Source organism: Trichosurus vulpecula, chromosome 3 (genome assembly GCF_011100635.1).
Source record: "Trichosurus vulpecula isolate mTriVul1 chromosome 3, mTriVul1.pri, whole genome shotgun sequence".
In the NCBI taxonomy this organism is placed as follows: domain Eukaryota; kingdom Metazoa; phylum Chordata; class Mammalia; order Diprotodontia; family Phalangeridae; genus Trichosurus; species Trichosurus vulpecula.
In genome coordinates this window covers 152,137,611-152,209,699 of record NC_050575.1, presented here as the reverse complement: position 1 = coordinate 152,209,699, position 72,089 = coordinate 152,137,611, and the positions used below count along the sequence as shown (strand labels likewise).

At 41.4% G+C, this 72,089-nt stretch overlaps 1 long non-coding RNA gene across 1 annotated transcript; it reads left to right on the top strand.

The window, feature by feature from the left end:
• The first annotated feature begins 25,247 nt into the window (after positions 1–25,247).
• LOC118843897 lies at positions 25,248–44,696 on the top strand. The gene is made up of 6 exons (XR_005009943.1): positions 25,248–25,325; positions 25,493–25,591; positions 26,708–26,881; positions 38,925–39,043; positions 40,777–40,917; positions 42,819–44,696. It is a non-coding gene; the product is annotated as an uncharacterized LOC118843897 (long non-coding RNA).
• Positions 44,697–72,089: the final 27,393 nt, after the last annotated feature.

Here is a 72,089-nt window from a genome sequence, read left to right as displayed (position 1 = left end):
GCTCCTATGGCATACTCTGTATAAACACTAAGCCATGTAAAAGAGTAGAATATGACCAAAGAAAATAAAATGCCCCTTGCTTAAGATATATTGGTTCTGTTGACTAAATAGATTTTAAAAGAAAAAATCAGAGAAGAAAAATTCTAGAATTTCTATTCAGTGGTAGGACTTGCCAAGCCCACATTCCCCAAGACTCTCATTCTCAGCCTACTCTCCATATTCCCCTCCTCCGCCTCTTTACATATCCTTGTCCCTTTGGGTTACTCAGAGAATACCAGCTCCTGCCTGCAACTCACATGCTCAGAGTACCTCCCAGATTCCCATGAGAAGGAACAAAAGGTAACAGATAGGAGAGATGATGATTTTGGGGATCATCTGCTGCAGACCTGCCTCCTTATTTCATCAGCTCTACCTGATTCCCATGGCTGCTACCCAAGCTCCCCAACCCCCCTCCCCAAGTTCCTGTGAGCATGGAACCAGGACTCACGTCACAGCTTCTGTGCATCCAGATTTGATCATTCGTCTTTCTCCTCAAATCCCATATGTGCCAGGGGGAAGAGACAGCTCCACTGGAGCGAGGCAGGGCTAATATGCTTGGACAAACACTAGAAGAGGGGTGGTAGGTTGTACAGTGTAAAGAAAGAATGCTGAACATGGAATCCCAGGACCTGAATTCAAATTCTGCTTCTGCTACTTAGTTCCAGGTCACCTTGGACACATCACTTGAGTTCTCTGAGCCTCAGTGTCTTCATTGGTAAAATGAGGGAGTTGGTCTACATGATGATCATACACACACACACACACACACACATATATATATATGTATATATATATACATACATATACACACACATATATATACAAAATACATTTCAATAGGGCTTTCAATTTTATCAAGTTCATTCCCCACAATGGGTCCATGGAATATATAGATTAACTTTAATGTCCCTTGCAGCACTAAATTCTATGATCTTATGTGAAGATTATCTTCCAAGCCCCTTATATTTCTAGGTCAAAAGGTTCAGACCTTAGAAATCATGATTATCATAACTAATATTTATATTTTTAATTTAAACTTATTAAAGCTTAAAACTGTGCTAAAACTTTTGGGAAACCCTATGTAGTGTTTTAAACTGTGCAAAATATTTTATTTACATAATCTAATCTGAGTTTCATAACAACCCTATGAGAGAAGTACCATAGGTATTATTACCCCCATTTTATAGATAGAGAAACTGAGGCTCAAAACAGTTGAGAAATTTGCCTCCTAATTGTGGATATATATGAAGCTCCATCCTAGACCCCTCCTGCCTTCTCTCTATACTTTCTCACTGGCAATATCATCAGCTCCCTTGGGTTTATTTACCAACAATCCAATCCTAGTCTTTCTCCTGAGCTTCTAGTCCCTTATAACTTTTTTGAATATTTCAAACTGGCTGTCCCACAGGCACTTCAGACTCAACACATTCAAGGACGTAATTTCCCCCAAGATCCTCTCTCTTCTTCATTTCTCTATTGCTGTTAGCAACCCCAGTGTTATCTTCCACTTCTCACCCTTTCTTAGCCCACATATCAAATCAGTTGCCAAATCTTGTCATTTCTGATCCCACATTATCTCTCAAGTATGCCCCTTTGCTAAATCCGTATAGCCGCTCCTCTAGTCCAGTTCCTCATCACCTCTAACCTGCAATAGAATTCTACTTGCCTCAAGTCTCTCTTCACTGCAAACAGCAGCCAAAGTGATTTTCCAAAAATGCAAGTATAACAATGTCTTTCCTGTACTCCTCAAACTCTGGTGTCTCCCTATCACCTCAAGGTGCAAAGATTAATTCCTCCAGCATTTAAAGCCATCCACAACCTGATCCCAACCTACCTTGCCACCCTTACTCCATTTCATGTGCCTGACAATCCAACCAATCTGGCCTTCTTACAGTTCTTCATATATTCAATTTCCTATCTCATGCCTCTGCACTGCCCATGCTTCATGCCTGGTACATAATATCCTCTCATTTATGTCTCCTGGAATCTGTTTTCCTTGAAGCCTCATCTCAAGTACCACTTTCTATATAAAGGATTTCTGGATCCCCCAACTTCTAGAACCCTCCCCCCAAATCACTATATATCTATCTATCTATCTACCTATCTGCCTTGTATCTAACATATATATGTGTATCTATATCTATCTACATATATACCTTGTATCCAACATATAGATATATATATGTGTGTGTGTGTATCTGTATCTATCTACATACACATACATATATGTGTGTGTTGTCTCTCCCAATAAAATGTAAATTCCATGAAGGCAGGAACTATTTCACTTTTATATTTATATCCCCAGTTTCCAGGGCATGGTAGGTAATTAATAAATGTTTATTAATTAGTTGCCCACAATCATACAGATTATGTCAGAGGTGGGATTTGAACCTAGATCTTCTGACTCCAAGTCCACCATTCTAATCCCCTTCACCAAGCTCCATTATTGTTGTGGCAACCCAATGACCCCTGAACATGGCCATGTCTGCTGGTGGGGAAGTTAATAAAAATGGAGTCAGAGAAATGTCCTGTCTCGGTTTTCTCTTCTCATCTTCCCAGTATCTCTAGGCCTCATTCCAAGACTTGTTTGAATCTTTTTAGCTAAAAGGAGCATCACAAGGAGAAAAGTCCTAGACACTATCCCTCTGTTTCACATCCTTGTCATAGCCACAGGCTTAATAACTGGTTTCAGAGTAGTCATAATTACCCAGCATCCCATGGATCCCCATGTGTGGCTTGACAGCCTAACCACACCCATATGGACCTTGTGCAGCCCGATGGAGACATGCAGGGCACATTATAGTTTCATGTTCAAGCATGGAGGTTCTCAAAGTCTGTTTCTCATTCACAAAAAATAAAAAAATTACACACCAGGACTGGAGAGTGAAATGTGAAAGGAACAGCTCTACTCTGGGTTGAAGGTGGCATGTATGAAAAAGAAGACCGAACCCAGAAGGGGTTGGGATGGGCAAGAGAAATCAGATCTGACCACTGCAGTTGTTAGAAAAATCAGCTTTAGATTCTAATTTTCCTAGCTGTTGTGCTGAGGTTACCACATTTGTTTTCATTACATTCCACTGACAGCAAATAGCTTCTCAAAACACTACCATACTGGGAAGACATCTTTTTTAAAAAAAAAAGTTTCTTTTTCCACCTCCAGCAAACAACCATCACACTTGGTTGGAGCAAAGAGTCAGAAAGTCTTTCTTCTTTTTCATTTCAATTCCCGGACTCCATTGTAGTGAGACTCCCAGGGTGGAGATACATTCCTGGGCTGAAATCTTCATCATACACCTTTACTTAGACTTCTTAATGCCACGCTCTCAGCAATGTCTTTTTGCAATATGGGGACACTCCATCCACCTCAGAATTCAATCTGTAGCTTCCTTTAAAATAATAGGAAAATCTACCTTGAATCCCCAACCACAGATAACACCAGCACATGAGGTGGAAGTTCAGTTCAGCAGATTGGGAGTCAGAAGGAACCTACCTTCCTCCTAACCCATCTGCTACTTGCTGCCCCCATGACTTCGGTCAAATTACATCTCCTCCCTGGTCCTCAGTTTCCTCATCTGAAAAGTTGAGCACTAGACTGGATAATGTCCGAGGTCTCTGACAGATCTTAATCTTATCATCTCAAGGGTCTGCAATCTTCCAGTCAGTCTCTCCCTGCTTGGGTCTAGGAGTAAGTGAACTCTAGTGACACTGTGAGGTAGTTTAGGGGTACTGCAAAAAGAGATTGAGAGGAAAGGCATCAATAAGCCAGTTTTGCTGTGATTTTGAAAAATGCCTATTTTGCAAATGCTTCCTCTGCCCCCAATACCTCCAGCACACACATAAGACATCACACAGACTTAAAGAGGCACATAAATATCGACAAACATGCAAAAGAGACAGGGAGCTGTCTCTTTTTGTTGTTGCTTTTAGCTGACACGACTTTGAAACTATACATTGAGTCTCCCTTGTCTGAGACAGAGCTTCTTAATTTCTCTGATCAGAAATAATTCCTTCTTTACTTAATCTGCTTCCAAGATGGCAAGGGGGGAGGTCAGAGAGTTTGAAAGGGACCATCAGAGGTCATTTAATCCATCCCTCTGCTTCTAGGTATGAGTGTACATCTCTCTCTCTCTCTCTCTCTCTCTCTCTCTCTCTCTCTCCCTCCTACTCTCTCTCTCAGTTGTTGATCCTTTCCTTAAATCTCTCCAGAAAATATTGATTCCATGGTCCCCTGTGGTAACCTTAATCTATCCATCTATCCATCCATTCATCCGTTCATTCATGCAGCCATTCATTCAACAACCATACATCTCTCGGTCCTCATGTTAAGGAAATTCAGAGAGCTCAAACAACTCCCCTTTCTCCTGGCCACCAACCAAGATTACCTTTCCCTTAGATTAGATGTGTGGGGAGAGGAAGACAGAGAAATACCTCTCTAGTTCTTAGATGGCAATAGGGGAAAAGAGCCCTCAGATCCCTTTGGTCTCACATCTCTAATGAGGATCACAGGAAAGAATGTATATAAAGTGCTTTGCAGACCATAAAATGGCAGCTACATGGCACAGTGGGTAGAGTGCCAGGCCTGAAGTCAGGAACTCATCTTCCTCAGTTCAAATCCAGTCTCAGACATTTACTAGCTGTGTGACCCTGGGCAAGTCAGTTAACCCTGTTTGCCTCAGTTTCTTCATCTGTAAAAGGAGCTGGAGAAAGAAATGGCAAACCACTGCAGTATCTTTGCCAAGAAAACCCAAATGGGGTCATAAGGAGTTGGATACCACTGAAATGACTGAACAATGACAAGGAGCTTTTATCTCTCAAGGTATATGATAGAATTTGCAGCAAAACAAGAATAATACAAACAATTTACACTTTTCTAGAGATTTTAAGATTTACAGAATGCTTTCCTCTCACCAGAGTCAGTGTGGCCCAGCAGCTAAAGAGTCAATCTTGAAGCCAGAAAGACCTAAGATCTTGTCCTGCCACTGGTACATACTGGCTCTGTGACTCCAGCAAGTGATTTAACCTCCTGGGACTTGCTGAAACTTGGACTCCAAATTACACAGAAAATAGGAAGTACTAACCCTCATGGGTAGAGAGAATTTCTTCACTGGGGACCTACCTATGCTAATAAAATTACAGATTCTATCCCTTCCAACAACTCTGTGAAATAAAAAATATAGGTATTATTTTCCTTTTTTTAACAGGCGTGACAGATGAGCTTCAGAGGGGTAAAGTGACTTGCCCAGGGTCACACATCTAGTAAATGTCAGAGCTAGGATTTGAATCCAGATTTTCTGACTCAAAAATCCATCATCCTTTCCATGATACCTCCCTGCTTTCCCACACGATATCATGAAAAGAGTGCCAAAGGATACATTTTAGATCATCTATGACGAGCCCCAAAGGGCACCAGCTGGCCACAAAAGAGGACAGAGCCCCACCAGCACAAAGCATCGAGAAGCCATAAATCAGCGTCTGGCAGGAAGTCCTACAGGAAGAAAAACACCCGGTGTTAAGAAAAGTCTATGTGTGTGTAGTAATTAGACTACAAGCTTTATCCCCTCCTTGTTGAAATGGAATATTCCCTGAGCTAAAAGTTCATCAGCCAATTGACCTGTAAATTCTTTCATTCTGTAGAAGACATTATGAACATAGGCAGCTCTGTTAGCCAGGGGGACACAACCTGGGTAAGTGTATTAGGTCATTAGCATTCATAATCACTGCTACTGAACAGGCCAGTGAGTAGTGGAGGCACTCTCCCGCTATTACAAGCTTCATGCTTGCATTCTCTAGGAATGACTTGAGCTGAAGCCACACTGGGGAAAAATGCTTTTAGGGCTGATCATTTGTTACAGCAGCAAATGCATCTTGTTTGCACCCCAAAGCAGATTTGTCAATGTAAACCAACACTAGCTAAGAAATGACTCACTTAAAAAAATCTCCTGTTAACTGCTAGACACCTGCTTCACCTCTACCCTCACTGGCATTGCCCCTCCTCTCCGTGCTTTCTCCTGATGACCCCTTGATGCCAGACCCATGATCACTCCAAAGTATAGCTCTGAGTGAGCTAAGTAAATGCAGAGTTCCCTAGGGCCTTTTGTCCCAGAAAGGAGAAATCATTTCATGAGGGACCTCAGAGCATAATTTTCTCAAGGAAGCAAAGAGTCTCACAAGAGGGTCATGGGAATTAATTATCACTGACCGTATTTACATAACTTGGACCAGATTTAATTATGTAGAAACTCTTCCCACAGAGACTAGGCCTCTGAAACCTCAGGAGTCAGCATGCACACCCTGGGGTGTGCAACTGTATCCAACACACCCTCTGGGCTTTTTCTGGCTTTACCCCTACTTTATTCTTTTCCTTGTAATAGCCACCAAATGGACTTGATGATATCTAGTCCCTTCCCTCTACAATCTCTTCTTTACACAGCTATCAAAAGAAATCTTCCTAAAGCACAAGTCTGCTCAAGAAATTTCAATGTCTCCCTACTGCCTTGAGGATAAATACAAATTCCTTAGCCTGGGGTTTAACACCCTTCATAATCTGACTCCAACCTACCTTTCTAGGTTTACTGCACAATGACTCACCTTCACACACTCTACGATCCAACCAAAGGAGCCTACCCTGCTGTTTCCTAAACTTGATACTCATTTCCCACCTCTGTGTATTTGCACAAGCTGTATCATTTCCCTGATGCTAAGTTACCTGTAATGTGCTCTTTTTCTACAAGTCTGGGCTAGATCTTATCAAAAACCTTTCTAGTCTCCTTCCTCCTTCAATTATCATATGAATACTTATCTATTTACATGTGTCATTCCCCTGTAAGCTCATTCACATTAGGGTGTGAGTTTTTGTTTTTATTGGGCCATTGGTATACCTGGCAGCCATTACAGTACTTTGTACCACATAGGTGCCTAATAAATAACTATAGATTGGATTCAGTTAGGTTTCCCATGGTGGATTCACAGCACATTTAATGGCTCATAACTGTGTCTGTGTCATACAAAAATTATGCCTTTTTGTATATACAGTCAATATAATATAACCTTACCAAAAGGTTAAAATAGCCCTTAGCATCCACATGCTGAATGGTGACAGAAGAAGCAGTGATACTTCTACCTTTTCCTCACTCCTATCACAATCATTTGGCCAAATTCAAGGGCCTATTCTCAATCCTCTTCCTTTTTGACCTCTCTGTAGCCTCGGATACTGTCAATCACCCTCTCCTCCTTGATACTCTGCTCTCTCTAGGCATTGGGGGCACCACCCTGTCTTGGTTCTCCTCACATCTATCTCACTGCTCCTCCTCAGTTCATTCTGCTGGATCTTCATCTAGGTCATGCCCACTAACCATGTACATCCCACAGGGTTGTGGCCAGGGCCTTCTTTTCTCCTCCCTCTATACTTCTTCATTTGGTGATCTCATCGGCTCCTGCAGATTTAATTATCATCTCTGTTTATGATCCTCGGATCTACCTATCCTGCCCCAAACTCTCTGCTAACCTCCAATCAAATATCTCTAACTGACTATTAGACATCTTGAATTGGAATAGACACCTTAATTCAACATGTTCAAAACTGAATTCATTATTCTTCCCCCAAATTCTTCCCCTTCCAAAGTTTCTTATTGTCAAGGGCACCATCACCTCCCAATTGCCCAGGCTTGCAGCCTAGGGGTCATCCTCAACTCCTCTCTATCTCTCATCCCCAGATCCAATCTGTTGAGATGGCCTGTGGATTTCACCTTTGCAACATCTCTAGAATATGCTCCCTTCTCTCCTCTAATACTGCCACTATGCTGGTGCCGGTCTTCATTTCCTCCTGTCTGGACTATTACAATACCTTGGTGGTCAGTCACCTTGCCACAAGTTTCTACTCACTCTGATCTATCATCTTTTCAGCCCTCAAAGTGGTTTTCCTTAAAGCAGGTCCAATCACGTCACACCCCACCCCACCCCCACTTAGCAAACTCCAGTGGTTCCTTATAACCTCCAGGATCGAAAATGAAATCCTGTCTGGCATTCAAGGCCTTTCACAACCAACACTTGTCCCCTTCCAGTCTTCTTGTACCTTACACCCCCATTCTGCTCCTACTCAATGTCCTCTTCAATACAGTAACACTGGTCTCCTTCCTGTTTCCTGAACAAGATACTCCATCTTGGCTCTGGGCATTTTCTCCGACTTCTCATTGCCCTGATGTTTGGAATGCTCTCCTTCCTCGTCTTTGCCTCCTAGCTTCCCTTCAAGTCTCAGCTAAAATCTCACCTTCTATTGGAAACCTTTCCCAGTCCCTCTTAATTTGGATACCTTTCTTTTATTGATTATTTCCTTTTTAACTCGTATATAGTTTGTACCTTTTTTATCATATGTTGGTTCCCCCTAGATTTTGAGCTCCTGGAGGACAGAGTCCAACTTTTGCTGTTCCTTGTATGCTTGTTGCTGAGCACGGTGCTTGGTACGTAGTAGGCACATAATAAATAACTGATTATTTGTGATGTTACAGCCTCCAGTGGAACAGCTCCACAGATACTTCCTTAGCTCTAGCCCTTCTGGGCATTGGTAAGAAGAAAAAGTCCATGAACCAATACCTGTTTACTCCATGGCATACATTTTCTTCCCCAAAGCATCAATCCTATCCTCTAGTTTCTGGCCTGTTTTTATAGGCCTCTGAACAATGTAGATTCACAAGGCAAGGCCAGCTCCTCCATCTTTTCCGTGTCCTAATGGTACAGGATGGAATAATTTCTGGATGTCAAGCAAAGTTTCACCCCAAGAATTCTCTTTCATCACTTTAATATTTGGACTCAAACATTCCTTATCACTGATAAATGTCCTTTAAAAAACCAGTTTTTCTTTGACAACATTTGCAGTAAAGCTCTGTGTGTGTGTGTGTGTGTGTGTGTGTGTGCATGTATAGGTGTGGGTATGGGTGTATTTGTGGGTTTGTGGGAAACGGGGGAGGGGGGAACTGACTATATTCTTGGTAAATTACACATTATGTTGGGCATATATTTAGACAGAGATATCCAGACACCATGTCTCACACACTCTCTCATAAACACACCCACCCACACCCAGGCTAAAGCCCAATTTTGCTGCTTTGTCATGTAAAAGGAGTTGGTGTGTCTGTCAGCATGACACGGGTGTGACTCACTCTTGTCTACCTAGGTTGACTTTTCAGCAAGTAGTCTTATCAGGAAAGAATTCCTAAGCACCTTGTACACCTCTCCAACACCTACCAACACCAGGCAGTGAGTTTGGGCCTGGAAAAATACATCTCTTCATATGTGAACTATGGTTCACCCTCCCAGTTCATCCTCAGGGACATGATGCTTTCCCCCCTTCAGAAAAGCTTCTGCTCCTACCTCCATTTTTGAGTTGACACTAACATAAATGAACTTGGAAGCTAACTAGGGAACCCATTTCTAATGACCACTCACTACAAACTGATGATTACAACAACCAGAGGGTTGAGGCCAGTGATGTATCCTTTCCTCAGACAGAAGACATTCAGCTAAAGTGTAGAATTAACCTTTCCAACTCATGAACCTGCATACCAGCGGCACAGGTTCATTGGTGATTGACCACAGGGAAATGCCCTGAGGTTTGGGGATGCAGATACCTAGCAGAAAGCAAACAAACAAACTAAAATATACTTGGTAGAAGCTACCTCTAACACACAATCATAGGCAGCACAGCTAGCTCTGTGTATGTGTGCATGTGTGTGTGTGTGTGTGTGTGCGCGCATGTGTGTATCTGTATCTGTTCTGTGAGAGACAAAGACAGAGAGAGCTAAGTCATCAGAATAATTACACAGGCGGTACTGTTGTGTGCCCAATTGGAGGCAGTCAGCCTACACCAGGGGTGGGGAACCTGTGGCCTCGAAAGCACATGTGGACCTCTAGGTCCTCAAATGTGGCCCTTTGACTGAATCCAAACTTCACAGAATAAATCCCCTTAATAAAAGGATTTGTTCCATAAAGCTTGGACTCAGTCAAAAGGCCACACCCAAGGACCTAGAAGGCCACATGTGGCCTCGAGGCTGCAGGTTACACATCCCTGGCCTATACGTTTAAGAACCAGCATCAGAGAATCCTGTTATGTTGGTGATCTGATTAGCTGCCATTTTCAGTCTTCCTGAAAGGGGTTATTGCAAAGCAGGAACCCTATAAGATTTCTTACTAAGAATGCCTTACAAGACCATATGATCTAAGGAATTTCCCTCCTTGGTATCTCAGATTCATTCATTCTAACATTTACTAAGTTTCTACTATGTGCAATGCACTTGGATGAGACACAAAAATAAAGACAAGGTCCCTATCCTCAAGAAGTCTACAGTCTAGGAGGGGGAGTTAAGACTTGTATACAGAAAAATATAATACAAATTAAACTATGGTAACATGCTTAAGGTGCCATAAGATCAAATGGGTGGGGGGAGGAATCCCTATCTTAATTGATGTATTATGTGAGTTTCTGTTAATTGCTCTGAATCAGTACATTCAGGATTGAGCCTCGGAAGACACGTCCTTTCCTGGTTCTCTTAGGCGTGCAGGGGACTCAAAGTAAGCATCTTACTACTATGACTGTGTAGTAAGGAGGTGACTTGGGGTGGTCAGATTGCTAGGAGACACTAGTTGGAGCTCGTCTCACATTAAGACAACTGCTCCCCTATGTAAGAATGTGAACCTGAGACCCCTCTCATCGATTGTCAAGTGACCATGCTCTTATCTTTTCAGCAATGCTGGAAGCAAGGCTGAACGGGACTTCACTTCCAACCTACATCTTGATGTGGCTAAAGGCAGCCGGGGGTACATTGGATAAAGCACTGGGCCAGGAGTCAGGAAGACCTGAGTTCAAATCAAGTCTCAGACACTAGCTGAATGATCCTAAGCAAGTCATTTAAGCTCCGCTTGCTTCAGTTTCTTCCTGGGTTGTGGTGAAGATCACACGAGATAATATTTGTAAAGTACTTTGCAAACTTTAAAGTGTTGAGGAAATGCTAGTGAGGATGATGATCGTGATGACGCCTGCTGGTAACTTAGATCAACTGCCTATCAGAAAAGGTCCTATTTATCTGTAGATTTGCATGATGACTTATGACCCTATAACCAAGAGAGGCTCTCAGACTCATTTTACACCACCAAAGCCTCACGTGCTGCCCCCTTGTACTCTATAAGGCCAGGAGAAAGATTCGGTACATGGGTTTGTTTGTTTCATTAAAAGCAATACAAAAGGAAGAATACCCCTCTGTCATCACAAGGAGAGCCCCAGCTAGCTTGTCACCTTACTCATAGCTGTACAGGACAGGATAGGGCTGAGAGATGAAGATCAGGTGGAGGGGGCAGGTACAGCTTTCTGGTAAGGACTTTCTTTTTCCATGGTCTGGACCTGTGACTTCGATGATTTTGTGAGCTCCCTGGATGGAAACACCTTGTAAGGATCCAGATTGGCAACTGATCAATAATTTATCATCTTGGAGGTTATTGGAAGTTAAGTGACTAGCCCAAGGTCACACAGCTAGAATGTATCAGAGTAAGGACTTGAAGCCAGGTCTTCCTGACTTCAAGGTTGGTCCTTTATACAAAATGCCAAATAGCATCATCTTTTTATTAGAGAAGAAGGATGTTTTGCTATTCAAGACAAAAGGAGTCCCCACACATTTCAGGAAAATTGGCAAAAGTATTACTGAAGTGAAAACAAGAAACATCAGGGATAGACAACTAGACAGAAAGAATGACCAGGGGCTTAGCATGCATGTGAGGACTCACTGGAGTAGGGAAATGACAGAGGGATCCTTAATGACTATTGCTACCTGTTATCTTCTATATGGAGGGAGGCAGAATGGTAGACAAGCTAGAAAGCCAGTCTTGAAATCAGAAAAAGCTGTCTTCTCAAGTCCTGCCCCTGACTAGATGTTTGATCCCAGACAAATCACTTAATTTCCCAGTGCCCAAGGCCATTCTCAGTGTCCAAGACTGTAAGCTATAGGCAAATTGCCAATCTGTATCAATGAGGTGAGGAATTTCTACACCATGACATCCCTATACCAGTTAAATTGTAGGTCTGAATGAAAAAAAGGCAAATAAACAACTATCCATTTGAAAAGAAAACTAATCATTCTAAGAGTCATTGGAAAAACCTTAGCTTCTGGACCCGTTCCAGGTTTCCATCTGACCTACATCTTTTTTCCTTCCTGCATCAGGTAGATACGGGTGTTTCATCCTCCCATAGAAAGGCCAGAAAATTAAAATCAATAACTTCATTATGCTTACAATGTACTCCAGTTCACCTGGGTTTTCCAATCTTAATGCCATACTCTAAGTTAAGTCAGAAATCCCTGCCGTTTGGTTTCATTAAAATGTTCCAGGTTGGTTCCCTTGGTGTAATGATGAAATGTGTGACCTCTAGTTTCTCAGCTCAACCCAAATGAGCTGAAAGAGGGCGTCCAAAGTCTCCATGACCAGGAAGTGAATGATGCTGGTCTACTCCCTTCATTCTAATCAGTAAAGCCAGTATGAAGGTATCAAGTTCTTCTTAGGAGTGTGCTGTCCTCCCAGGTAGCTCACAGAAATGCAAGAGCACAGAGATTTTTGTTAGACACAAGAGTTTATTACTGAAATGGTGGGACTCCAAATGATCAGCCAACCACACCAATTTTTATCTTTTTTACATTTAGCATTTATTGAGTATCTACCACATGCCCATCACTGTGTTGGGTACTGTAGTGGTTATAAAAGAAATAGAAATTCATGGTTCCTGCCCTTGAAAAGTTCATGCTCTTAGCTGGGGAAATATCTAAGGAATGATTATTTTATCATTTGACAAACATATAATAAATGTCTCTCATGCAGAACACTATGCTAGCATCTAAGAGAGATAAAAAGATAAATAAGATGTAGGCCTTGTGTTCAGAAAGCTTAGTTTAGGGATTAATGTATTATATGTGGAACTTTTTGAGGTACCAAAAAAAAAACTGGAAACAAACTAGGAAATGACTGAATGAATTGTGATACGTGAATGTAACGGAAGAATATTGTGTTGGAAGAACTAGCCAATGTGAAGAATTCAGAGAAGTATGGGATGATTTGTACAAACTGATACAGAGTGCAGAGAACAAAACCAGGAAAATGGCATACATCATGACTACAATAATGTAAATGAAAAGAACAATGAAATGAAACTGAACACTGTAACTGTAATGACTAATTGTGGCCCCAGAGAAGAGATGAAAAAAATCTAAATTTTCTCCACTTCTTGGTTGGGGGGGTAGAGACTACAGAAGTAGAATGTTGAATAGGCTATTGGGCATAATTGCTGTGTCAGTTGTTTTGTTCACTTGGTTTTTCTTTGTTTCAAAGGAAGTCTCGTTGGATGGTGGGGGTAAGAAGCTTGGGGGAGGGGAGAACTTAAAATAACTCCAATATAAAAAACAAAGACATCTATCAAACTTTTTTTTGAAAGGAGATACTATATGATAAGTAGGTATAGGCTATACAATTCAATGAATATTGAGAGATTCCAGGTAAGGGAAAGGACAGTGGTGATAGGGGAAGTAGGAAGGTAGCACTCGGGAAAGGCTTCTTGAAAGAGGGAATTCTTAAGCAGTTCCTGCTTAGGGGATGTATTCACATTTGTGCAGCACATATAGCAGCTTGATCTGCAACCCAATGATGGGTTTTTTTAAGTTTCTTCCTTCCTGGACATACACATTCAATTTACTAGTTGTCCCATCATTGAATCTGCCTGGGAAATCTTTCTTCTGATCTCAAAATGAAATGTGAAAATATTGCAACAAGGTTTTTCATAAAACCAATCCAGGTGTAGCTTCAAAGATGATCTCTTTTGATGCCTTCGAAGAGGTCAAATAGGTCTGGGCCATTTTACCAGTGAAGGTTAGCCCTTCTGGAGAGCATTGCTAGAAAATTCTGCCTTCCTTAAAAACATCTTCTGTGTCAGGAATGGGGTGGCTGAGAGGATAGAATGGAAAGGGCAGCACAACAGTCAGAACCATACTTAAGACAGGGCAACTAGGCCTTTGTCTCACGTGCTGAAATTTAGAGGATATTGACAGACGTTGTACTCCTCCAGCAGGTAGAAGCAACCAAGCTTAAAAAGGACAATCAGTTAAAATAGGATGCTACAAAGTGACAGTGCTTCCTTCCTCTAAAACCTATATCCCAGGTGAACTCCTTCCTGGCTTGGCACAGTCCTACCCCATTTATTCCCCCAATGACTTCCCAGAATTTCTGCCACCCAGAGGGAAATATCCTGGGGTCTCTCCTCAATGAGGTCCTATATCCCAAGATTGAAGGTCTAGTCCATCACAGCCTTCTCCTGCTTGGTCCTGTAAATACCAAGACTGGAAAAAAGTACTTTTAGTGAAATTCTTCACAAAATGCATTGTGTATTTTCCATTCTTCTTTTACTTGATCTTTGTGTGATCAGTGTCTAGCACTGTGCCTTACAAATAGTAGGTACTTAATAAATACATGCTGAATGTCTAAATAAATGGAATATATTGAATACCATTTATCCTTCTGCCTAACACAGGATCATCAGCATCATCAGTACTACCCTGGGATGTAGTATACTAAAGCTCTCGTGGGTAACCGAAGTGCATAGGGTATTTTCTCCTATGTTAGGAGAATGACCCCAGACAAGTATTTATGTTACCTACTTTTTTCTAATTTTCTCTGTGTTGTTGTCTGGCTTTTGGCAGTCATTTTTCCTTTCCCCCTCCACTTAATAGTATTTTATTTTTTTCCAATTACATGTAAAGATAGTTTTCAACATTCACTTTTATAAGATTTTGAGTTCCAATTTTTTTCTCCCTCTCTCCTTCCCCTCCCTTCTTCCCAAGACAGCAAGCAATCTGATATAGGCTATACATATACAAACATATTAAACATGTTTCCACATTAGTCGTGTTGTGAAAGAAGAATCAGAACGAAAGGGAAAACCCATAAGAAAGAGAAAACAAAAACAAGACAAAATGGTATGCTTTGATCTGCATTTATTTTTCATAGTTCTTTCTCTGGATGTGGACAGCACTTTCCGCCATGAATCCCTTGGACTTGTCTTAGATCATTGCATTGCTAAGAGCTACGTCTATTAAAGTTGGTCATTGCACAATGCTGCAGTTACGGTGTACAATGTTCTCCTGGTTCTGCTCACCTTACTCAGCATCAGTTCAGGTAAGTCTTTCCAGGTTTTTCTGAGATCTGCTTGCTCATCATTTCTCTTTTTTTTTCTTCTTAAATTAATTTATTTTTAATTTTCAACATTGAGTTCCACAGGCTTTTGAGTTTTAAATTTTCTCCACCTTCCTCTCCTTTCTCCTCCCCAAACCAGCAGGCAATCTGATATAGCCTCTACATATACATATTAACCATATTTTCACGTTAGTCATGTTATAAAGAAGAATTAGAACCAATGGGATGAACCACGAGAAAGAAGAAACAAAACCAAGCCTCAAAAAAAGAGAGCAAATGGTACGCTTCAATCTGCATTTTGCATTCAGAGTCTGTAGTTCTTTCTCTACATGTGGGTAGCATTTTCCATCATGAGTCTTTTGGAGTTGTCTTAGAACCTTGCATTGCTGAGAAGAGCTAAGTCTATCAAAGTTAGTCATCGCATAAGGTGGCTGTCACTGCGTACAATATTCTGGTGCTGCTCACCTCACTCAGCATCAGTTCATATATGTCTTTCCAGGTTTTTCTGAAGTCCATCTGCTCATCATTTCTTATAGCACAGTAGTATTCCATTACATTCATATACCACAACTTGTTCAACCATTCCCGAATTGATGGGTATCCCCTCAATTTCCAATACTTTGCCACCATAAAAAGAGCTGCTACAAATATTTTTATACACGTGGATCCTTTTCCATTTTTTATGATCTCTTTGGGATACAGACCTAGTAATGGTATTGCTGGGTCAAAGGGCATGCACAGTTTTATAGCCCTTTGGGCATAGTTCCAAATTGTTCTCCAGAATGGTTGGATCAGTTCACAACTCTACCAACAATGCATTAGTGTCCAATTTCCCCATATATTCTCCAACATTTATCATTTTCCTTTTTTGTTATATTTATTGGCAGTCATTTTTCAAGGTTATCTATTATTGTGCCTGTCTCTAAGGAGACCTCTGCTCTTAATCTGTGGAATGGGAAGTCAAATAATTTAGTGAATTACAACTGAGGATCCAATAGAGTCACTCTTAGCAGCTAGGTGGCATAGTGAATATAGAGCTGAGCCTGGAGGCAGAAAGGCCTGAGTTCAAATCCAGTCTCAGACACTAGTTGAATATCCCGAGCAAGTCATTTAACCTCTGTTTGCTTCAGTTTCTTCAACTGTAAAATGAGAATGATAGCTCCTACCTCCCTGCAGTTGTTTTGAGGATCAAATGAAATAACATTTGTAAAGTATTTATCACAGTGTCTAGCATATGGTAGGAGCTTCATAAATGCTTCTTTCTTTCTTTTCCTTCCTTCTCCAGCCATGCTCTCCAGAGCTTTGCTAAGTGCCTGGCCACCCACACATGACCTAGAGCAGCAATTCCTATTTAGTGGTTGGGTTTGTGCTGATGTTCCAAAGGGTTCAAGCTAAAAAATTATTAATGGCTCCTTAAGTAGTAAATAATTGCCCAATTATGTTACAAATATATTTTTCCTCTGTGACAACAAGACCATGGATGTTTGAAGCATTATAGGTTTGTTTCTGCAACAATTCCAAACCATCATGATCACGTAGGCAGCAATTTTTGTGTTCGTGCAGTGATTACATCAAACTCTGACTGCTTCTGACTAACAACAATGTATCCTTGCAATTTTTCAAGCTGTAATCAAATTGTTTCCAAACTGCCACAAGGGTTCAACATTCAAGGGAAAAGAGATTCTCCATGGATCGTCAAACGCACATGCATGCCTTCACTTCTGTTCTGCACACTGCACCAGAGTAGCCTCCTCATTGCCTTTTATTACCCTGTAATCATACCTCATCAGCTCGATAATCACATGATCAAGATGTTATGAATGTTTGTGTTCCTGAAGTGCAAATGTCAAGCTGTTGGAAAACCACACTCACTGGGCAAGCATATAGAGAGACATTTTGAAACAGAAACAAAGCATTTGTTGTTTCTTGTTGTAGCATTAAGGCTGTTTTCCAGTTCAAACTTATCTTCCACTTACCTTAACATTCTTTTGATTGGTAGATGTTTAAATGAACTGGTCGAAAATACTGGGTGAGTCGTTATGTCAGGTTTGTGTGAGAGTGCAGCTAGTGCACTAGTGGTAAAAGAGAACAGTCATATCTGAAGGGATTCTTCCCTTGAAAAGGTTAATTTATATACAACCACAGTTAAAAATAAATCAATATATGCAATTGAATTTTAAGTACATTTAGCATTTAATATAGCACTTTTCACTAGCTAGGAGAAAAGCAAAGATTTCATATCACAACTAGCTAGGTGGCTGAAAATTAAAAATTAAGAATTTCTATTTCTCAGCCAGAGAACTTGCAAAATTCGCCTACATTGCATTTACTGCCACATATTTGTGGGAGAGTGCATTTTCATTTTATTCTTGTTTTAAATCAAAATATAGAAATAAATTCTATTTGAAACCAGACTCAAGACTGGTCTTGAGTCAAATATTACAAACCTTTGTTCAAAGAAGAAGTCCAACATCAAAATTAAGTTTATATATGATTATTATATTACATTAAAAAATCTTTCAAGTTGTAACTTATTTCATTAAAAATGTTATTTACATTCAATTAAATTCATAAAATAAAGAAATTTAAGATGATGTCATGCAGTTAATAGTAAGCATATGAGGTCCTTATGTTTTGCTTCTTTTAATTCTTACAGAATGTTCCACACAAAATATTCATCATTATTTTGTAATTAGAACTTTATAATTTTATATTTAAAGTTTTCTTAATTATAGGCAGAATAAAATCTTATATTTTATAATCATAATCATATAATATAAATGTTAATCTAGAGCTTCGGGGGGCTAAAACTTATCATTATAGTTACTGTAAGCATTTAATGAATAAATCTAATAGAATATTATGAGCAGTACATTAAATTACACCGGGGCTCACAACACATTCTTTTGTTGCGGTGGTGGTTGAAAGGGATTTATGGAACAAAAAGAAATGCTCAGAACCACTGCCCTGGAGAGAAACTTCCACCCTGGGGCCTGCTGTCCTGATTGGTGCCTTCTGGACCATTCCAGCTGAGCTAGAGAGCCCCAGTCATCATGCTTCTTCATTTCATTCCCTGTTCTCTGGCCATCTCCCCCACAGCTTTGCCAACCATTTTTCTGCCTTTCATCTTTCTCACTCCCCCCACCCCAAGTTCTGGAATCATGAACTATGATCATATCACAATTTCATCATTATTACTGGAAGGAGTATGTTAATCTATTCCCCTATGGCCCTATTTGTCGATTTTACCTTTGCAACATCCCTTGAATATGCCTCCTTCTCTCCTCCAGCCCTGCATAATCTATCAGCTTTTTACCTTCCCCTCTGCCTTCCATCACAAAACCCTACTCTTCACCTGAACTGTGACCTCTAATCCATTGACCCCTCAGTTCTCTTCCAGGCTATCTCCCCTGCCTTAGCCACTCTCTCCTCTTCTCCCATTTTGATTCCTTGGTGAACCAATTCAACCCTATCAGTCCTCCTCTCTTGAATCCCTTGCTCCCTTATCATATCACCTATTATGCCCAACCAAGCTTCAGATTTTAATCTCTCCCACCATTCATGGCCTTTGCACCTATCTACATATTGCTGAATAAAGGTGGAGAAAATCACACAACCATTCTGACTGTGTCCACTACAAACTGATGTTGCACAACCTCAACTGGACCCTCAGTGCTGCTAGGCAATTCTACAGTGCCTCCCTTACTAACTCACTATCCCATTCTCCACAGCAAATCTTCCAAACCTTTTCTTCGCTCTTCAAACCTCTCAAGGTTCCCCCCCTCCCCTCTCTCAGCTGAGAACTTTGCCTTATATTTTACAGGAAATATTGAGGCCATTATCTATTCACTCCTTCTCCCCTTCTCCTCATCTCCATCACCCCCATCACTGCCACTCTGTCCTCCTTCACCTTTGTCTCACATGACTAAGTGGCCTTCCTCCTTACCATGGCCAACTCTTCTACTTTTTAAGTGATTCCATTCCATGCTATATCTTCCAGCAGACTGTCCCCTCTCTCATCCCCACTCTTTAACTTATTTTCAATCTCTCCCTCTCTATTGGCTCATATCCTACTACTTACAAACATGCCTATGTCTCCCTTATCCTGAAAAAAAACCCTCTAGGTTCTATCCTAGATTCTCTTCTCTCTCTCTGTCCTACTCTACTTGGGGATCTCATCAGCTCCTAGAGATCTGATTACCATCTTCATGCTCATAATTTTCAAATCTAGCTTTCCGGCCACAATCTCTCTGCTTACCTCCAATCTCAAATCTCCAACTGCCTTTCCAGTATCTCATACTGGATGTCCAGGCATCTTGAACTCAATATGTCTAGAACAGAAGTCATTATCTTTCCCCCTAAACCTTCCACACACACTCCCACCTTCCCTATTACAGTAGAAAGCAACACTATCCTCCCAGACCCCCAAGATCCCAACCTAGGAGTCACTCTGGATTTCTCCCCACTCTATATCCAACTTGTTGCCAAGGCCTGTACATTCCACCTTTGCAACATCTCTTATCTCATCCCCTCCTCTCAAATAATACCACCTCCACTCTAGTGTAGACCTTTATCACCTCACATCTGGATTATTGCAATAGCCTGCTTGGGGAGAGGGAGGGGAGGTCTGCCTGCCTCAAGGTTCTCCTTACTCCAACCCATTCTCCATTCAGTCACTAAAAGAATTTTCCTAAAATGAAGATCTGATCATGTCACACCCCTGTACTCTAAACCCAGTGGCTTCCTATCACCTCCAGAAGCAAATACAAAATGCTGTTTGGCATTCAAAGTCCTTCATAACTTAGTCCCCCTCCTCTTTCCAGTCTTCCTATACTTTCCTCCCTGACATGTACTCTTTGATCCAGTGACACTGGCCTCCTGGATGTTCCCCGAATAAGACACTCCATTTCTCAGCTCTGGGCATTTTTCCTGGCTGTCCCGCATGCTTGGAATGTTCTCCCTCCTCACCACCAACTACTAACCTCCCTGACTTCCTTTAAGTATCAACTAAAATTTCACCTTCTACAAAAAGCCTTCTCTAACCCCTCTTAATTCCAGTTCTTTCTCTCTTTTAATTATTTCCTATTTATCCTACATAAGACTTACTTTGTACATATTTCTTTGCATGTTGTCTCCTCCATTGGATTGTAAGCACCTTGAGGGCAGGAACTGTCTTTTGTCTCTTTTTGTTTCCCTAGTGCTTAGTACAGTGCCTGACACACTGTAGGAGCTTAATAAATGTTTATTAAATTTATTGAGTAGGCCAAAATGCCCATCACTGGCTACTACTACCCTCTATGTGTTGTCTTCCCCATTAGAATATAGGCATCTTAAAGACAGGGGCTATCTCTGCTTTTATATTAGTATGCTCAGCTTTTTGCACCATGCTTGGCAGATTATGTGATTAATAAATGCTTTTTAATTTATTCATTCCTTTAAACTGTAGGCTTATAGGTTCATAAATTTTGAGTTGGAAGAAATTTCAGAGGTCATCTGGACTAACTTTCTTGTTTTACAGATGAAGAAACTGAGGCCTTGAGAGGTTAAGTAATTTTGACAACATCACACAGGCAGTGGGGATCAGCAGCAGAACTTGAACCCAAGTCCTCTGACTCCAGAGACAATGCTCTTTCCACTGTACCATAGTAGGTACTTAGTAAAAGCAAACTCCCTTCCTTCCTCCCTCCCTTCCTCCTTTCCTCCTTTCCTCCCTTCCTTCCTTTTTTCCTTCTTTCCTTCCTTCCTTCCTTCCTTCCTTCCTCCTTTCCTCCCTCTCTTCCTTCCTTCTACCCTTCCTTCCTTCCACCCTTCCTTCCTTCTTTCCTGTCTAGATTCCTGTTGCTGCCATTTATGAACTTCTGGGTCACTCTCTTTTCAGTGAGCCACCTAGCTGCCCCGTTCTTAGAACTGAGAAAAAACACAAATGTGATTTCTAAAGCTTCTGGGGCAAGGGCCACTTGGACAAAGAAGCAAGAAACTCTTATTTGGAATATAAAGACAAGCTCCTGGCTTGCTTGGGGAGGGGGAGAGGAGAGCTACCAGGGGTGGGCCTGATGAGCTAAGGCAGCATTTGTGGGTTGGTTGATTTTGAAACCAAGCTTACTAGACTAATGAGTCTCAGAAGTTAAAGTAACTCACTGTCATTTGTGCAGGGACCCAAAGAAATGTGCAAGGAGATCATAGACGGGGCTCAAACTGGAGGACTGATAGGGGAAGCTGTGTGTGCTGCTGTAGTTGATAGAAGTCTGAATGTCTGGTATGAGGAGGGGGAACATTTCATTATCAATTAGGAGCGATTGTTAGTTATGTGGTTATAGGTAAAGGGCTGGAAGGGAACTTACAGGTCATTTAGTCAAATTCCCCCCCTTTATAGGTGAGGAGACTGTGACCCCCAGAAGGGAAATTACTTTCTCAAGGTCACATAGGGAGTGAGTAGGAGAGTCAGGACTTGAACTCAGATCCAGGGCTCTTTGGGTTTATAATTTCCCAGCTTCAGCTTTTAGACTGAGGATTTACATCTGCACATAGTAGAAAGCCTGGGTAACCTTGTTCCCAGCACCCTCAGGTTTCTATCGCCACCTATCACTGACTCTGCTTCATAGGATTGTAGAGCTAGAGTCTGCCTCTTCCACCCTTCTCCTTCCTGCGCTATCCCCCTCCTCAGTTCTGCATCTTAATCCATCTTTTCCATCAGTCAGTGAATGAAACATAATCTCCCCAGTGGGCTGTGCCCCTTAGTCACGTCAGTAAATGTCACTTTTAAAAAAAGCCAATAGTCACAGAATCAACACATCAACACACATGGGCACTATTTTGCTGTAACTACAATTCTCTCAGCCATGAGGTGGGGTGGGGGTGGGGGTGGGGGTGGGGGATTTTGCCTCTTCCCATTACTGCCGAGAAGGAAGGCAGGAGAGAAGCCCAGCAAGCTAGAGGAAACAGATTGATGCCCTTAATTCTTTTTCCTCCCCATGTAAATATAGTCTTTTCTTTTCCTTTTTTTTTTAAATGTTAGAGCCCCATCTGTGATTTTATTGGTATGGGGAAATCCGGAAGAAGAAATTCTCTTTACCAATGCAGGTCTTTACCTGCTCTACAATTTAGTTTAGAGATTTGCCCAGGGGCACTGAGAGGCTCTGCAACTTGCCCAGGGTCACAAAGCAAGTATGTATCAGAAGCTGGAGTTAAGCCCAGATCTTTCTAGAATATAAGCCCCTTGAGGGCAAGTACTTTTTTTTTTTGTATCCTCAGCACCTCTCATGGTGCTTAGCATGAAAGGCCTTAAAAAATTCCTTGTGAATTGACTCATCCATTGACTGATTCCTTTACTGACTCCCAAGTCAGCTCTCCATTCATTACAAAATGCTGCCTAAATCACTGGAGGCAGCCAAGTGGTTAGAGGGCTGGACCTGCAGCTAGACCACTGGACCCGCAGTCAGGTCTAGACCTGAATTCAAATCCAGCCACAGGCTCATCCAAGGTACGTGACCCTCAGCAAATCACTTAAATATCTTTGCCTCAATTTTCCCCATCTGTAAAATGGGGATAATAGCATTTGCCTTCCAGGGTTGTTGTGAAGATTAAATGAGATACTTATTGTATGGCTCTTAGCACAGTGCCCGGCATATAGTAATCGATATATAAATGTGAGCTGTTATTAAGTCAGCGTTCCCCAGTTGTGGGTTAAAGATTTCAAAGGAGGGAAAGGGAGGACTACTAAAAGCAGCAGACTAATCGTTTCCTGCTCATCTTAGAAATCACCTCAAAGTTTTAGCAATAAGAAAGCCCAGAGCAGGTTTTTTTTTTCCGAGTGTGTGTGTGTGTGTGTGTGTGTGTGTGTGTGTGTGTGCTCGTGATGGGGCCCTTTGGCGGTCCGGCCTGGCCAAGCCTCTGGATCCCTTCTCAGAAAGATGGTTTGTTGCCTACGTTCATAATTGAAAGTCCTAAATTTCAGTTAGAAATCAATGAAAATAAAGATGTAGTTGGTTTTTTTTTCCTCGGCCAAGTTCATGCACCACCTTAAATCTATCCATGAACATGGGGATCTCCAATTAAGACCCTTTGGCCTATACAGAAAAGGAAAAACAAAAAACAAAAACTATGGATTTGAGATCAGTTTATATACACCTTTCATGTCAGTGCCTGCACACATATCCACTAGCACCCAATAGATATCTGTGTCTGTGTCCCCTAAATACCTTTGGTTGGGCCTGGTTAGTTTTCAGATGCAGGCCAGTCTTGGTTGAGCCTACTTCACACAAGCAGCCTCAGGATTCGATTCTTAATTTCCAGCCTCTTCTAAGTGCCAGGGGAGGAAAAAAAAAAGAAAGGGAAAAAACCCTCCCCCCAATCCAAGGAGAATGGGTCAGACAAGTTCAAAAGGTGAAATAAATGAATCTTTACACATTATAAGAACCCAAATCAACATTCTTCTGTGGCATAAAGTGCCTAAAAAAACCAGCAAGTAAAAGCAGGTGTGATGTGCGCCCTGTCAGCTCACGACACTGATAAGCCTGCCATGCCTGGCTCTGCTTCCTTTCAAACAGACTGCTGGGAAAAAAAAGAGGTTGGGGGGGGGGGGTGGGAAGCCAGAGCAGAAATAATTGCTGGAGCTTTGAGTTAGCTGAGAGAGCCTGCAGGCTAAGATCAACGGGCCTGATTTCATCCTCCTCCTTTTATTTCTATAACCTTAAACGTTCTGCTATTATAAAAGTCATCATGTCAGCTTTCTCCCCAGCCTCCACAGCTGCCCATTTTCAAATTGTATCAATTGGTAAAGCTTTTTTAAAAAAATTTTTTTTGGCTGGAGTATTTTCATCTTGATTTATGGTTTCTGCCCTCTCAAGATGAAGCAAAACTCCAATGGCCTGATTGAAGCATAGAGGCACGCTGTCCTCCTGGGCATATGTTTATAATCAGATCCTCCAGGAACAATGCAGGAGCTAGGAAAGATTTTTTAAAAATAATTATAGATATTAAAGCAAATTGCAAGTGAGCTGTATTTATCCTAAATCTATTTGGCCAGAGAAGAGGGTGCGGGGGTGGTGGGGGGAGGTTGGGGATCCTTTGATTCGTAACATCATCTTTTTGGCCTAGCTCCCCAGATCTTGTATTCCTTGGGTTATTGATAACTGATGATTAACTAAGAAACAAGAAAAGACTTGATGGATCAATCACTCCTTAGATGGGCCTATATCTATAACCACTGTGCCTAATAGAGGTGGGAGAAATTAACAAGGGCAGCAACAATATTTTCACCAGGAAAGGATGCCAAAGTACAAACAGGCCAGTTTCACCTTGGGAGGCAGCCAGGTCCTCACACGGGTAAGGATGGTTGGGTTCCCTTCTAAATCCAGCCATCATAGGCCCCAGAGAGCAAATTATTAAAATGTTTAGGAAGATCACATGAGAATAGCCAACCAAACGCAAAGGTCCACAGCCGCTTCCATGAAGCATTTGTCCATGGGGAGCTATGGAGAAGAATGACCTCCTGACTCCGCAATACAAAGGATATCAGTTCTTCCCCCTGCCCATGGCTGCCACTCTGGCAGTCACACAAAGGAGATGGTACAGTTAGCTGAAAGGTTAAACTCTGCGTAAAAAGAAAAGAAAAGAGATTCTACGTAAAAAAAAAAAAGAAGGAGAAGAGCTCAATCTAAAGCCGGATGGCAGGGGCTTGTCAGCCTAGTGGTACTGAACCTAATACGTGTGCCATGGGGGTGAGAGGGAGGGAAGAGGACTCATAGTGAACTTTGGAGGCAGCAAGCTGGGGGTCAGTGATAGTAGTGGAATACTTGTACAATGAATTTATCCAGTTGCAGAGATGGCAAAGTCATGGTAGGTCCCCCTCCATTCATTTCCCCTGGAAAACCATTAACTGCTCTTTCCCGATGGTCCACTTCCTAATTGCTTCCAATTAATTGCATCATGCAGATTACAGACCTATCGAATTACAGTCTAATTTTCCAAGCCTTCCAAATCTCACTTCACTGAGACGAAAGCCCCTTTTGAAGACTGCTAAACATGGACTGTGGCCCTTTGGAAGGCAGTCAAAGCAATAGACACAGACCTTGGTGTGTATGTACAATGAGATTGGGGTGGGGGTAGGGGACCGGGGGAGTGAAGTGTGGAATGGGGAGAGAGAGGGAGAGAATGATCATTGTGCCAAGGACCCTGACAGATTTAAAAGAAAGTGTCTTCATTGAGAAATCGCATTCTGAAGTTCCTCTTGTTTCTTCAGAAATAAATGGATGAGAGCAGCATGACTGGGGCTGACAGGAAGTGAAGACTGGAGGCTTCAAATACAAACATTATGAAAAACAAGCAACATCTGCAAACAGTAAGTACTTATTTATATTTTATGGAGTGTGTGCTTGGGGTTTTGACAGGTTTTTAAATCGAGCCGATATTAGGCCCCTACAAAGGCGAGAATGTCCCCTTTAAAAATGCATTACAGCGTTGAAAAGAAAAGTCTAAGTCTGTGGTGCCAGCCTCAGGTGAGTCCTGACCCCTCCCGACCTGGTCTAACAAAACACACATGCAGTGTTTGCCAGGGAACAGTTTACTGCTACTTTCTCAAGGTCAGAAGCAGACAGGCACTGGAGGGAGGGTTAGTATTCAGCTAGCTTTTCCCTCAGCTGACAGAGTGGCTTTGAACTTTTCCGTTTTGAACAAACAGGAAGAGAAACTCAGGGAAATAAGCACTAGTAATCACAGACAACAAGGGGGACTAAATAAATAAATGAATGCATTAATGCATGCTTGAACCAAGGAAGGGACCAAAAAGTGGACAGCTCTTTCTCTGGCAAATAAGAGAGAGAGAGAGAGAGAGAGAGAGAGAGAGAGAGAGATTGAGATTTTTAATGTTAAAGGATGATCGGGAAATTAAAAAATGAAAACCCTTAACTGCATTTTCTCATGGACAAGCCCTTTATTTTTGACGACAGATAAAGAATTGGTTGGCAGGTACGGTGCGCTGTGCTCCATGAAATATTTAGTGAGGCAATAACAACTCCCTGGGCAGCTTAAGAAAACCACGATTATATTCAGAGAGAAAGCCATGAACAAACAGAGGGGGGAAAATACAAAGGCAGATAAAGAAAGGCCTTTCATCAGGTCTTCCTGTCCAATAATACAGTCAGGCTTGATCCATATGTTTTGAGGAAAATCAAAGTGTCACGGCTACCCAAAATGTCAATAGCTCCAGTAAGGAATATTGTCTAACATTTTCTATTACACTGTTCAAGAATTTGCCTCCCAGCGCAATTTGGAAAGAAAAAAAATAGTCTTTTATTTCTAAAACACTAAAAGGAGGGGGGGAAAATGAACAAGGCACATCTCAGTGCGGCGTGTAATACAATAACGCTTTGGGCTCCCAAACTGTCCTGGAAACTGATACCCTGATGAAAGTGAGTCCTTCTCCACACCTTTCATATGTTCTGTCCTTTCTTCACAGACAGTGCTGCAAGGCACATCCCAGGCAGTTTGATGTAACAGAGCAATCACCAGGCAGCAGGAAACTGGAGAGGCTGAACTTTCAGCAGCCCTAATATTTTTATAATCCTGCATAATGATTTCAGGATTGGGTCACAAAAACAGCAACTCCTTCTTTGCCGGGCCGGGCACCCAGGTGGGTGGGTAACTTGCTTCTCTCTCTCTCTCTCTCTCTCTCTCTCTCTCTCTCTCTCTCTCTCTGTATATATATATATATATATATGTATATGTATACGTGTATATATATACCCCCACACACATATACACATACATACACACATATTCTCTCTTCTTCTCTACATATATACATATTTAAGATTCATATGTCAACAAGTAATTTATTGCAACCTTGGCACAATTGTAAATAAAACCAATGACCAAGCCCTGGGGAGCCTTGGGGAAGCATCTGGTTTGACAGAACCTTAGTGTATATAGTTTCTTCTATTTGTCTCCCAAACACTCTGGAAATTCTAGAGAGAAAAATCACACTTGTGGTACTGTCTGCCTGTGCCTTTATCCAGTAGAATCTTAAACAGAAGTGAATGTCCTGCAGATAATCAATATTGCCCTACAAATTAGTCTCTACAACTAAATAAACCACTGTTGTTGCCTTAAAGCATACCCCCCTCCCCAACACACACACGCACACACACACACATACACAAGCTTAAAAAAGAGGAAAAAAACATAGATAAGGATTGTTTATTTTTTGCTCACTTCTCACCGTTTATGTGTTTATGGGCAGCCCTTTGAATGCCTCGTGTAATCTTGCTGCATTAAAGAAAATTGAATTGTCATCCTGAGTTTTGCCCCCTTTCTACTAGAGTATTTTTCCTTGCTGCTAAATTAACACTCCTACAGAAGGCCGGGGAAATGCTCTTTCCTCAGAATAAGGAGGTATTGCTGGGAGGTGATTCTAGATTTCTACCTCCCTGAAGGCTACATTCAGAAAGAATTAGGAAGAGCCCAGAAGTGTGGCCCCAATTTTTGAGATTTTATACCTCCCATTGATTTTTCCTAAACAAACAGGATTACACCCCGTTCCACTAGATACAGCCTCCTGGCACGCTCAGGCATGACTTATGTGCCAAGCCTTCTTTATGGAGAGCCCACCCATACATTCATTCCCCACACTGACGACTGGACCATTTGAACTTTCCTTAGCTCTATTCTTCACCTAGGCCTCCTTCTGAGAAACTTAGGTACTAAGAAACAGCAAGGGGGCTTTGGCTGAACCACTGGGCCAGGTGGCACCTGGATACTTGGGAAGAGGTTAAGGTGGAGCCCAGAATTCAGGGTGCTTTCCCTTCAAAGACAAGCAAATAGTCTTCAGAGAATACATCCCCCTACCAAGACACAAAGAATAAATGGCAACAGAAACCAAAAGTCACAAGGGTACAATTGTCATTAGCATGTAAATTTTAAAACCTCAGTCAAAAATATCAATACCTCCCACTTAATTTATTACTATATAAAGATGGATGACAGTGAAGGCAAACATTGATTTTCAAAGCCCTTTTTAAAAAATGGTGATGAAAATGCTCAAGGACAACACAAAATACCTAGCCTCACAATTAATTATTTCATTAAAAAAAGCAAGCAAACACAAACATGGCAGCCACGGCTTGTTCAGCTAAATCTTATTTAATTATTATTGTTATATTTTTATGAAGTGGAACAAATTATTTATGTTGAAGACCAATTTCAGAATAGATTAGATATAAAGACAGGTTAGCATTTTTACTGTACTGACAGCAAACCATTAAGCAGGCTGACTATAGACCAGGTCAGTGAAAGGTAATCGAAGAGGAGAGGCACCCAGTAGTGTCTTGCATGACAATCCTCTATACGCTGTGCTTCAGCTGGCAGATTTGGGTCGCTGCTGATCTTCTAGAGCCACAGCAGAATCCCTTTGCCCCACCGGATATAACACAATATCATTATTATATTCGCAAAGTCCTTCTTGTGAATATTAAGACCAATCCAGCAAATGATTTAATCACTTGAAACCCTAGCAAGTTTGAAACTGTTTTTTGGAACTCAAAATGACTCCTGGACCAGAGTGTGATTTAATTGTCCTGCGAGCTATTCGTGAGGGGAAATTCTATCTGACTTTCGGTTTTGGGGAGAGTCTGCATTTACATGGTAGTTGGAAGGAAGGGGCTGGGGTGTGCAATAAAGGGAGAAAATAAACCAGAAGTCAGATAATGTGGTTCTTGGAAAAGAAGTAGACACGGGCACATTTTCTTTCATCTGTAATCATTTCTCTGCGCCTCTTAAACGCAATCTCCTGTTTGTAGCAGGTGGATTCTTTAAAAGGAGAGGCAAGGCTAGTTATCTTTAGGTTTTCTAGAGGTTCTACTTTTTTCTTAGAAAGTATAGAAATACATATGTTTTAAAAGAGAGAGAGAGATGAGGATTGTAGTCATTAAGAATTTTATTTTGCATTTTGATGTAGCCTTCCATCTTAGGAATTCCAGGTGCTTTGCAAAATAAGCCCATTATCCATTTCTCTCTCTTTCTCTCTCTCTCTACCGTCTTCCCCCTCCTTCCCCCCATAAATCCTATGAAGTGGGAAGGTTTCATTAAAGTTCCAGGCTTTGTTATGGGATGAGAGGGTGGTAGATTTCCATTTCTGGCATTTGGATGATTTCATTTTTAGAAAGATGCTTAGGCAGTAAGCAAGCTCTGCAAATTGAGAAGAACGTCTCGCATTCAAATCTGGAATTGTGCGTCTTTTAGAGCAACATTAGATATTTGTGGAGGACCTTAATCTCTAATAAGGCCTGTCCATCAGAGTCTGTAATATTGTGCTGATACTTCTAATATGATAGGATGCTTTGATCGTATTAAGCAGCAGTGCAGTTTTCTTGAGCAGGGAGCGGGCTTAGGAACCATTGCCGCATGTAAAATCAGCATCAAGTTGCTTGACATCTTTTTGCTATAATTGGATTTAATTCATTATCTTTCATTTCAATAAAATTACAGGAAAACACAGGATGCAAATTTTTTGGCTAATTGGTTATGGAAATTCAGGTGCTGAATGTGATATTTGGTAGCGATATAAATTTACTCTTTGTAAAAGAAAAACACAGTTGTGCCATTATCATAGAATTTATAACAATATATTTAATTATAGGGACACATAATTAGTGAGTCTTTCCACAAAGCAATATCCAGTAGCTTTTTTAGATAAGTATTTACAGCTGTGTACACAGCTAGTATTAAGGAGGGGTTTTCTCAGCAACATTGTTAGTGCCATCAAACAAATATTATGGAAAGTAAGCATCATTGACAGCGTGGTTACTATTCTTGTTGTGCCTTGGGAGATCCTGGAAGGATCCCTGCCTAACTTTGCAACACAGTTTCCTTAGGGGTGAAATGAGAGCTCCAAAGACTGTCTCCCTTCTTGCGAAGACAGGAATAATAAAAGCTGAACTTTTAGGGTTGACACTGAGAGAGGGGAAAGAGAGGAGAGAAATAGTGGGGAAAGGAGGGAGGAAGGAAGAGATAGAGAGAAATAGAGAGAGAGAGAAAGAGAAAGAGAAAGAGAAAGAGAAAGAGAAAGAGAAAGAGAAAGAGAAAGAGAAAGAGAAAGAGAGAGAGAGAGAGAGAGAGAGAGAGAGAGAGAGAGAGAGAGAGAGAGAGAGAGAGAGAGCAATTACGCTTTTTGTTTTTGGCTTCCCAGTTCTGTCCAAGGAAACCACGAGCAAAATGCAAAGATGATGCAAGCTGCAGGCATGAAAAATCAGAAACTCTCTTCAAAGGTCAGGCCGACCTGCAGCTGTTGCAGAAAATAAAACCAATGAGGCCTACTCTGAGCAAACACCCTCTGTGGCTCTTTATTACCAAATGATATGAACCTTGACCTAACCTGAAAAAAAATTTAATATTTTCTCCCAAATATTTAAAAAATTTATTCTAGGGCTCTGCTGGAGTCACCCAGTCTGTGAGATGTAATTTGACATCTGAATTATTCCAAGGCTAATATGGAAAGCTATTCAGAAGCTTATTTGGAGATATGTCAATCAAGATATCACTTGTGCTAAGGAGATGGACTTTTCTTGGACTTAGAAATATACATAGCTTTCGGGGAGTTGCAAAAAAAAAGAGAGGTCCTAATGAACATGTCACATCTTAATTCAAGATAGTTTGTGGGTTTTTTTTTTGAGAGAGAGAGAGAGAGAGAAAGAGAGACAGAAAGGGGAAGAGGTAAGTGTTTATGACGAGCCTTTTTTCCACACCTGTAAAATCATTTTAATGTTTATTAAAAATGATAACCGTAAACAATGAACATGGTGTCAAAACTCAACTCTGCTCATCTCTATGCACTGATTAAGATTTTAAGGAATGCTTCTAAATTAGACTGTCAGGCCCGTCCTCCATGGTGAGAAATTAAAGTTCGGCTTGTTGGAGCAAGTGGCCTCTCTGGCGTCCACTCCATTCAGGGCCAACAGTATTAAACGTTCCTTCATTCATTTTCAATGAAATGTGTATGATTCAATTATCCTCGATTGTCCAGGAGATGTGACTTAAAATAAACCGAGCGCGTTCTGATTTTCCATCCACCAGAGGTATTTCCCAGCTGACAAGTAACAATGTTAATTATCCCTTATTTATGATCTGAGAAGACACCAGAATTGTAATTATGTAAATCTGGAGCAATTTTATTACAATGGCAGAAAAATAGCAAGAACACATGATTTTTCTTGAAGTTTATTCAGAATGGAGAAAGGAGAAGTAATTCATCAGTGGTTGGAATCTGTAAACTCGACAATAAGATAACTACTATCTAGAGAACAGGGGGCCAACTTTGTTCATCCCAGAGATTTGCTCTCCATTTTCATGGCTTTCCACTTTTCCTGGCATTATTATCTGAGTGGTACTATAGCTGTAGTCAGCTGAGTTTGCCAGATCAGAGAAGCAACAAAATACAATGGAAAGAGTGACAGATTTGTCAGTAGGGGTCCTGGATTCCATTCCTGGCTCTCTCCTTTATTACCTGTGTGACTTTGGGCAAGTCACTTAACCTCTTCATCAATAAAATGAGAAACTTGACCTGGAAGAACTCCACAATCCCTTCCTCTTAGCTCTTAACTATAGAATGTGATGGTTTGCCTTCGGCAGGTAGATCTATGTGTTCTCCCTCATCTAGGCAAGTCAAACCATTGATTCAAGTCAATGATAACAAGCAACTTCAAAACAAATTGAAAACTAAACCAGGATTGCATTTAGGGAAACATCTGTCCCTAAAACCCCAAACACTATACACCTCTACACATATTCCTCTAAATGGAATGGAATAGCAACTTTCAATTCATTTCTACCCAGAAAACATTTATTAATCAACTATTACATGCAGTGTGTAGCAACAGCAAAGCAAAGAAAAATCCTTGTCCTCAAGGAACTTATGGTCTACCTTTAATCTCTTCTTGGGGTTTTATAGATTGGTTTTGTATATTTTAAAATAGATTTTTTCATTCTCTCTTAGAATTCTTTATTTTAAAACTATAATCTATATTGCCTTTTTTTGTTTTAAACCATAATTAAAACCTTACCAAGCATCTATGAGGTGTTTGGTCCTATACAAGGCATTCTTTGTATTGGTGTTTTATTTGTCTTGTTTTATTTTGTTCTTGTTTAATAAACAAAGCACTCAGCTTATAGGGATCAATTTGTGCCTTTCTTCTCAGCAAGAAACTTTCAATTCATCAGGATATCTTCCTGGTTATCTAATTGTGCTAAATATACATGGGCCTGTCAACCAAACCTATCTATTGTCAAGGATCCTGCCTCGTTTCAATTTTTAATTAAATTTTGGCCCTGGCCTCAAGGAGTTTATATCCTACTGAGGATCATAGGATCATAAATTTAGAACTGAGAGTCAATAAGCATTAATTAAGCACTTACTCTGTGCCAATATTGTGTGCTAAATTCTGGGGATATAAAGAAAGTAAAAATAGTCTCTGCCCTCAAGAAGCTCACCTTCTAATGAGGAAGAAAATGTCAACAACTGTGCTCAAGCAAGAAACAAACAGGATAAATTGGAGGTGAACTAAGAGGGAAGACACTCTCATTAAGGGGGACCAGAAAAGGCTTCTTGAATAAAGTAGCATGAGCTGAGACTTGAGGAAAGCCAGGGAAATCAGAAGGTGGAGATGAGGAAGGAGGGACGTCCAGACACGTCAGAAAGCCAGGGAAAAGGCCTGGACCCTGGGTCGGGAGGTAAGCTTCTTGTGTGAATAGCAAGAATATTAGCAAGAAGGCCGGTGTCACGGCATTATAGCATATATGGAGGGAAATAAAATATAACAAGAGTGGAGAGATAGGAAGTGGCCATGTTATGATGGAACTTTAAAAGCTAAAGAGCAGCAGCCAGGTGGCACAGTAGATAGAACATCTGCCCTGCAGTCAGGAGGACCTGAGTTCAAATCAAGCCTCAGACACTAGCAGTGTGACCTTGGGCAAGTCACTTAACCCTGACTGCCTCCCCAAGCCAGACAGATATTAATTAATTAATTAATATTTGGTCCTAGAGAAAAGAAGGAACAACTGGAAGTTTATTGAGTAGGGGTGACATGGACAGACCTGGGCTTTAGAAAGATCGTTTTGGTAGCAGAGTGAAGGGTTGACTAGAGTGGAAAGAGAATTGAGGCAAACAGACCAACCAAAAGGAGCCTTAGGGGCCATTGAGTCTAATCCCCTCACGTAGTTGATGAGGAAACTGAGGCACAGAAAGGTAAATCGATTTGCCTGAGGTTGCACAGGTAGTAAGTATCTGAGGTAGAATTGAACTTAGGTCCACGCTCTATCTGCTTGCCTGCGGCTGACTTATGTGTACATAAATACAGGTCAAATACATAAAATTACCTACATAAATAAATATAGGTACATAAATACAGGTCAGTAAATACAAGCCTTTCCAAAGAAACACAAAGATATTTCAAGACAGAGACAAGTGTTCTACATTGCCAATTCCATCATTTTGATAAAGGATGTCACAACACTGGATGTTTTACCCATAGCTAAGTCACAGGCCACTACCGTTGCTTCCTATCTCCCTCCACTTCTCCCTGTGAAAAATTCAGATAGTGCAGGCTCTAAAGGTACTGGAGAAACTCTGTATTGCTTCTCTTCCTTGCCTTTCCCGTGCCTTTTCTTCCTTTAACTAGATGTTGCATTTCACAATGACTGCAACCCATGACAACTTCTCAGCGAAGAATTTTCTCTCTGTCCAATAGATTCACTAGTGTATTATAATAGCACTAATAATTTCTAGGAATATAAACCAAGAAGGAAAACAGGACCTTAGATGCGGAAGGTCGAGTCAAGTCAAAGAAGCATTTATTAAGCACTTAATATGTTTCAGGTGGTCTGCTAAGTGCTAGGAATACAAATGCAGCAAAAAGAAAGTCATTCCCTTGGCCTCAAGGAGCTTCCTTCCAACAGGGGAAGTCAATACATATAAGGGAGCTGAAAATAGGGGGTGGGGGTGGGAAGAGAAAGAAGATACCTGCATGGAGAGTATGGTGGAGAAAGAAGTCAAGAGATCAGAAGTGGAAAAATCCAAAAGAGGAATAAAGAAGTGAATGTGGTTGACCACGGTGCTTTCCTTAAAATGGAAATTCTGGGAGGAATTAACCAATCAATCAGACTGCAAGGAGAGTGATCTCCCAGGGTGAGCGCACTGCTGAGGTGGAGTGATTTCGGAGGTGTCTCAGAGACATACGTAGTGAGGCCCACCGTCTGATTTTCTTTTTAGTGAGCAATAGTGGGGGTAAAGAAGATAAGTGAAGGATTCATCTGAGCAGCTCATTTTCATCAGGGGTTTGGTAAAGAAGAGGCCCAAAGAGCCTGGAAAGGGGAGGATTTTGTAGGGAGCGGGGCAGTACAAGCTGAGGAATGTGTTCAAAAGCTTTGAGACTCTGGATTGCAACCAAACCAAGGGTTTTCAAGGCTGAACTAAGTACTTTTGGGTCTCTGCAGTTTTAGAAACTACATGGGGAAGAAGTAAAAGCTTTTTTTAAAAAAAAGTCTCACTAAAATGACAGCAGGGATGGTCATGGCATACCTTGAGTACAATAGGCATTCCCAATTTCCACAAATCCAGCAGTTCACCAGAGGGCCTCCTCTTAGTACCCAGATGCCCTAGATCCCTGTCCTAATATGGACAGAGGGCATGGAATCACCTTTCAACTGCTCAGATCCACTCTTCTCCTCTCCTCATCCCTCCTCCTTGCTCTCTTCTCCAAGGCACAGACTATCACAGCCTTTTTTTTTCCTCCCCTAGCCTTCCCCCACAGAAGATTACTTGTGTCAAAAAATCCACTGGGATGGCACGGGGGGCCTCCAAATATTTGCTAACAGTTCCTGACCTTTACCTAGCCACACAGCAGCCCCTTGGCCCACCAGTGTGATTCCCTCAATTGCAGCCATCCCCTGCCTCAGTCTCCTCCCTTTCCTAGCTCTAGGCTGAGCTAGTCAGTACAATGTCTTTGGTATTCAGTGTAGGGGCCTGGTACATTAAGGGCTGGGCTACTGCTGTCACACTCTTAATATTAAACAGGGAATACACAATGCCCTTGGTATTGACTTTACTAAGTCCATTAATGCCCCTTGGTGGCATTACTTTAATTTACGCTTTGAAGGCAAACTGCTGTATTAAGAGTCAGGGGCCAGGGAGGATATTGCTTATATTAAAGAGCTGAATATAAAAGGAACAGCAGCCCTGACCTGCTGAGGCAAAGTTGAGCACTTGAGACAACAGTCTGCAGGAAGAGCTAGGGGGGCAGAGGAAGCAAGCGCTGCTTATTGAGGTGCCTGGATTGTCACCTTGGGAGGAGGCTGAGGGGATCTTGTAGCTTCTAAGGACATCAAGAGTAGGGACCGAGTAGTTTCCAAACTGAGCCTTAAGTCAATGTATTCATTTCTTCAAATCATCGGCATTATCTCCATAGGCTAGCCTCCTAGCCAAGAAACCCCATTTTCTTCTGTGCCAAGGACAGGAAATGGAATGATGGGGTAATCATGACAGAGGCCTCAAACCCAATGAAGAAAGGGATAGGGAGGATCTCAGCAAGCCACTGAGCATCATTATGTAGAGAGTCACCAAATGTTAGAGCTAGAAGGGACCTTAGAGGTCATATATATAAATCCCTCAGTTTTACATATGAGGAAACTGAGGCCCAACGAGATTAGAGGACTTGCTCAAGTTTTCGTAATAGCAAAGCTGGGATTTGAGCTCACATCCACTTTTGCCAATGTATTACACTTTCCATTACATTTTTTTCCCAATGAGTTTGTGCCAACTAAATCGATGGTAAATCCACAGTAGATTATTAAAAGAAAGTTAGTGTGGTATATGTGCTTAATCTTCTTTTTCCCATTTTCAAAATTAATTTTTATTTATGTCTTTTATTTTTACATATTTTCATTTCTCAAGACCTTCTCTCCTCCCATCTGGAGAGACATTCCTTTTGTTTTGTTTTGTTTTGTTTTTGGCAGGGCAATTGGGGTTAAGTGACTTGCCCAAGGTCACCCAGGAGACATTCCTTTTAACAAAGGAGATAGAGAAAGAAAGAAAGCAGTTCATCAAAATATTCAACACATCATGAAATCTGCCTGTATATATAGTCTTCTGCCTTCATTATCCGCCCTCCCCAACCCTTTACAAAGAAAGAACAGAAGCACGTCATCATATTTCTTCTTCAAAGTTAAGCTCCATCATTATAAATTCATAACATTCTGTTTTGTTTGTTTTCTGTTCTTTTTCCATTTACATTCTTGCAGTAATTGTACATATTGATTTCCTGGTTCCATTTATTTCACTATGTATCAGTTTGTATAAGGCTTTCTTTTTTAAAAAAAATTAATTAATTTTATGTTAATTTTTTTAAAGACTGGAAATGGATTTTTCCTATATTGCCCAGGCTAGAAGTACATGGACCACTCATGGCCTGATTCTACTACTATTTACTCAAGAGATTTGACTTGCTCTACTTCCTAACTTGGTCAGTTTGCCCCTCCTTTTGGCTCCCTGGTGGACCCCCATTTCTCTGGGCTCACTGTGTTGAGATCAGACTTAGCTTGGACACTTGATCAGCCTAGCTCACTGAAGCTCAAAACTCTTGAGCACAAGAGATCCACCAGCTTCAGGAATTACAGGTCTGTGACACCACATTGGCTCATAGGAGGCTTTCCATGCCTTCCTACATTTTTGCATTCATCGTTTTGTAAAACTCAGTAACAGTTCATCATATTCATGCATCAGAGTTGGTTTAGCCATTCCCCAACTGATGGGCATCTACTTTTTTCCAGTTCTTTCTGTTGTTGTGGAGAAGTAAATGACAAATCACTCTAATATTTTTTGCCAAGAAAATCCCAAATGGGGTCACAAAGGGTCAGACACGAATGAACAACACTTTTTTCCATTTCTAGGCTACTATAAAAAGTGTTGCTCTAAATGTTTGGTGCATAGGAAGCCTTTCTTTTTATTATTGTTTCCCCAGGGTATGTGCTGAAATTTGAGTTAAAATGTATAGGTATTTTAGTCACTTTTCGAGTATAATTTAAAATTACTTTGCAGAATGTTTGGGCCAAGGTACAGCTCTTAGAACAGTACATTAATACTTCTGTCTTTCCGTAGACCCTCTAACATTGTCTACCACAACCCTTGTCATCTCTGCCAATTTGCTGGGTGTGAGCATTGTTTTGATTTGAATTTCTTTTATTGGTGTTTTGGAGCAATCTTTCATAGGATTGTTAATAGTTGGCAATTCTTTTGGGAGCTGTTTCTTCATATCTTTTGACCACTTAGCTATTGGGAAATGGTATTTTGTTCTTATATATTTTTGTTAGTTGCCTATATATCTTGGGTGTCAGATCCTTAACAGAGTTATCTGTTAATAGATTTTTCCCCCAGTTGATTATTTCTCTTCTAATCCTTGTTGCATTAATCCTGCTTGCACAGAAGTTTTTTAATTGGATGAAGCCCTTTTCTTAGAGGAGATATTGTTCTTTCCCTGAATTACTGGGTGATTTTTGTTTTGTTTTGTTTTGGTCACTTTAACTTTTCCAACAGCAAGCCCAGGCCACCCTTTCCTGCAAGTCAATACTCTCATTTCTTCTCTCCAACTGGGTCCTGTTATCCCTACCCTTTCCTTATGACCCTGAACTTGGCTCTGGCACCCTTGTTTCTCTTTCCGATTTTCAATGGCTGTAGTGGAAGCTGCTATCATGCCAGGCCCCACTAGGCTTGAGCCTTCAGTAGCTCTTATAATGGGAGGTCAAAGACAATGAAAGCAGGCCTCCCTTGTACTAGCATCTGAATTCCTACATTGGCTCTGACATAGCTAAAGGGAAAATATTGGATTTATTTTTATGAGTTAGCTATAACCCTAATGCCCTTAAGAGGTACTGCATGAAGTGAATCCATTCAGAAGGTCAGGAAGGTCACAGCTAACTTGTAAAAATAAATCCAATATTTTTCACTCTGTCTTATTAGATTTATACAATGCAGACATTCAGGGGTAGTTGCTTTTTTTAAAAAAAAAATTGTTATTTCTAGGGCTGTTTAATGCAGCTTTTTCTAGGCTTACCCAAACATTCATTACCCCCCCCCCAAGCATCTCAAAGGGTCATTTGATGGAGTCTCATCTTTTTAATATAGTTTTTAAAATGATAACACCCCTCTCTTTTTTTGCCAGCACCCACATGGTATCATATTACTTCTTAGAACACCAGAAGTAAATGCCAGTGTCTCAGGGCTCTGGGACAGCAAATATGAAGTCTAGAAAGGTTTGGTGGCTAAAGAGTAAAGATCTAAATTTTAGGGTTGAACCAGTAGAAGTTAAAAAATATTCCCCTTTTCATTTTGAGGGAAGAAAGTTGTTTGTACCTGAATGAGCTAATTAGTATCACCCAAGAAAACAAAACTAAAATCTTTTGTCCCAAAGCTAAAGGCTATACACCTCAACACCGGGCTATCTTTCCCATGAGTGGCCATTATCATGAGAGGTGAGGATATAAGCCCAAACTCACACAAATCCATTCCAGCCCACACTGACCTTTTCCCCTTCCTGATCTTCCTTAGCACTTTTTAGTTGTAGCACATATTTTGGTCCTTGATTTTATCTTCAACTTGATTTTTTGTTATTGTTTCTCTACATATGTGCATGCAGTAGAGCCATAGCCAGGTGTATTCTGGGGGCTCCAACAAGTACTGCAAACCACACCTAGAGCAAAGTGATTAAGAAGACTTTTCAATTCTGCAGTGTGGGACAGGGGAGCAAGAGGGAGGGTAAGTATATCACTCCTTCCCGGCTCACTTTTCCTCTCCCCTTGATATTCTCTATTATAGCTACAAGAACCTGCTTCCTCAATGACCTCCTGATCCTAGAAGTTCCAAAAGCCTGAACCCTTCACCTCTGGACATCTAGTTTTCTAAAGGGCTTGCTATGTTAGATAAGAGCACCTTAGGTGGTGACTGATTCTCTTTAACCAATCATAAAATATCATCTGTTTTCATCCAATGATCAAAGCCCCTCCCTTCATGCAAATTGATTAAAGATTTATTTTTCCCCTAATTTACACCTTTGATTGATTCAATCTGAGAAGTCTGGACCTTCGTGTCTAATTGGGATAGATCCTCACCCTTATATACCTAATTATTCCTGCCGAGTAGATGCTAAAATCTATTGTTTCTACACTACAGTCTAAGTGCCCTCCAAAGTCTACCACCCTAAGGCAAATCCCCAGTCACCTTGCCATAATTACCCATCTAGTCCTACTTCCCCAATAAGACTCAGATCTTAAAGGTAGAGATCATTATGTCTTATATTACATTTATACCCAAAAAAGCAAAGAACATAGAAACAGTCAAACACAACAACAACAAAAAACAGCCCAGCAACTCTCATAACACCATCCTGGGACTCTAGGCTTCAGGTTGGTAAGCACTCACTATACGAAGCCTGGACCCACTTTCACCAAGCTCCTCCCCAGCCATTTTCATTCCATGTCACTGATCTCATCCCGTTTTCCTGCTTTCCTCCTCTGGGCCTCAGAATGGGAATCAAATCAACACTACCAAAATACTCCTGCCACATCATTACTCCCCTATATATGGTATTTTCCCTCATTAGAATGTAAGCTCCTTGGGGGCAAGAAATATCTTAGTTGCTTTTACTTGTCTCCCCAGCACTTAGGACAGAGCCATGCTTAACAAATGGCTCTCCATTCCATAGCCCTTAGCAAGAGGCTGGACATGTAATGGGGAATCAATAGATACTTACTGAATACAGGACAACATATAGACGTACTCATACTATGTATATATGATAGATTGATAGATACAGACAGACATGTGAAGTACTGCTAGAAAGTAATGAGACTTATTTTTATATGGTTCGTAGACTCTATCTCATGAACTTATAGTCTGTCTATAGCACCTAAATAGCATTAAATTCTGTGTGATGACCTTTCTATAATTATTGTCCCACTAAACAGAAAAAAGTAACATGGGTGACCATGACCTTTAAATTAATTAATTATCCACAGCAAAAGCACTAGGAACACATTTTGGGATACTCTATTTTCTTTTTGTCAAAGCTCAGCTCAAGCACTAGGCTGTCCAGAAGGTCCTTCCTGAGTTCCCCAGTTACCAGTGCACACCTTTCCTCCCAGAACCTATTTTGTAGCTACTTGGAGTATGTGTGTAATATATATATGTGTGTGTGTGTGTGTGTGTGTGTGTGTGTGTGTGTGTGTGTGCAGATACATATGTAAGTCTAGAGATTCATTCATCCATGTATTTAGTTATCTATCTACCTATTTATTTAAATTTCATTTTTAATTATCTTTTACATGCTGGCTTTTTTCCCAGTAGAATGTTAGTTCCTTGAAGGCTGGAACTGTTTTCTTTTTGTCTTTGTATGTCCAGTAGCTAGCATAGTGCCTGGGATGTAACAGGTGCTTAATAAATGCACACTGAATGGATAAAAGCTGAAATCCCAAATCCTTTCATATTTACAGGAGCAAAGCAAAAGAAAGTCATCATTCTGTCTTATGAGTTTCCAAGTCTTTGCCAATAAATACTCAGAGTTGAACACCTCTGCCTAGGATTTTTCCCCTCAACTGTGCTCCCTCCAGGCTCTGCAGACAATCCCAAAGAAGGTGAGAAAAATCATATTCTCCCTCCTACTCTGTTGCCCACCACAGCAATGGGAAGGGTTGAGTGAAGCCCTAGGGAGCACAGGTTACATTATTTAGTTCTGATGAAAGTCTCATACAAAAACTTTTTTTTAAAAGCTGTGCTTGTTTCTCTCATCCACCCAATTCAGCTCATTCCTCATTTTGATTTCTATTTCCAATTTTAGCAGTACCAAGATGCCTTCCTTTCCCAAAATATTGGCCTCAACAGGCTCCCACGGTGCCCACCACTTCTACTACTAGATTCTTTCATTTGACATAGAAGCACTGTCTCCAGAATGCCCCTGTTAATAATAAACTGGGACACAGGCAACACCTTAACAGGCATCGGTTATTGGGGATTGGCTTACTGCTTCCTACAACAGAAAGAGGACTCCAGGTAGCGGACAGAGGGGTGAATTTAGAAAGTCAAATAGACTTGGATTCAAATCTTGCCTCCACCACTCACTAGCTGTCATATGACCATGGATGAGCCACTTACCCTGTCTATCCCCTACTTTCCTTCTCGGTAAAACGGGAAGTCAGAGAACTAGAGCTGGAGTGACCCTCAGAAGCCATGTGGTGCAACCTCTTCATTTTATAGGTGAGGATAATTCCTTGCCTAGAAAACTATAATACCTCATTTATAAAGTTTTAGAGTTAAACTTTGCTAAGATTTTTGGGACACCCTATATGATCACACCACCTGCATTAGGAAAAGGACACCAACATTCTCTGCTCCATAGGGTTGTCATGAGACTGAAATGAGATGGTATGTATAAGATGCTTTGCAAACCTTAAAGCTAGATATCAATGTCGTTTATCATCATTATTCAAAGCTCAGCTTGAATACCAGCTTTTATCTACATAAGGCCTTTCTTTATCTTCAGTGCTGGTAGCACCTTCTTCCCACTAAGTTCAATATATTTATTCTGTATACAGATTGTTCCAAAAGTCCTTAGTGTACGTTTAATAACAATTGTAATAATAATAACATTTATATATTGTTTTAAGATTCTCTAAGTGCTGTACATATGTTTTCTCATTTGGTAATCCACTAAAGCTTAAATCAGCAAGAAAACTTTTGGAATCTCCTGTATCCCCGTATATATGCATACTGTCTCCCTTCAATAGAAGGCAAACTTCCTGAAGCAGGGCCTGATTTGTTTTTGTCTGTATTCCCATTTCCTGGTGCCCAGTCTGGCACCCAGTAGACCCTTAATAAATACTTGTTTGTCATTGTTATTATTGGAATACATCATGAGTTCAGTAAGTTTTGATGAGAGTTAAGTGCACATGTAGCAAGGGTTCAGGGTATAACATCCAGTTAGAGATGGCCATGTGTGGAGACCTGGACTTTATGAGGTTACTGGGAACCTCTCAGATGCACAAAAAGGGACAAGGAGGAGGGAGGCAGCCCCAAGGAAAAGTTCTGAAGACAAACTTTGCCTGCTTCACAAGAAGCCCAAAGGCAAACCAGACCCCCTTCTTTTTATGTCTCCTTAAATTAGCACAAAGGCAGCTAGGTGGCATATAGATAATGTGCTTGGGCCTGGAGTCAGGAAGACTCCTCTTGGTGAGTTCAAATCTGGCCTCAGACACTTACTAGCTGTGCTACCCAAGGCAAATCACTTAATCCTACTTGCCTCAGCTTTCCCATCCGTAAAATGAGCTGGAGAAGGAAATGACAAACCACTCCAGTATCTTTGCTGAGAAAATCCCAAATGAAGTCACAAAGAGTTGGACACGATTGAACAACAAATTAGCACAGCCTAGTAAGGGTGAAACTAAGTTATATTCTTATCATAGAATCATACATTTAGAATTGGAAAGGACTTTAGAGGTCATTTAGTCCAACGCTATAACTTTTTTTTTTTTTTTTACAGATGAAGAAAATGAGGCACACACAACAGGTGAAGACACTTGCCCAGGGTCACGTGAATGAGTTAGACTTCAAGCCCTGGTCTTCGTACCAAGTCCAATGCCCCATTCACTACACCATGACTTCCCTTCTCACTGAAAATAAGACAGAAACAGCTCACATTTTTCAAAGCTTCAGATCACCCTCTTTTCTGAACGACCTCCAGGATGCAGCCAGTGCAGGTGTAATTTAAAATCAAGAGACTCAGCTTTCAATAATTCCTCGCTAAATTACTGGTGGTGGAAGAGTATATAACAGAACTGTTACAAATGCTGGGAGCAAAATCTCCAATAACAACTTAGTGCTTATGATAACTTTCCCAATTTCCTGCTATCTCTGCTGCCTCTCTCTTTACTCCAGTCTATAGCTGCTTTTTTCTTTATTGAACATCTGCCTTGGGAGCCTCTGTCACAAAAAGTAATAAACACATCAATCCAAAAGAAAAAGAGAGGGTTGCGCAGCCCCAAACTACTTAGCCAATCAAATTGGCAGCTGATAGAATGAAATTGAGGGGAGAGCGCTGAGAGACCCCCTTCCTAGGGAACACTTCTAATGATGGCGCACACGTCTGCTGCAATCGGCACACCTCCACTGCACGAGGGCTTCTAATAAGTTAATTACAGTTTCTAGCACTAATTATAGATTTCAACCTTTGTGGAGATTCCAAGCACTGGGATTAATTTGTAAGTCTTCTATCCAGGCAAAACTTGACAGTTATTGCTTGCTTTTTGCCTCCTCCAAATTACAAGAGAGGAATCTGTCTTGGGATAAAGTACTCCTTTACTTTAAAAAAAAATCCTGATAATAAAAATGCCCTTTCTGCTTATTACCCATGGACCCTACAAACATAGAACAGTGACAGCAATTAAAGTCAGGCTCATTTTCCCTGAAGGTTTTCCACCCCCCCCCAAATAACAACAACCGAAAATTATGCCTGAAAGGAAAACAAAAGCAATTTGTGTTTTCTTGTTATCGCCCCTATCCAAAACCCTGAAATAGTCACAGATTCCTTGCATACAGAGGAGATGAAATCAAATCTTCCATTGCTACTTTGAAAAAAAAAAACCCAAGCAAACATATTACAAATTACATTTAACTCAGGTGTGTATAGTTTGCCAGTTCTTATCCAATTGTAAATTAGAGCAGGGTTGCCTGTTGGGAAGAAAAAAGTAGCTTTTGAAACATGTCTTATTGACCGTGTATAAATTACCAGCAGCAGATTTGTGAAGCAAATTTGAAGTTGGAGTTGCCTACGGGCTACATTTTATCGATTGTAGATTGATATTCAGCTGATTTGAAAGCAAAAAATAAATATTCCTTTAGCAGCAATTTAATTACAAAATCATTGCACAAATATTAAGAATATTACCTTGTTTTATACTGGGATTTAGCCAGGGTTTATATTTGATAAATGCCTAGCACAACATTTGAACTAAGTTTTTTTTACTAATCATAGTGTCTGTGCATTCTCATTAAGAAAAAAATGACAATAGATCTGAACACTACAACCTTTTTTCTTTGTAAATAATACTCTTCCCTGCTTTGCTACAGAGGTAGCAAGCGCTCGGTTATCCAGAAGGAATGAGGAATGGGTTTTGCTACTTGGGCAGAAGCAGTATAAGTATTCTGTCCAGGAAAGGTCTCCAGCAGAAGGTGAGATCTGAGCTAAGTCTTGAAGGAAGCCAGGGAAACGACAACACAGAAATGAGAAAGGAGAGCATTTTAGGCATATAGGACGGCCCGTGAAAAAGCCCGGAGATGGGAGATGAAGTGTCATGTTTGAGGAGCAGCAAGTGGGGTACTTTAACTACAACACAGAATGTGTGGAGGGGACCAAGGTAGAAAAAGCCTGGAAAGGGAGGAAGAGGCCAGATTCTGTTCTGGGGTCTCTTCTCTTCTTCCTCTATATTACTTCACTTGGTGATCTCATCAGCTCCCATGGATTTAATTACCATCTCTATGCTGATGATTCTCATATCTACTTCTTCTGCCCAATTCTCTCTGCTGACCTCCAATCTCAAATCTCCACCTGCCTTTCGGACATCTTGAACTGGATGTCCCGTAGACATCTTAACTCAATATGTCCAAATTCATTATCTTTCCCTCTAAAGTTTAGAGGGAAACTCTCCCCCACCTTTTTACCTTCCCTGTTACTGTAGAAGGCAACCCCATCTTGCCAGTCCCTCAGGCTCAAAACCTAGGAGTCATCCTGGATTCTCCATTATCTCTCACCCTCCCCCATATCCAAGCCTGTTGATTTCACCTTTGCAACATCTCCTGAATATGTCCCCTTCTCCCCTTGGGTGCTGCCACCACTCTGGTACAGGCCCTTAGCACCTCATACCTGGACTATTGCAGTAGCCTACTGGTGGATCTGCCTGCCTCAAGACCCTCCCCACTCCAATCCATTCTTCATTCAGCTACTAAAGTGATTTTCCCAAAGCATAGGTCCGATCGTGTCACTACCCCATTGAATAGACTCTAGTGGCTTCCTATTGCCTTCAGAAGCAAATCCAAAATGGCATCCAAAGCTCTTTATAACCTAGAGCCTTCCTACCTGTCCAGTCTTCTTACACCTCACTCCCCAACATGTACTCTTCCATCCAGTGGACACTGGCCTCCTGACTGTTCCGTGTACAAGACACTCCTTCTCTTGGCATCCAGCATTTTCTCTGGTTGTCCCCCATGCCTGGAATGCTCTTCTTCCTCTGCTCTGACTACTGATCACCTTGGCTTTTTTCAAGTTCCAACTAAAACCTCACCTTCTATAGGAAGCCTTCCTTAACCCCTCTTAATTCCAGTGTTTTCCTTCTTTTGATTATTTCCTATTGACCCTGTGTGGCACCTAGGTGGCAAAGTAAATAGATTACTGGGTCGGAAGTCAGGAAGACTCCTCTTCCTGAGTTCAAATCTGGTCTCAGATACTCAGTAACTGTGTGACCTTGGGCAAGTCACTTAACCTTGTTTGCTTCAGTTTCTCCTCTATAAAATGAGCTGGAGAAGGAAATGGCAAACCACTCCAAATCCTTTGCCAAGAAAACCCCAAATGGGGTCACAAAAAGTTGAAAATGACCAAACAACAACAAATTTGTCCTGTATTGCTTGCTTTGTATGTGTGTATGTGTTTGTGTATGTGTGTACATACGCATATGTATATATTTGTAAGCTCCTTGAGGGCAGGGATTGTTTTTTGCTTCTTTTTTTGTATTCCTGGCACTTAGCACAGTGTCTGGCACAAATGTTTAATATTTGATTAACTGAGATTATGAAGAGCTTTCAATATCAAATAAAAGACTTTGTATTTGATTCTGGAGATAATAGGGAGCCATCACAATTTATTGAGCTGGGGAGGGATGGCATGGTCAAACCTATAATTTAGGAAAATCATTTTGTCATTTGATTGAAGGATGGATTGGAGTAGGGAGAAGTCTGAAGCAGGGAGATCAATTGGAAAGTAATTAGAAAGGTCCAGGTAAGAAATGATGAGGACCTAAGTTAGGGAGGTGGCTGTGTGAGGGGAGAGAAGAGGATTGCTCCAGACATGCCCAGCTAGAAATGATGGGATTTGACAACTTGTTGGACATGTGGAATGATAAGGAATGAGGACTTGGGAATGGCACCAAGATTGTGTGCCTGGGTAATTGGAAATCTTGTGGTGTCCTCAATGACAATAAGAAAATTAAGAGGGGGAATGACTTTGGGGGAAAGATACTGTGTTTTAGACATTTTGAGTTTGAGATGCCTATGAGACATCTAGCTTGAGATATCCAAAAGGCATTTGGTGACATGAGACTGGAGTTTAAGAGAAAGATAGGGCTGAATATATGGATGTGGGAATCATTTGCATTGGGTGATAATTCATCCAGAATCTGACGACATCACCAAGTGAAATTGTATATAAAAGGAAAGAGAAGAGGGCCTAGGACAGAACCTTGGGGGCCACATAAGGTTTATGGTCATGACAAGCACCAAGATCCAGCAAAGGAGACTGAGAAGGAGCAGTCAGACAGATAAGAGAACCAGGAGAGAGCACTGTCAGGAAAACCCACAGATGAGAGAGTGCTCAGGAGCAAAAAGTGACCAACAGTGACAAAGGCTATAGAGTTCAAGAAGGCTGAGAGTTGAGAAAAGGCCATTAGATCTGGCAATTAAGAGATCACTCATAACTGTGGAGAAAGCACTCTCTGGGTCTTTACATTCTTTTAGCTTAGGTTTGGCTTGTGCCTAGGGTCTCCTAAGAGGAGTAAGAAGATACTCAGTGTACAATGTAGATCAGTTATAGGATAGCTACTTATTTTCTCTACACAAAAGAAATGCTTGCCTCATACAGAGTTGAACAGCAAATATTCACTTAATCATGCCCAGAAGTTGTATTGTGTTTCAGGGGTGAAGTGAAGTCTCAAAAACACCAAGGAAATTCCCTTGGAAGACTTTCTGGGAACTGAGTCATCTACTGCTTTCTTCCTAACTCATTTGTTTCTTTCCAAGAAAAGTACCTGAAATGTGGGCTACTTCTAAATCTCCTAGGTACCTGACCGGTTGTCCTCTGCTGAATGCACTTATTGAGCCCCTAAGCATAATTTCATTCATTGCATAAAATAATTTAGAGTGCACGGCACTGCAGGAAAGCCTCAAAGGTGGCATCATCTAAATGGACTCACTTTTTCCTTTCATAGCATTGAATTTGTTGCAGTCCCATGGTATACCATTGGTTTCCAAAGTGTCAAGCTTGGGGAAGACAAGGGAAAGGAAACATCATGTGGCTCTTGGCAATTAATGCCTAGAGTGGGTGGTAAATCACTGCCAACATTCTGATTGTGCTAGGAATATCACCTCTATGGTATTGTTTGATTTGCCAGTTTTCTAAATCTAATTAAAGGTACTGTTGTACATCTTTTAGTACTTCATAGAATATAGAATGCTCCTTGTCATGTGACTCTGAAGCAATCAAGACAAACATTATTATCCTTATAGGCAATAGAAGCTTTGTGGAGTCAAATGACTTTTTCAAGGTCACCTAGCAATTTTAGAGCTGGACTAGATGCCTTGCTGTAGGGATTATCCAGTTCAGTCTTCTCAGCTCAAAGATGTAGAAATTGTTCTCCTATCATTCTTTCTTCTTCTAGTCCAGGGGAAGGGAACCTGAGGCCTCAGGTACCCCACTCCTGCCTCTAGTCTCTCCTCTCTCCAATTCATCCTCCCCTCAGCTGCCAAAATGATATTCCTAAACTACAGATCTGACCTTGTCACTCCCTTATTTGAAATGCCTTCAATGCACACTAATGGATAAAAAGACAAACTTCTCAGTCTGGCGTTTGAAGCCTTTCACAATCTGACTCTCACTTACCTTTTCTATCATTTCCTATTACTCCCTTTTACGGATACTCTGCTCTAGTCAAATGGGCCTGCTAATTCTCCCCCTGTATGCGATATTCCAGCTCCCATCAGCCTTTGAGCAAGTAGTCCCTCATGTCCTGCTCTCTCTTTGCAGGGCTTCCTTCAAAGTAGATCTCTGGTGCCACCACTATCACAAGGCCTTTCCTGATTCCCCAGTAATTAGCACTCTCCACCTCTTGAAGCTGCTTTGTAGCACTTTTTATATATATTTTCCACTTATTTATCCACTCATTCATTCATTTATTTATTTGTTTGTTTGTTTATGTACATGTTGTATCTGGCCTATAGAGTATAAGCCCCTTGAGGCCAGAGACTGTTTTCATTTATCTTTGTACCCCCAGTATCTGGTGTGTCACCTAGCACATAATGGATACTTAATAAATACTTGTGGACTTGAAATGAATTGGAAGCTTAGACCCCTGAAGGGGAATGTGCCCATTCCCCAAAGTCAAATGGGGAATCCACAGTAAAGCCAGAACAGTATGACCAGCACATTCTGAGGCTAAGTCCGGTGTTCTTTCCACTACATCAGGCACCGTGCACCCTTTACCTAGTTAATAAATAATGTATGTAAATGAACATCTTCAGCCAAGGACATGTGAGCTGGAGTGGGTTTGAAAAAGTGAAAATAATTAATAGAAGCCACTATTATGGATGAACTTTCTCTTACCCATTTGCCCTGAACTTTGACTTAATCTTTGCTTTAATTAAATGGACTCTGGCTCAGATCTTCCCTGGCTTCTCCCTTACCCCACCTGAGCCAGCTCCCATGGCTGTAAGTAGAAAGGGAGTGGAGTGACGTGTAGCACAGCATGCGTTCACTAGCCCAGCAGCCCAGTGCTCACCAGTGAGCAGTCGCTGGCATTGCTGTGGCTAGAACGGAGGGAGGAGAGGATACCTGCCCTGGTAACACTGATGAGGTCTCAGAACCGTTTCCGTGTGAACTGCCCCACTCAAGCAATAGACTTTTCCAACTATTGAGTTGGTTAGCTTTTTAGTTCCTGGCCTGGCACCAAGATTTATGTCCCTCCGTGTGACCATACTCACCATCCATCACGATTAGTTACAATAAAATCTCTCTCCTTGTTTTTTAAAAGCCCTTGGAGCTACCTTCCATTATGGAGTTAACATATTACAGATGGTCAGGCTATTGTTCAATACAGGAACCACTCTGAGATCCCTGAAAAGGGAGATGGAGAACTGGAATCTACAGACAATGAGCCTCTGGGGGAAAATGAGGAATAAGGAGGGAATATCCCAGATTCTCTCTTTGAGGTATCAATAAAAATGAGGAAGTTGGAGCTGTAGGGCTTGACTGGTCATCTGTTTTTCTCCAGGAAGTAAATGAAAATGCCCTTAGGTCTCTGGGACATTTTACTTCCTTCTGTACTAGGGATTTTAAGAGACTCAGGTAAAGAGGCCTGGGAGACAGCCTATGCGAAGGCACGAAGATGGGCTATGAAATATTGTGAACAAGATTGCATTAATGGAAATAATGGGCAATTAGCTTGGAAAACCTGATTGTGAAGAGCCTTCCTTAAATGCCAAAGAGATAAGTTTGGATTTTATCCTAGAGGCAAGTAGGCATGAGCACCGTGGAGAAGCGAATGGAAACAGGAATGACTCTGAAGTCAGAAAATTGAGATTTGAATACCAGCTACACGATATGACTATTCAGTTCTTAAAAAAAAATAGGAAATATAGGGAGCCTAAGTAGAAAAAGCATAACTGGGGAACGGGGGGGGGGGGGTGGGGCTGCAGATTGGAGTCCCGGCTTCACCAACAACTTCCTTTGTCACCATGGACAAGACACTTTTCCAAAGGTCCAAATGACCTTTCTGGTCCTCAGTTTGCTGATCTGTAAAATGAGGGGGTCGGACGAAATGACCTCTAATAGCCCTTCATGCTCTAAAGCCTGTCATCACGTAATCCTATGATCCGTTCATAGTACCGTAGGGCAACAAGGGGCCGTGAGACCTCATCATGTCTATCTCCCTGATTACACATAGGAGCATGATTCACCCATGCCACCCAGAGGAGGTCTTCTCATGAGAGAATCATAGACTATAAGATCCATAAGGGAACTTGGGGGCCATTTAGTTCAACCCTCTTGTTTTAGAAATGAGTATCCTAATATCCGAGAATACTAAGTGATATGCAATGGGTCACAAAGATGGCTCATGATGGAACCCCAACCCCAGGCTTCCTCCCTGATAATCATACTTTTCCTGCCATATCACAATGGGCTCACTGTTTAGCAACCATTAGTATCAAATCTCTTGCCTACCCCTCAACCTGTGCCTCAAGCTAGATTTCTCATGCCTTAAACCACAGAGCCACTATGGATTAGAGATATCAGAACCAGTCCATTTCTTGGTCTGTAAAAGGAAGATGAGGGCATTGACCAACTCAGTGTACTAAAGACAGTCTTCATAAAATCAAAAAGATTGCTGGTCAATTTGGGAGTCTTTTGATATTCAGGAAATCCTGCTATTCTCTTCCTCTCCCTGCCTTGAAGCTTCTGGTTGGTCTAACCTGATCCAGTGGTATTATTTAGTGATTACTTACACTTGCTAATAATGAATAGTTCACTAAACTTAAGCATGGGGCAATGAGGGCCAATCGGGTAATTTCAGGGGCCAGCACATGAATTATTGACCAGGTACAAACCCTGTCTAAGCAACTCTGAAGCCATCTGCGAACAAAGCGTCCTCTAGAAATGGTCAATCTTTTCAACAATGCCGTCCCTAGCCTTAGCTGCCAGCATGTAGAGCCAGATTATAAACTTCAGTCCTTAGTCCTGTATGGGCCTCTCTTTCCCCAAACATCAAGAGTCTTCCCAGTTCCCCATCCTGGGATCTGAATTTCCTAATTAAGAGTTTTGGAGACATAGTGACCCACAGTGACTATTTCCTTAAAAAATGAGAAAGATTTAAAAGCACCTCCTGGAGGGCTGCAAAGGTGATTCGGTCTCTGGAAGTCCTAATAAATTAGGAGTCAGAGATATTTTATCTCTCACCTATCAGTTGTTTGGTCCCTCCTAGGAATGTGGCTTCAGAGTAAGGGAAGAGTCAAGTACATCTCATTAGGGGAAGAATTCATCACTTCTTCAGTCTCTATTCCAAGTGACTTCCTAGTCAGCCTCTGCCACACCTTCCTCTTGGAAAGATTCTGTTTTAATTCTGACTTCTAAAGTCCAGGTTGGAGCCAAGATGGTGGACTGGGGCAATCATGTAGCTGGACTCTCTCAATATTCTCCTCCAAACAACTTTAAAATAATATCTCAGATCAAATTTTAGAGTGGCAGAGCCAACAGAAGGTCATGGTGAGACATTTTTCCAGCCTAAGAAAACTTAAGAGGTCAGCAGAGGAAGTCTATGACACTGGGGTTGAGCCTGTCTGGAGAACTCCACACACACTGTGGCAGTAACAGCAGCAGCAGCAGCTTCAGGAGCTCTCAGCCCCGTGATGGTAAGGGGGTTGGACAACTGGTCAGAAAGAGATTATAAAAGATCTTTTGCTGGCACTGGGTATAGCTGGTAGTGATTGACAACTCTATTGCCCACATGCAGTCCCAGAGTGCAGTTCCAGGATGAAGAGGAGCCCTGTGGTCAGTCACAAGGGAGCAGGGGACCTGGCCATAGTTTCAAGGCAAAGAGGAGCACTAGTGCTTATAGCTGCAGGGAAGTAGGGGTCCTTCCTTGGTAAAGACCAGACCGCTGATGAGGAGAGCAGTGACCACACCTCTCCCAGGATTACAGCACCTTGAAAGCACTGAAAACTTGCAGACCCCCAGAACTGGTTTTGAAAACAGCAGCACAAAAAATCCTTAAGCTTGGGACAGTGCCTCCCAACCCCCAGGTGAGAAGAGCCCAACTTTAGCATAAAGTTCAAAGTCAAGAAATAGGCTGGAAAAGAGCAAACAACAAACTTCTATAGACCAAGTGGTGCCAGCAGGAGATGGGGACAGGGTGTCTTTTAAAAAATGCCACTGACTTTTTGTGAAAGAAAAGAACTTGTAAAAACTTGCAAAACTTGTAAAAGAAAAGAAGTTGTCCATTGACTAGAGAATCACTCAACAAATTGTGGTACATCAATGTAATAGAATATTATTACTGCCATAAGAAATAATGAATATAAAGGATTCAGAGAAGCATGGGAAGACTTGTAAAACTGATGCAGAATGAGCAATTAGAACCAGAAAAACAACATATGCAATGACAACAAGCAACATGCATAATGACATTTTGTAAATGGAAAGAACAACAAAACCAAAAGGAATGCTTTGAAATTGTAATGATCAAACTTGATCCCAAAGAAGAAATGGAAAAACACACTTACCTCTCTTGGCAGAGGTGGAGGACTAAGGGTGTGAAATATTGAATTCCCCCTCAAACTTGAGTTGACAAACTGGTTAGTTTTGCCAAACTATGTTTCTACCCTCTTTCTCCTCTTATTGTTTCTTACAAAGGATGTCCAGCTGGCTAGGAGAGAGGAAGTTACACATTTGGAAATAAAAGTGTCATAAAACAAAAGATATCAATACAAATTTTATTTTATTTTTTAAAAAACATTTCTATTTTCTCATTAAACATTTTCAAATTACATGTAAAATTATTAACAATCTTTTTTTTAATGTGAGCTCCAAATTCTCTTCTTCCTTTCCCCCTCCTTGAGAAAGCAAGCAATTAGATATTAACTATGCATGTGAAGTCATGTGAAATATGTCTCCACATTAGCCATGTTGCAGAGAAGACACAAACAAAATAAAACAATAAAAATAAAGTTAAAAGTATGCTTCAATCTGCATTTAGAGTTTATCAGTTCTTTCTCTAGAGGTAGATAGCACTATTCATCATGAGTCCTTTGGAACTGTTGTGGAACATAGTCTTGATCATTATCTTTTCCACTTGATCATCCTTACACTCCTGTTATTACTGTGTACACTGTTCTCCTGGTTCTTTCTGCTTGCTTCACTTTGCATGAGTTCATATAAATCGTCCTAATTTTTCTGAAACCATCCTGCTTGCCATTTCTTACAGCACAATAGTATTCTATCACAATCATATACTATAACTTGTTCAGCCATTACACAATTGATGGGTATCACCTTGATTTCCAATTCTTTGCCACCACAAAAAGAGTTGCTATAAATGTTTTTGTACAACTAAGTCCTTTTCCTTTGATCTTGTTAACATACAAAGCTAATCATGGTAATGCTGGTTCAAAGTGTATGCTCAGTTTTATAGTCCTTTGAGCATAGTTTCAAATTGTTCTCCAGAATGGCTGGACCAGTTCACAACTCCACCAACAGCACATTAGAGTCCCAATTTTTCTACACCCCCTCCAGCATTTGTCATTTTCCTTCTCTGACATATTAGCCAATCTGACAGGTGTAAGGTAGTATCTCTGAGTTGTTTTAATTTGCATTTTTCTAAGAAATAGTGATTTAGAGCATTTTTTTCATGTGACCATTGATAATTTTGATTTCTTCTTCTGAAAACTGCCTGTTCATATTTTGACCATTTATCAACTGGAAAATGGCTCTTATTTTCATAAGTTTGGCTCTGTTCCCCATATATTTGAGAAATGAGGCCTTTATCAGAGAAACTTGATATAGTTTTCCCCCAGTTTCCTGTTTTCCTTCTAATTTTGGCTGCATTAGTTTTGTTTGTACAAAAGCTTTATAATTTCATGAGATCAAAATTATCTATTTTACTTCCTATAATAATCTATATCTCTTGTCTGGCCATAAACTTTTCTCTTACCCGTAGATCTGACAGGGACATTTTTCCATGCCCCCCTAATTTGCTTATGATATCACATTTCATGTTTAATTCATTTATACATTTAGATCTTATCTTGCTATGCAGTGTGAGATGCTGGTCTATGACTAATTTCTGTCAAACTGCTTTCCAGTTTTCCCAGCAGTTTTTGTTAAAGGTTGAGTTCTTATCCCAAAAGCTTGAATCTTGGGTATATCAAACACTAGATTACTGTGATCATTTACTACTGTGTACTGTGTTCACTCTAGTTCACTGATCCACCATTCTATTTCTTAGCCAGTACTAGATTGTTTTGATTACTACCACTTTGTAATATAGTTTGAAATCTGGATCTGCTAGGACACCTTCTTCAACATTTTTCATTGATTCCCTTAATGTTTTTGACCTTTTGTTCTTCCAGATGAGTTTGGTTACTATTTTTTTCTAGCTCTATAAAATAATTCTTTGGTAGTTGTAATTGGTATAATACAAATTTTAAAAAGACAAAGAGCTGTAGGATCCGATATCTGGATGCTGGCTTTCCCCTTCAGGGACTTTGCCTCAGCTGTTTCCATTCATGTAATATCTGTGTTTGTGCCTTGTCCTGTACCGTGAATTCAGGAAAATACTTTAGTTAAAAGTCCTTTGTACACACACACACAGCGTATACTTTGGAAATATATGTTGAATTAATTAATTAATTAAGAATTCTAAGTTACCTGTGCCCGAGAAGTTGGGGATAGGTAGGCAGAAGATGATGGCAAGGACTCTAAAAGAGAAATGATGAGACTGTCGCTGTTGTTGTTGAGTCATCTCGGTTTTGCCAACTCTTCGTGACCCCATTTTTGGCGGGGGAGTTTCTTGGCAAAGACACTGGAATGGTTTGCCATTTCCTTCTCCAGCTCATTTTACTGGTGAGGAAATTGAGGTGAACACAGTTAAGTGACTTGCCCAGAGTCACACAGCAAATAAGTGTCTGAGGCTAGATTTGAACTCAGGAAGATAAGTCTTCCTGACTTCAGATCCGGCACTCTATCTATTGAACCACCTACCTGCCCTTGGGGTGCAACTGCCCAGAGGAAAATAAATAACTCATCCTCATCTATGAATTCTACTTTCTGGACTCCCAGATGTACAGGCAGGACGAGGTACCTCCTGAAGGCAGAAAGAGTTTCCAGGGACTGCTACTGAGGCTTCCTGTCTTGGAAACTTGTGGTTTATGCTCAATTGATTAATCCACAAACATTTATGAAGTACCTACTATGTGTCAGGTACTATTATAGGCACCAGAGATAAAAAGACAGAGTCTCTCCCCTCAAAAAGTTTACATTCTATTGGGGAAAACAACACGCATAAATATAAGTAAATACAGAAAATATTGTCTATAGAAGGAAAATACAAAGTCATTTCAGGAGGGTGCTAGCTTCTGACAGGGAGCAAGGAAGACTTCATGTAGGAGGTGGCACTTTATATTAGGAAGGCAGAATTTATGATTTCAAAGAGAATCTCATATGTGCCTAAAAGGTCCGGAACCGCAAGATATAAGGAATTCTCTAGGCAGAAGGCAGGAGAACTAAAGCATGTATTTACACTCCACAATAACAAGCCCACAAACCAGCATCCCCATTTTGATATTTTCATCAAAAGCTTCCAGGCCCAATAAGTCCACCTTACAAGGGTAACCAGGAGGCCACAGAGAAGCGAGATGGTATAAGGCAAAATCGTATACATGCTTCCCCTCTACGGTAAGAAGATTACCCACTAGCCTCTAGTCGGCTCTGCTACCGGCAGCTCAGCTTCGGCTGTAGGCGTCTCTGGCTCCAACCGGAAAAGGAAAGGAGGATCTTCAAGCTGTCCTCTCCCCTTTTATAGAGTTTTTGACATCATCAAGCGCCACCTGAACGACCAGGGCTGATTGGTTCTTGACTTGGCCCCTCCCCCTAGCGTAGACCACGTTAACACACCTCCCCTCAGCCAGCGCCACGACTCATCACACAGGAAGCTCTGGTCCTGCCCCAGAAGAGCAAGCCCCAGCGTCCAGAGAAGCTCAACGAGGCAAGCTGAGTCATTCAAAGAAAACAAAGTCCATTCTGGCTACACACTTGAGCTGAGATTTGAGAAGAACTGGGGAAACTAAGAGGGAGAAGAGGTGAGGAGGGAGAATACTTCAGGCATGGGGAAGAGTGTGTGCAAAAACCCAGATATGGGAGATGGAGTGTTCTGTGTGTGCAACAGCAACTAGGTCAGTTTGACTGGAATATAGAATGTGTTGTGGAAATTCAAATAATCATCTTGGGCAGGTAGGCTGGAGCTAGATTGTGAAGGGATCGAAAATGCCAAATAAGGAGCCCCCATCTTATCCTAGAGCCACCCGAGAACCCTTGGGATTTTTCAAATGGGCCTAAGAGATGGTCGATCCTGTGCTTTTGGAATATCACTTTGGTGGCCATGTGGAGAAGGGCTTGGAAGGGAAGGACTGGAAACAGAAAGCTTAACTAGGAGACTATTGTAATAGTCTAGGCAAGAGATGATACCGGCCTGAACTAGAGAGGTAGCTGTGTGTGTGTGTGTGTGTGTGTGTGTGTGTGTGTGTGTGTGTGTGTGTGGAGAGGAGGGGGGAGATGCAAGAAAGGGAGTGAAGGTAGAATCGAAAAGATTAGCAATCGCTTACATAGGAGGGTGAGGAAGAATGAGGAGTTGACTACGACTCTGAGGCTGCAAGGCTGAGTGACTGAGGGGATGGTACTGCCTTCACCAGAAACAGGCGTGTTCGAAGGAGGGGTGGATTTTGGAGAAAAGATAAATGAGTTCCATGTTCAATTTGGTGAGTTTGAGGAGCCTACGAGGAAGTACCCAATTGGCCGTTGGTGATGCAGTTTTGGAGCTCGAGAGATGATAGGTCTGGAGGTACAGACTGGGGAATTATCTACACAGAGATGATAGTTGGGCCCATGGGAGATAATGAGATCGCTGAAAAAGAGAGTATAGAGAAGGAACAGAAGTGGGTACAGGACAAAGGCTCGTTAAAGTGCTTAGTGACTGTATGATATCCTTTCTCCTGCCTCCATACGTTTGCTCACATTGTTCCCTTTACTGAAATGTTCTCCCTCCATGCTCCTCTTCACAGAAACCTGGCTTCTTTCATGGCTCAACTCTGACGCCACTTTCTACAAGAGGCCTATCCTGATTTCCTCCTTCTCCCTCTCAATCGTTAGTACCCTTTCCCTTTCCCCAAAAATTATTTTGTATTTACTATTTTGAACATTTTCATCGACATCTTTTGCTTTTATATTACCTACACTTACTCTCCATGGGTCTCAGTTTCCTCAAATGAAAAATGAGAGGGTTGGCCTAGGTGGTTTTTGAGGTCCCTTCCAGCTCTTGATCTATAATCCTATGAACCAACTATTTATTTGGTGACAATAAATTGTCCTGTTTTGCTTTTGTTTCCTATTTTATGATTGTGTCTTCAGATTGGAAACATCCCATGGGCAGGGACTATGCCTGAAGTACCTCGTGTATCCTCCAAAGCAGCTAGCTTGTGTTGGGTTCTCGGCGGCTGCTTAGCCAGTACTTCTTTATCAGGTGACCTTCAGGGTCTACACAGAATCATAGACTTGTAGAGAGAGAAAGGACTTTAGAGATCAGTTAGTCCAACCTCTTCACCAAATTGGATCCTCTTTCCTTCTTCTCATTTGTTGTCGTTTAGTTGTATCTGACTCTTTGTGACCCCATTTGGGATTTTCTTGGCAAAGAGTGGTTTGCCATTTCCTTCTCCAGCTCATTTTTGCAAATGAGGAAACTGAGGCAAGCAGAGTTAAATGACTTAACAAGGTTAGGTTACACAACTAATAAATGTCTGAGGCTGGATTTGAACTCACAAAGAGGAGGCTTCCTGATTCTAGGCCCAGTGTTCTATCCGCTGTGCTAGCTAGTGGCCCCTAAAAAACTGCTGTTTTACAAGTCAGAAATACACTTTGCCTCCTTTTCCATTGCTCAGGTCCACAGTAACAGCCCCCAGCCTTCAAACATGCATCTTCTGTGACTATCTTTAAAAGGGACAACAGGAAAAGATCCAGGTATGAGCATTATTAACGGTGAGTCAGCCGACTAGAGGGCATCTTCCCTGCAAGCAGTGGAGATGCCTGTGACTTCCTAATGACGGGAGGAAATAAGAGCCCCGAATGTCCACAAAGAAAGGACATGCCACACAGGTGCCATGTCTTACAACACCACTCCAGCTTGTCACTCTGAAGTGCTCCCTGAACAAATTGCTTGTCATATTTGAAGATAAAATCTGACCGTGCTAGAGCTGACACGGCATCCTTAGCCCAACCACACAGTGTGGAGCGGAGCCCTTACAAGGCAGCCTGTGGATAGACTGGTCTTCGGAGACTCAGCACAAAGCCAATGGCCGGGCAGAGTTGTATGACGGATCCCCGATTATTACGACTGAGTGTCAGGCACTATTAAAGGGTCACTCCCCCTAAGGACTTGGAGTTTTGTACTTGGACTTTTCTGTTAAATAGGGACACAGACACAGCATGCACTTGGGGAGAGGCATCTATATTAGTCTTAGTATTGGCTTTTTTCTGTTCTAGACTTTTCTCAGTTACGCTAGGAACTTCCTAATTTGTATTTGACAATGGGCCAATGTGAATGGCATGTCCAAGAGATCCTAACTTCAAGAATGGGAAATAAAAGACAATGCATAAAAATGGTTCTAACTAATATTCAGAGTTGGACACACGTAACTTTGGGCAAGTCACGTTGCCTCCCTAGGCTTCAGTTTCCCAATCTGTAAAATGAGGGGGTATTAGATTAATTCAAAGGTCACTACTGTGCTGTAAGAAATGCTGAGCTGGCTGATTTTAAAAAGACATGGAAAGACTTGCATGAAACAATAAAAAGTGAAATGAGCAGAACCAAGAGAACGTTACATACAGTAATAGAATATTGTTCGAAGAATAATTGTGAGCAACCAAATTATTCTGAGTATTACAAATACTCAAATCATCTACAAAGGACCTACAAAGGAAGAGGCTATCCACCTCCAGAGAAAGGACTGATGTTTGCTTCCTTCCTTCCTTTCAATAAACTTTACATTTAAGTTAAACTGGCCTTTCAGCTATTCCCTAAACTCAACATTCCATTTCCCACCTCCCTACATTTGCACAAGCCATTCCCCATGCTTAGTATGCTTTCCTTCCTCATCTCTGGGTCTCAGAATACTTTTCCTCTTCGAGACTCAGTTCAGGTGTCATTTCTTCCTCCATAAAAGCCTCTCCTGTTTCCCAATTGTTAATTAGGAAATTAATTCCTCTTCAAATTGCTTTATTATTTGTCTTTGAACTTGTGGTATAGACATAGTGGGAGTGGATAAATTGCTAGGCTTGGGATCAGGAAGACTTGTATTCAAATCATGCCTTTAAGACTTATTAGCTGTGTCACTCTGGGCAAGTCACTTGATCTCTATGCTGACAGCAACTTACTAGTACTATCTACTAAGTTATAGGCCAGTTATGATCTGTTGGTGACAGGACTTCCCACTCTAGGAGTTCTCAAGACTGATGAAACCACTGGTCCTTCATGTCTTTGTGTACATAAAGTTGTATACTCTCAGTAGAATGTAAGCTCCATGAGGGTAAGGATTATGTCATTTCTTCTTGTCGTATCCCCAGCACCTATCTCAATGTCTTGCACACAGTAGTCATTTAACAAATGTTTGTTGAAATGATTGAAATTCCTTTGAGTTAAGAATTGTCCTCTCCCTATTCTTTTCTTTCTGAATACAAATACCTCTGGGAGGTCCCTATCATTAGGTTTTTTCTTGGGGGGAATCTGGAGAAGATTCTGAAAGAGGAAAAGAGAACACAGGACAAATGAGTGATATTAGAGAAAAATTGTCTATCTCCCAATTTTTGCAAGGAGCAGCCTTTCACTTACAGAGAGTGAGAGAGAGAGAGAGAGAGAGAGAGAGAGAGAGAGAGAGAGAGAGAGAGAGAGACTAAACTTTAAAGCTCATTATCAATTTGATTATATCTCATTTTCACCATGTAGATGTGGTGGTAGTGAGGGGAGTAGCAATTTTGTCTCTTTTGGTGGGAAAGAATGGGGTAAGGAAGAATGAGATGGTTGATCAGTGGGCCTTATTCCTTCTCCCTTTCCCTCTGGGAAGGCATTAAGGCAGTGCCTTGAAGAGAGAAGTGGCCATAGGGGCAGAAAACTCCCTCTTTCATGGAGGATCATGGGAGAGACCTCAGAGGCAGTCTAGTTCATTCCTCTAATTTTACAAATGAGGAAACTAATGTCCAAGGAGGCTTCCTTGCCCAAGGTCACACAGGTGATGTCAGAGTCAAAATATGAACCCAAGTTCACATCTTTGATTTCCAAATTGGTGGTCTTTCCATCGGACCACAACGATTTTCCTCTAGCCTGGGAATGTCCTGATTCCAGGGCAGGGTATTCCAGGTCATGAGGTCTGTTTTCTTCTTCCTTCAACACAAGGTGGGGGAAAGGAAGGTTGAGAAGACAGGGATCCTGAGGCTAACTTCCTATGTGGTTAGCGGCTCTAAATAGCCAGAGACAGCCCTAGGCTTTTCAGTGTTATGAGGTGAAAACAGGAAACTGTTCTTGTTTCAACTTTTCCTGAGGTTCACTTGCCACACTCTTAGGTCTCCCATTGGCTGGGGCTACCAAGACCTGGGATGGCCTGAGATTTGGTTGGTTGAGGCAAAGCAAGAGGTGGGATTCAGGCTAAGGAGCACTCTTAGGATATACTTATTCTTTCTGGCAGCCTTCTTATTAAGGTATAGATTTTTTTTTAGATTTTGAAGAAAGACCATGGAGGGAAAGAAATACCACTGACTTATAATGTTCCTTGCCCACAGCCTGCCTGCTTATGTTCAAGAATGAATGGAAACCCAAAGGTTTAGAAGGTGTCATTTAGGAAAGTATTTTAAAAACATACCAGTCTTCACAAAAAAAAGAAAATTGACCATCCTATGCATACACACACACACACACACACACATGCACATGTACACATGCATGCATGCACACATGCACACACATCTGAAGCCCTGTAAAATCACAGCACCATAGATTTAGAGTTGTGAAGGACCTCAGAGGCCTTGTCATTTAATCCTTTTATTTTATAGATAAGGAAGCTGAGGTCAGAAGGGTTAAATGACTTTTCCAAGGTAAAATAGGTAGTGAAAGAGGCAGAATCTGAGCAATAATACTTCTAGGCATATATCCCAAAGAGATCATAAAAATGGGAAAAGAACCCATATGTACAAAAATATTTATAGCAGCTCTTTTTGTGGTGGCAAAGAATTGGAAATTGAACAGATGTCTGTCAATCGGGGAATGGCTGAACAAGTTGTGGTATATGAATGTTATGGAACACTATTGTGCTATAAGAAATGATGAGCAAGTGGGTTTCAGAAAAACCTGAAAAGACTTACATGAACTGATGCTGAGTGAAGTGAGCACAACCAGGAGAACATTGTACACAGTAACAGCAACACTGTGTGATGACCAACTTTGACAGACTTAGCTCTTCTCAGCAATGCAAGGATCTAAGACAATTCCAAAAGACTCATGATGGAAAATGCTGTCCACATCCAGAGAAAGAACTTTGGAGTCTGAATGCAGATGGAAGCATATGATTTTCTCCTTCTTTTGTTTTGTTTTTTCTTCCTTGTGGTGTTTCCCTTTGTTTCTGATTCTTCTTTTCAACATTACTAATGTGGAAATATGTTTAATATGATTGTATATGTATAGCCTATATCAGATTGCATGCCATCTTGGGGAGGGGGGAGGGGAGAAAGGGGGAAAAAATTTAGAACTCAAAATCTTATAAAAGTGAATGTTGAAAACTAAAAATTAATTAAAAAAAAAAGAAAGAAGCAGGATCTGAACCAGTTTCCTTTGATACCAAAGCTAGTTTATAGTGGAAACACTGCACTATGCTGTCTCCTCAAATATCAAATAAGTCAGTCTTTTTCTTCTTCCAACTCTGCTCATACGAACTTGACATTACTCAGTTCGTACTCAGACCTCTGTAGGATGTGGCCACAGAAAGGGAAAGCATCATCAGTGCAGCCTGAGTCTGGTTAATTGTGGGACTGATTCAAGTGATCGTAGCATTGGCAGAGCATGCTCTTCTCTGAATTGATTTCTTCCCCACCCCCACCCCCATCCACCTCTTTACCAGCTGGGAGCTCTTTGGAAAGAACAATAGATTTCAGAATATGAGCAAAACAAAGAAGTCAGGAACCAGCAGCTCATGAAAATAAGTAGGTCAGGCCACAATCAATTTCCAAATTTAAAATTATGTTTTTTGAATGTGTCTTTAATACAAGACCCTGTTCCATTTCTAGCCAGACAAAGCATGTAAGGTTGGAAGTTCCTGAATGACTGCTTGATGGGGCTGCCTAAAGTTACCCTGGAGGTTAAGCAATAATATAGAAACAAAAATAATTTAACTGTCATGAATCGAGCTTAACCCAGGGAGGAGCTCCATCAACAGCTTTCACCTTCCTGAGCCAGGCAATGCTCATAAAGCTACAGGATGCATTTCAAGGCTATGAATTTGCTAAATAGAAATTCATTTCCTTTTCTTATTAGAGGTAATTACATTTATGAGACATCAGTAAAATCCTTGTAAACAGAAAATATGAAGGCTTATAAAAGTCTGCCCTCCGTTTTCTGCCAAATAATTAAGAGGCAACTTGAAATGGGCTAATAACAGCTTGTTATTTACGAGGTGCCATTCAACCCCAAATCCGAGACATATTTGTGGCAGTATTAAATGGGGAAATGAAAACAATACCTACTGAAACACGTTATTTATTAAATACATAACCACACAGAGAAATAAACACATTATGCGAAGAACTTGATACGCTGTATTTCTGATGGAAACAGTATATACATCATCTCTGGAATTGGATCTATTGCCCATCAAGTCGAATTCCTAAATCAAAGTCACAACTTGTTTAAATGGAGCCTGTCGATGGCAGCAGAGCAAGTCCCAAATTTTGCCTTGACTTTTACGTTGATATCAGTTTTCAAAGACTCGGCAACTGGGTTTTAGAAATTCTGTTTTGAACGTTCTCGTTAAAAAAAAAGAAATCCCCCAACCCTTTGAGTAACCGTAAAATAAGTAACTGATGAGCGAGTACCCAATACAGAAAAGTGGGAGGCAGGAGGAAGGAGGAAGGATTCTCAATGGAACTGGCAAGAGGTGTTTTAAATAAGAAGAATACTTGTTCAGACAAAAGCAAACAAAAACAAAAAAAGTACTCAAATGGCCATTTAAGGGAATTGGACCCATGGAAAACGGAACCTTTTTCCTAAGATTTATGTGGTGGGGAACAGTGGACAGAGGACAGGGTCTGGAGTCTAGAAGATATGGGTCTGAACCCTGCTTTGGATACTCGTTAGCTGTATGGCCTTGGACACTCCTTAGCTGTATGACCTTGGGCAGGTTACTTAACCTCTCTGATCCGCAGATTCCTCACATGTCAAATGAAGAGAATCATAGCAGTTCTCTGACGAGATTGATTTAAGGATCAAACAGGATCAAGTAAATGCCAGCTATCATCATGAATTATGATTATTTCCACTGTTATGATGGCACAGCTGGTATCCGTGCTTTGAGGATCTCTGGAGGAAGAATGTTATGAAATTTAAGGTGAAAGTATATTATTATAACAACATATGTATTCATATACAAGTATGTATGTATCTATATATCCATATAGTTACTATCATATAACAACATGAGGCAAATGTCTTAAATCTGGCTACTCTGGATTGAGAACTGTGCATTCTAAAAGCCTCACTCATGAAGAGGTAAGGAGCATTTTAAAAATTCATTTTTGAGGCCTGCTCTTGGGAAAACTCAGACACAAATACAGAGAGTTACCACAGGAAGGGAACAAATGTCAGTCGAGTTTCTGCTTTGGGGGATTGTACTGTGGGAATATCAGAAGCTGAAAACCCCCAAAGATTGGCTGCTGACCAACGCTGCCTGTTCTCATTGCTGAGGCCCATCTTGAGGATTGTCTCCTGAGCTGCTAGGGGCCACTGTCAGCGCTCATTATCCTCACTAGTGGAACCCGCTGCCTTGTGTTAATATGGGGAGTGGTTTACCCCAGGTGGGGCCCCCAAAGTCCTCCTGTGGTTTTTGCCAACTATCCTCTCAAGATTGTGTATCTGCCTGTACTGCCACATTCCAGGTGAGAAAATTGAATGGCCCAATAACAAGCATGTCATTGAATAAACTTATTTTGACCTCATGTACAAGATCAGAGGTTAAGTTTTGTGGAAGTACCCAGGATGCATTTGTAACTCGAGAGTAGAAGTTTCCCTGAGTTGTTTCTGGAGTTTGTTAACAGAAACATACTACACCCCTAAATATATTTTGTTGTCATTGTCATTGGTGGGGATATCAGTTAACTTCCCTCTAAAATTCTCATACCAGTAGCTTATGTTACAGTTTGTGAAGTCAGATTACTCACGGGCTCCTTAGAACAGCTGCCTACAGTTATGCTGCCCAGATCCCAATTTATTTGCATTCCTCATATACTAAAGAGGCTTCTCTCTCCATCCCCTTGACCCCTCTCCTGGCTCTTCCTGGAGGGGGACTGGGGACTCAAGGGGCAGATCCAATCACAAGGCATTGGAGACATCAGGTGAAGCCATCAAAGCCTGTCCCTAGTTCAGTCATCCTTACAGCCAGCCTCCCTAAAGGGTTCTTCTTCATTTGTAGATACAATACTTGAAAGCCTTCCCCCTGTCCCAGCTCCATCACTGTCTGGGTTTCAGGGGGAACAGATTAATCAAACAGCAGCCAGGATGCTTAGATGCACTCGCACACACACACACACACACACACACACACACACACACAGAGCTTTCAGACATACCCAAATGGCATCTTGCTGTTTGCTGTTGGTGGTAATGCTGTTGCTCTTTTTAAGCAGGGAACCAACAATCTGCTCTTTCCCATACAGCAATCCTCATGAGCAGATTCCCTTAGGAAAAAGAAAGACAATTTGAAACCCAAGTTTGTATCCACAGCTCTCTTTTCAATGTTTAGCCAAATCTGGCCTAAGGTATGCCACCAACCTTAAGTTGTAAATTTTAAAATTTGGAAACACCCTAGTTGTATGGTAAAAGAGGACAATGGGTATTTAATTCAATAGATCTTTATTGAGGTGCCTACTTTGTGCAAAATAATGTGCTGGAAGCCCTTGGTAGAGTAAGAAGGGTCCTAGCTTTGGAGTCAGAGGTCCCCCAGCTTTTTCATGCAGACCAACTGTGGGAATTGGGGCAGAATAACTTTCTTTTTTTATGTTTAATTTATTTAATATATTTAGTTTTCAGCATTGATTTTCACAAGAGTTTGAATTACAAATTTTCACACCATTTCTACCCTCCCCCCCACTCCAAGATAGCGTATGTTCTGGTTGCCCTGTTCCCCAGTCAGCCCTCTCTTCTGTCACCCCACTCCCCTCCCATCCCCTTTTCCCTTCCTTTCTTGTAGGGCAAGATAAATTTCTACACCCCATTGCCTGTGTATCTTATTTTCCAGTTGCATGCAAAAACTTTTTTTTTTGTTTTTGAACATCTGTTTTTAAAACTTTGAGTTCCAAATTCTCTCCCCTCTTCCCTTCTCACCCACCCTCCCTAAGAAGTCAAGCAATTCAACATAGGCCACATGCATATCATTATGTATAACCCTTCCACAATACTCATGTTGTGAAAGACTAACTGTATTTTGCTCCTTCCTAACCTACCCCCCTTTGTCCAATTTTCTCCCTTGACCCTGTCCCTTTTCGAAAGTGTTTGTTTTTGATTACCTCCTCCCCCATCTACCCTCCCTTCTATCATCCCCGCCTTTGGATCTTCTTCCTCCTTCTTTCCTATGGGGTAAGATACCCAACTGAGTGTGTATGTATTCCCTCCTCAGGTCAAATCTGATGAGAGCAAGATTCACTCATTCCCCCTCACCTGCCTTCTCTTCTCTTCCTACAGAACTGCTTTTTTCTTGCCACTTTTATTCGAGATAATTTACCCCATTCTATTTCTCCCTTTCTCCCTCTCTCAATATATTCCTCTCTCATCCCTTAATTTGAATTTCTTTTAGCTATCATCCCTTCATCTTCAACTCACCCTGTGCCCCCCCCCCTCTCTCTCTATATATATACACACATACATATATATATATACATACACACACATATACATATATATATGTGCATATTCCCTTCAGCTACCCTAATACTGAGGTCTCATGAATCAAACACATCATCCTTCCATGTAGGCATGTAAACAAAACAGTTCAACTTTAGTAAGTTCCTTGTGATTTCTTTTTCTTGTTCTTTTTCTTGATTACCTTTTCACGCTTCTCTTGATTCTTGGGTTTGAAAGTCAAATTTTCTATTCAGCTCTGGTCTTTTCACTGAGAAAGCTTGAAAGTCCTCTATTTTATTGAAAATCCACATTTTGCCTTGGAGCATGATACTCAGTTTTGCTGGGTAGGTGATTCTTGGTTTTAATCCTAGCTCCATTGACCTCAGGAATATCGTATTCCAAGCCCGTCGATCTCTTAATGTAGAAGCTGCTAGATCTTGGGTTATTCTGATTGTGTTTCCACAATACTCCAATTGTTTCTTTCTGGCTGCTTGCAGTATTTTCTCCTTGATCTGGGAGCTCTGGAATTTGGCAACAATATTCCTAGGAGATTTCCTTTTGGGATCTATTTGAGGAGGCTATTGGTGGATTCTTTCAATTTCTATTTTGCTCTGTGGCTCTAGAATATCAGGGTAGTTTGCCTGGATAATTTCTTGAAAGATGATATCTAGGCTCTTTTTTTGATCATGGGCTTTCAGGTAGTCCAATAATTTTTAAATTATCTCTCCTGGATCTATTTTCCAGGTCAGTGGTTTTTCCAATGAGATATTTCACATTGTCTTCCACTTTTTCATTCCTTTGGTTCTGTTTTATAATATCTTGATTTCTCATAAAGTCACTAGCTTCCACTTGCTCCAATCTAATTTTTAAGGTGGTATTTTCTTCAGTGGTCTTTTGGACCTCCTTTTCCATTTGGCTAATTCTGCCTTTCAAGGCGCTCTTCTCCTCATTGGCTTTTTGGAGCTCTTTTGACATTTGGGTTAGTCTGTTCTTTAAGGTGTTATTTTCTTCAGTATTTTTTTGGGTCTCCTTTAGCAAATCATTGATTTGTTTTTCATGCTTTTCTCGCATCCTTCTCATTTCTCTTCCCAATTTTTCCTCTACTTCTCTAACTTGCTTTTTCAAATCCTTTTTGAGCTCTTCCATGGCCTGAGACCAGTTCATGTTTTTCTTGGAGGCTTTTGTTGTAGGCTCTTTGACTTTGTTGACTTTTTCTGGCTGTATGTTTTGGTCCTCTTTGTCAACAAAGAAAGATTCCAAAGTCTGAGACCGAATCTGGGTGCGTTTTTGCTGCCTGGCCATGTTTCCAGCCAACTTACTTGACCCTTGATCCAGTGGGGTATGACTGCTTGTGGAGTGAAGAGTACTATGTTCCAAGCTTGGGGGGGTGCACTGTTGATTTCAGAGCTATTACAGCCAGCTCTGCCACACCAGCACTCCTCCTTCCCCAAGAACCTCCAACCCGGACTGGACTTAGATCTTAAGCAGGCTCTGCACTCCTGCTCTGATCTGCCACTTAATTCCTCCCACCAGGTGGGCCTGGGGCCAGAAGCAACTGCAGCTGTAGTTCTGTAGCTGCCCCACCTCCGCTGCCCCTGAGGTGGTGGCTGAACTGCAAACTCTATCCCCCTGTCCCCTGCAGCTTTTCCCACTAAACTTCTCTGTTGTCTTTGGTGTTTGTGGGTTGAGAAGTCTGGTAACTACTGCTGCAGCTAACTGATTCAGGGCGCTAGGGCACGCTCTGCCCGGCTCCTGGTCTAGTTGGTCCGCACGGCCCACGCTGGTCTCTGCTCCACTCCACTCCGCTCCCAGCTCCATGCATGAAAGACCTCACCCAGCAACAATCCAGGCTGTCCTGGGCTGGAGCCCTGCTTCCCTCTGCTATTTTGTGGGTTCTGCAGTTCTAGAATTGGTTCAGAGCCATTTTTTATAGGTTTTTGGAGGGACTTGGCAGGGAGCTCACGCTAGTCCCTGCTTTCCAGCTGCCATCTTGGCTCCCAGAATAACTTTCTAGGGGTTAGTTTCCTCATAGGTAAAAATGAAGAGATTTAGACTAGATGGCTTCTAAAGTCCCTTCCATCCCTAAATCTGTGACTTAAGAGATTTGGGGGAGGATCTGGGCTTTTGACTTCTTGATTTAGGGGACTCCCCATGGGAAAATACCTCAAACCAAGTGCATATTGGCAACTGTTTTGCAACTTAGGACCATAGGCTCATATATCTAGAGTTAGAAGGTTCATAAGGTCACTGAGGCCAACCCCCTCATTTTTCAGATTAGGAAACCACGGTCTAAAGCAGGTAAGTGACATACATAAGGTCTAGGTAGGATTTGAATCAAGGTCCTCCCACTGCAAAGCCCAGACTCTTTCTAGGCCCTGAGAGCCTAAAGGAAATATCCATGTAGCTAGTGGGTGTCAGAATCAAGACTTTAACCTGATTCCTCTTGAATGCAGCATCATCCCTCTATCCACCACATCCATGTTCCTTCTCTGCCAGGCTCATGAACTAGGCTGAGTACTAGGACAGAATAATCTATGGACAGCTTGAGCACAATCAGTCACAGACCACAGTTAGAGAAACCACTATACTGACAGACAGAATTCTGTGAACAAGGTAGGGAGTTAAATATAATAGAAGACATAGATCCTTTATCCCAACCTCTGAGAATTTACAAAGCAATACATAAAATCAAATTGGATAAGGACAAACATAGTTGCAAAATCTGAAGTGGCAAAACACACAAAATGAACTTCCTGGGTATAGACTGAAAAAAAAACCTCATGAATTCTGAAGGGGAGGACAGAATGTAAAGGTGAGAGGAATTACAGGAAAATTTGATGTGTTGGCAGACAGTAAGAAAATCTTCACTGAGTGTGCAGTATGGTACAGTGGAAAGAGTGTTGGGTTTGGAGCAGGACTACCTGGGTTCAAATACTGGTTCTGCCATTTTGCTACCCCCGGTGCCTTGGGCAAACCACTTAACCTGTGGGCTTCACTTTGTTCACCTGTAAAATGAGGGCATTGGACTAAATGTCTATGAAGGTCCCTTCTGGCTCTAATGCCATGATCCCATGAGGTGAGGTCTTAGAAGAGTTCTGCAGGAGAGACAATATGATTATCACTGATTATTACTATCTGATCCACTAGTGGTGTGACTTGACCATGTGGTGTTTGAAAGTTATTGCTGAGAAGTTTAGAATTCTTAGGAGAAATTCCTGGAAGCCATCACCATTACTATCACCATCACCAACACCATCACCGTCACTGTCGCCACCATCACCATCACCATCACCATCACCATCACCAACACCATCACCATCACCATCATCACCACTGACAAATTATTTGGAATGAAAAGTCCTCAAAATATAGAGACTGAGCAGAAGATGTCAAAAACCACGTGGGAACAGGATGAGGTACTGCCTGCTCTTGGGATCAACCTTGCTGACAGTGATCTCAGTGAGTTGATAGAAGATGAGCTTACGTCCTGATACTTCTACTCAGTTACAAAAAGCAGTGATTTTATCCACTGTGCAATAGGCTGCCAAACATTAAGCATTAAAAAAGAAAAAGACTTATCTTTGGACTGTTTCTATCTGAACTGTATCAAACTACAGAATGAGAATGATGGTAATAATAACGAAAACATTTTTAGAGTGCTTTTAGGTTTATGAAGTGATTTACATGAGTTATTTAATTTGATTTTCATAACTCACTGTGGGGAAAGAAGTAGAACAGGTATTATCCCCATTTTCCAGATGGGAGAAATGAAAGTTCAGAGGCTAAGTGGTTTGCCCAAAGTCACACATACATGAATCACAAGGAATCCTCCCTTCCTCCCCCAGGCTAACTTAGATGTTAGAAATCATACAGCCAACCACGAACTCTTCTAGTGAAATGTTAAACTGACCTTTGACATTGAAGACTATCAGCAGTGAGGCTTCTGTGACAGTGGAATGGACCAGACTAAAGACAGTTGGAATTCAGGAACTAGACAAATATAATGGAGCATGGACTAGGGCAGGAGCAAATAAATGGAGAAAGTTCCAGAAACAGGTAACAGGAGGAAATTCAGACAAGCTCACAGGATCACAAGTTTAGAATTGAAAGAGATTTGGGAGGTTGTCTAGTCCGAGTCTCTCATTTGACAGATGGGCTAATTTACCCAAGGTAATCCAGGTAGTATGTCCCAGAGCTTGTGTAAAACCCTGGCCCTCAGGCTCTGAATTCAGAGCCCTTTTTCCTTCACAAGGGTATGGTGAGAGGGAAGCCTGGCAATAGGCAATAGGCAGGAACCCAGGGAAGTAGGTGGTAACTATGAGGGGGCCTCCACAGAGGTTGACGGGTAGGTGTTCAGGAGAATCTGGCAGTGGGCAATAGCAGAGGGATGGTATCGAATCATCTAGTAGCCAGTATTAGAGGCTCAGTCTCAGCTTCTAGTTTTCAATCCACACAAGTGATTTGAAATCATATTTCTACCAGTGACCTTGGGTAAGTCATTGTCCTGCTCTGAGAAGGACAGAATGGTGGACTTGCAGTCTGGAAGACCTAGGTTCAGATTCTCTCTCTGTCATTTTAACTAGCTGTGTGACACTGGGCAAATCACTTATATTACCTGGGTCTTAGTTTTCTCATCTGTAAAATGGGCGGGGGTTTGTACTTAATGACCTCTAAGGACCCTTGAAGATCTACATCTATGGTCTTTTGATCAGTGATCTGTAAAGTGGTGGGGGGGCTAACATGTGCCCCTCTCTGCTCTGCTTCCAAGGAAGATTAGGAGATTACAGCGAAAGAGCTGCCACATAAGAACTTCTCTTTGTTGTAAATAATCATCTTTTGCTTTTTCCCTCCAAGATTCAACTCATGTGTCTTTGACCAAACCTCCGTTCCTTCAAAGACCCTGAAACAAAAGAACAGGCAAAGAAAACTCAAGGACTGGGCTTTGGTCAATGTTGGCTGAGGATGTTCAGAAGGTGAGAGGTGTAGATGCCCAAGTACCCAGGGTTACCTTGAGAGGAGCTCATCCCAGGCAGGTGCTAGCAGCTGGCTGGCTTCCCCCACCTGCCTCTTCCAAAGGTGCCTTCACTTTGACGAGCAACACATTAGCTGCTCCAGCTCCAAGCCCACCTAAGAGAACCGCAGCTGCCCTACCTAGGAGGGCCCCACTGCCCCATTGCCTTGCGTCGGGCAGAAGAGATCTTGCTAACCCAAGGCTGTCAAACTCACTTCAGCTTTGGCCTCTGTTGGGCTTCAAGCTTTCAGAAAAATTTCCCTATCGCCCTTCAGTCAGGGTCCTTGGCAGAGATGCCTCCCCTATTTTGCACGCACTGCTCCACTTCATGGATACAAAGAAAATGGGAGAATGCCTAGGGATGTTAAACACACATGTATACCCAAGCTAAACCTTGGGAAATCTACCAGGGTCTGCATCTCTTTAAAACCATACACAGACATTTCTGGTCGAAGTGAAACCATGCTTCTCCTAGAGGACTGGAGACAGCAAATGAAGCCTTAGTCATACACACTTAGTTTCAAAGTTATGTTGCTGCTCGTGGGGAGAAATCAATGTATAGTATATTAAAAACAATCACTGCAGCCCTTTAAATGAGCCAATAGTTTAGCTTTGAATGCATTCAAGTTAATAGGGGCTCTAATGGCTTTTGACAGATCATTCCATTGATCAAGGGCCCTGGACGAGAGGCACTGCCTACCAAACTCTGTTTTGATTTTAAGAAAAGAAAACTGAACGTTCACGGTAAACAGGGCTTGATTGTTCACATGTTCATGATAATAGCTCTGGGTCTGACCTGGGCCTGGGAGCAGCCTGGGAGAGGACAATGGAATCCTATACACCTGACTCAATT